We start from the raw sequence: 70,136 nt of genomic DNA, 5'->3' as shown, positions 1-70,136 counted from the left end.
GAGATGGTCTTAGAATTTGTTTGCGTCACTGTTTTTCAGGCATACGCAGAGCGACTGCGCCCTCTGGTGACCGATGGGGTGTACTTCATGCACAAAGCTCTCACTGGACCCAGCAAGAAAATCCTGGTGGAGGGGGCCAATGCTGCTCTCCTGGATATTGACTTTGGTGAGCACCTCTGGGCTTGTGGAATTAATTATGAGGATGGATGGATGTTTTGCCTCCTCAGGTTAACAGATAATGTCTCTGTTCAGGGACGTATCCTTTCGTGACGTCTTCCAACTGCACCGTGGGAGGAGTGTGCACTGGTCTCGGCGTGCCTCCATCATACGTTGGCCGCGTATACGGAGTCGTCAAAGCGTACACCACCCGGGTGGGCGTTGGTGCTTTCCCAACAGAGCAGGATAATGTGAGTAAAGACACATTTGGGAAAAAAGTCTTTAATTCAATGTATTGATGTTAAAGATCCTGCTAAGTAAAGATAAATATAATCAAGCTGAAACGTTGTCGATGCAGTGACTGAAGGGTCAAATTCATCACGGTGGAATCTGAAGCCTGTAGCAGCAGCTTTTTGGATAACAGCCAATGTGCTCCACTGGATAGAAGGAATGTGTGTCGTTATTGTCACATTACCACACTCACAACAGCCAGCAGTGTTTTAGGATGGTGGTAATGCAAATGCTTTAGATATTGAACCAACATTCAGGGAAAAAGTAAAAATACTAACCCTAAATAAATTACCTAAACTAATCAAACTCAATCTCAATGATTATTTCTATTTTCTAATTTAACTGATTGATGATGAAAAATTTTTCTGTTCGGGTAAGTTGAATTTGTTGATGTGGCAAATTCCCCTGACAAATTTAGAACAGTATACTACTGAACAAGGACACCTGAGGGGTGTACTACAGAGCAAATTTAACATGGTTTTCTTTGTATTAGCTGGTCGACAAAACCTAAAACCACATTCGAAGCTAATGGCCATCGTGGTTATCAGGTTTCTTAACCCAGGTTTTTTCATCAGGCGCTGTGTGCGTTCCCATGAAAAGAGGCGTTTGGTGCATCATTTGACTATTTTTTCCGCACAGAACGGACTGATGGCGTGCTGCCTAATTCAGTCAAAAGGAACAGGTTGTTATAATGGAGAGTTACGAAGAATTAAAAAAAATGTCACAGTTAAAAGCAACACTTGCTGCCAATAAGGCAAGAGGTGAGTGCCGGCAGAAAATTGCTAATGGTGTAAATTTGTTAGTAAATGTAATTATTTTAGCACTCAGTCCTCCTGTTTGCTTCTAATGTGTCGACTGATCATTGTAGAGCTCTTATTTTAAACCTGATACAGCATATTTAAACATCAGCCACAGGACTTGCATTTAGCTCTGAAACTATCCCATAATGAAGGATGCACGGAAATCACTTTAGTTTTTGGCGGCCCCATCAAAATGAAATGAATTCTATTGATTGAATATTGCCTGCGATAAGTACCAATAGACTAATCTGTCTCCCAATCGCTGCTCTATAAGCTGCAATACCAGCAGTGTGAAATGGACATGGACAAGAATATAAACATGATCCAAAGTGCTCGACAGTGTCTGTGCCTTCATCATTCTTTAATCCGCTGTGTGAAAATTTAAAGTGTCAATATTACCTGAAGCAACTGATTGCATGTACGTTCCCATGGCAAAAACCTTTACATGATGCTTTCAGTTTGTGCTGCTGTGATCACACAGCTTTGTCCCAGCAATATGCACTTTACTTGTCTTTCCTCTGTCTCTCCTGGTTGACTGTGTGCACTTCTTTTTGGTTGCATTTTAGGAGACTGGAGATCTGCTGCAGTCCAGAGGGAGAGAGTTCGGCGTGACGACGGGTAGGAGGAGGCGTTGTGGTTGGCTGGACCTGATTTTGGTCAGATACGCCCACATGGTCAATGGCTTCTCTGCGTAAGGAACCATCACACATTTCAAAATATGTCTTCACCTGCTGGTGTTACTGTTTAGACACAAGCGTCGTCGTGCACTCTGCCTGGACGTTGTCATCAGAGTTGAACAGAGCGACTTGTGTTTTTGCAGAATTGCCCTGACGAAGCTCGACATTTTGGACACGCTGACGGAGATTAAAGTGGGCGTGGCCTATAAAGTGGATGGAAAACCTCTGCCAAGTTTCCCTGGTAGGTCATTCCCACTTAGATGTTGTAGAAGTGTGGCCTTTGTCTTCTGCTACAGAAAAATAATACTGGATTTAACCGTCGACAACAAGCATTAGTTTAATTACCCCACCTTAAAGTAGGGGGCAGAATTTGATGACTGCAGGGCTGAAGCTCATAATTATTTCATTATGTGTGAATTTGGTTTTCAATAAATTCATTAAAACACGTTAAAATACTAAAAATGCACTTCACAAGTTGCAAAAAGTCATCTTTTAATAGCTTTTTGTTTCTGACCTAAAGCCCAAAACTCAAAGATACATGATCTTCAGTGATGAAAAACATAGAAATGTATGTAAAAGACAGAAAACAGTGATAGTAAAGCTTTCAGAGAGACCCACTCTTTAATAGATCAATCAAAATGCTTTTTCTAGATTATCTGGATGACTGCAAAGCAAGGCATAAATGTTTGATTGAAAATATTCCTGTTTAAGACGATCCATATATGCACAAAAGTCTGAATGCCCGACACAGTTATTGTAAACACAGCAGAGGTCCTGTATCTACTCGAGGGATTTCTCTCGTCAGAGCTACAGCTTAGAATTTGATTTTCAGATGAATAAACGTGGCTTTTATGCTCTTTAATGTCTTATTTTACGTGGGTCAGCTTTTGCTTGCAGGAAATGCTGCAGTTGTGTTTTAAAAAAATCTATTTTGCAGCAGATTTGAAGGGGCATTCATCTTCTGCATCTCTCTGCTTGTACTTCCGAATGGAGCAAATAGAATTGTGAAGCTAACGAACCAGAGGACGAGGAAACAGCCTCTCTCTTTCGCCGTCATTTCGGCCACTCTTGTCCTGAATGTTACCACTGATTTCCCTCATACATTTGCCATGTTTGTGGTCAGCGTGATGAAGTGGCTCTTTTCCTGACCCAGATATGTTTCTCCAAGTGCTTTCTTGCTGTGCTGCAGTCTTTCAACAGTTAGATATACACTTAGGAGGAAACACGTTTCATCGTTCACTCAGTGTTATTGACCTGCTTCTGTTGTAGCAAACATGGACGTTCTGACGAGGGTGTCGGTGGAGTATGAGACGTTGCCCGGCTGGTGCTGCAGCACAGAGGCAGCTCGGAGCTTCGAGGAGCTGCCATCACAGGCCCAGAACTACGTTCGGTTCATCGAGGACTTCCTGCAAGTGCCAGGTCCGTAAAAGAGGCACTTTACACTAATAAAGAGACGGCAGCCAAACTGTTCTCCACTGCGCCAAACCTGCCAGTCACATCGTGTCTTTTTTCCTCTCATTTCAGTGAAGTGGGTTGGAGTCGGCAAGTCGAGAGAGAGCATGATCAAACTGTTTTGATCCATCTGCAGACCTGTAGTCCAGCCCGATGACAACTCACATCTTAAATTCAGGTTTTCATAGGATTACCAGAGGGATTATAAGGCAAACTCTGTCCTGTAGGAAAGATTTCACCAGCAAGGCTATTTGTGAGACTTTAATTGCTGCTTGTGCATCACATTTATCACAATCACAATAATTTCTCTTGGTTATAATTTATGCATTCCACAAAATGTTTTCTATATTTATTCGGATGTTAATTTTTATAACCTGGTGAAAATGGATCAATCAGTCTTTATTCCATTCCACAGTAAAGCACAGTTATTTTTTTAAGCATTTGAGACTAATTAACCTGACCTGATATCTGTTTTTTTCAAACATATATTTGAAGAGCCATTGATGAACAGCTGCAGACGCCTTCACATTAAAGGGCATCACAATTAAAGAAAGCGAGTATTTTCAGGCTTTGTAACGAGATGGAAAAATGATTGAAAGCCATGATGCAACGATACCTTTTCTATCGAATAATTTCAAAACGCTTTAAAAACATGAATGCATTTCAGTTGTTTGTAGAGGTATTTTCACGATGATTGTTGGAATGAACATAGTTGTTTTTAAATCATCCTCAAGACGACGAGTCAACACTAAGCCACTCAAGTTGGAATAGATGTTTTCTTCAGAATAATTGAGGAAAAATAAATAGAAATTTCATGTTCACATAGAGACATTGACTGATATTTGAGAAGTTTGTGTAAATGTAAAGAAAATGGCCAATAGGCAATAATGTACCAGAGTACATCTCAGTGAGTTCCCTATGTCATTTCATTCATTCTGTCAATAATATAAAAGACTTGCTCAGCTTGCTGTTATCAATAAAAGGAAACTAATATTAAGTGTCTCTTCTATTTTGTCTTACATTGTTCTGCTCCTCATGTACAGCTACACTTTATTCTTTTCATATTATTATCATACAGTCCTATGGGTGTGGAAAAAAGAAAAAAAGTTCACCAAAATGATTATCACATTTCTGGTCGTGATGCACCCACAGAGAATTGCCCCCTGGCCGCTCAGGTCTGCAGAGCGTCTTAAGCCTCTTTCAGTTCATTGTTGCAGTTCTAGGACCCAGAACTTATTTGTGCTGCTCTCATCAGCGTCATTCCCAGATGCCGCCCAGCAGTGAACGACAGACAGACAAAATCATGAATGCTAATGTTGCCCCATAGCTACTGAACGCCTAAATAGTCAACATTTGCTAGAATAATATTTGCTCCATCAGCTTTACAAGGTCGCATGTCAAACTTGTGCTTCAACTTGTTGTGCTGCTGCCAGGCGGCCAACAATCGGTGAATGCGGCTTTAAAGGAAGCTACCAATATAAATGCACCGATCTTGAGGTTGTTAAAATCATTTGTAATTCCACCATCAGGAGGCTGGAAACAGCAGATGAATTCTGGGATTTGAACCCAGAGTGACAGAGCTGATCCACTCTGCTGCCAGACGATGCTTCTATGTATCTATAGCCGCCCAATATCTGTCAGATTTATTGATCGAGAAAAGATATAACCTTTAAAGAGCTCCCTAATAGTGGCTTTGGTGCAGACTTCTGAAGTAAAAGACACTCTCAGTAACTGCATGTCCTCACTACAGGCCTCCTCGTCCACTGTGACTAAACTGCCATACATCCCATTAGTTGTTGCTTTTTGAACGGGAGCATGTAGCAGACAGATATTTGTACTTCTATCTCCAGCACCTTCCAGCCTGCAATATGTTTCTCTCACTCTTTATTAGGCCTACTTTGCACCCTCCTTAGTTATGCTGACTTCCTCTCACAATTTAAAAGCTTTTCAGGACCGGGAGGTATTAGATTAAAGCGTAAAGTGGATTCCTTGGCAAATCGATTCGAGGTGTAACAGTGTAGGGGAGCTTCTCAGATATTCCAGTCCTTCTAATGCATTAAAGGCCCTGCACACCCACACAGGTGTTTTTCAGCTATTCTGGCTGATTACGCCTCCACTCTCGCTGATGTTGGGCAGAGATATGATCGGAAATTATGTCAGTGTTGAAGAAGTTGTTGTGCCTGTAGCAAAAGTAACAGGACGAATTACTACAAAGTCTGATAGAGTTAGAGCAGTTCAAAATGTGAAGATCAAACACCTTACTTCCCTTTAAACACTGGAACCTGCAGATCATTTAGCGTTTTGTTTTTTTTTAAATCTCATTTCATTCATTCATTCAACTAGACTTGTTTTTGTGCAGCTGCCCTTTAGAATAAAAAAAACATATTTTTCAGATGTTTCTTCTTCTACTGTGCGTTTAAAGTGCACCTCCCGTTAAATGAACAAAGTTGCAGACGTTTGCTATCCAATCAATTTCCAGTCCAAGAAGTCCCTGCATCATCAAAAACGGCAGAAAGTGAGCTTACAGTAGACGCAAGAAGGCTTAATTGAAAATAAAGTGCTCATAATAGCGGTGTAGTCCTCCTCCCCCTCACGTTTCTGCCTGTCCCCCTACTTCCCTCCCTTTTGTTTACTACCACCTTCCTTGACTTGTAATTGGGACCACATTTATCATCAGGTCAATCAATTTGATGCTTCATTCAAGTGTAGCCTCCATCTCAGATGTTCATCTCTCCTCACATCTCTTTCCAAAATCTGTCACTGGCTTTTCTCCACTGGCCGGACCTTAAATAATCTCCATATCGCCGCACGTAGAATTAAAAAGGACACCTGGAGTTGAAGCCATCAGCTGACAAGAAGTAAGGATTCATAGATTTTTTAGTGTCTTTGCATGTGGGATGAGGAGCTTGTTTAATAATGTGTCATATGAACAGAATGCAATGATGCAGATGGCAGAATTACTAAAACACACAGTAAGCAGAAGAAATCTGCCTGCGAGTATGACCATACATTGTTATGTAGTGGCTTGTAAAGATCCAGTTGTATTTGTTTTTGATACTAGAATGACCTTTCAGTGGAAACTGTGCAGTAACGTTAGTATTTTGGAGTTTTTCCGTTCTTGAATTATTTACAATGACAAAGCATCAGAGAGTTTTCTGACCATGATTTATGCAGGGGGGGGGGGGGGGGGGGGGGAGTTTTGTGCGAGCGATTCAAAAACCACCAAATTTCGCTTTTCCTGCAGTATTCTTCCCCATGTGTTCCACGGCGCTTTCTGATTAACACTGATCATTTATTCATTTTCCCTCAGAATAATCGTTCCTCCATCCATTTCGGCAAACGTCCCGCGTACGGCACCGTGTTGTGATTTATGTAGCCAGAGCAGGAAGACACCTGTTTCATTGCAGTTGGACTGTGTTCAGTTTTCGTAAGAACAGGGAGACAGCAGCTCTCACACAGATTGAATTGGAGGAGCTAAATGTGTTTAACAGTTTATTTGGTGAGTGCATAGAATAAATCCAATTCTGCTGCTCAGCAAAAGAGATGGAGCACAAAGTATTTGCTGGGAAAGATGGAGAAAGATGTGTCATGGTCTGTCTCATTATGAAAAACAAACACTCATTTTCCAAATGCATCTACATACTTTACAAACCAATGCACTTCTCTAATGTGTTGCAATAATGCTGCTATATGCCAGTCTGCTTCTCATTTGTTTCTTAAACCCAACTAACGTACATGCTCAATTACTAATGAGCGATGAGAGACCATCTGTTTATTACATCTAACATTGTTAAGAGGTTGCATCTGTTACTGAATTAGTGCAAAACTGCTCTAAACGTACTGTATGTCGAACAATGTGCATTTTCTATGGGAGATGAATGATATACAGCAGAAATGGTGTCTGATTTGAAAAAGTCCTTTTTTGTACCTGGTCACGCAGTTTCATTATCTGTGCTGAGATGCTTCATATACGTAAAAGCTGTAGTGAATCATATGTTTATGTTAGATGAAATCCCACCCCTTTCATTTCCTGTAAAGAGTAAAAAAAAAAAAAAAAAGGATGATCAGGAAGACATGTGAAGCATTTCCTCCAATCAGATGTGACGGATCTGCCAATGTGCTGATCAATACAGCGGCATGGTGTGATGGTGTGTACCTGGCTGGCAGGTTGCTTTTTCCACTGCGCTGGTGAATAACACACGTGTGAACACCTGTGTGTCCAGTCAACAGAGGAACATTTGAATCTCTTTAACTACAGCAAATGTTCAGAGAATCCATTTTGGTTGAATTTGCTCACTGAATCATGTTTGAAATGAAACGTATTTAGGAACAAAGATGCTACGCTAACACTGGCTTTAATCAAATAGTATATCAGGTACAGTATGCATCATTTTATTTGTTTATATATTGAATATCCGACTAACATGAAATGAACCCAAAAAATAACATTCAGTGGGGAAGAGCGCACTGCTAACATCAGTTAGCTGGTTAGCTGCGCAACTGCAGCACATTAAACCAACCTGCAAATATCACTTCAATCCATTTAAGTTTTATGGTGGTCCTGACTGTTCAGTACCTCTGCTAACAGCATGCTGTCTGCTCAGGACTTGTCAGCTACAGCGCAGGTTTGTTTTTGTCTCTTGTTCACCTGCTGGGGCTCAGCCTGCCAGCTGCTGTCAATCAAACACAGACACGCCCCTCCAGAGGCTCAAGGAGACGAGGAGTATTTCTGATTTTTAACCAAGGTCCCTTTTTTTTATTCCTTTTAGTAATTAACTATTCTGACTACTCATCTGCACATACATTTCAAAGTCTGAATGAGCCTTTTTCTACATTCAAGTAGCTTCTGGCTGTTACAGATGTTTGCTGACAGCTTCAAATGACTGGAGAGAGAGTGGCAGTGACACAGCAGAACAGCCTCTGCACTCAGTAACGTCCAATCACATCAGTGAGCCAATGGGATCGCTCGGTCTGCTCGATCCCACCATCCTGCTCTTCTGTCGTGGAGTGCCGCGCTTTCTCCCATAAACGCCACCTCTGACCTCCTCACGGGTAGAAAATGTGCGAACAGACGACCAGCACAGAGCTCATTCAGACCACTCTATCATTTTCCTCACCAGCACCTTTGTGCAGCAGAGGTGTCCTTCGTTTGCCGGGACTTTTCCGACCTCCAGCTCCTCTCACCTGTCCTAAAATTTGTGTGCAAATCCGGCTTTGTTTCCCTTCACAGCTAAGGAATATGTTTCTGTTCTGTTAAGTGGGATGAGCTGAGGTATTGTTTCAAGAGGAACTTGGAACTGGAGCTAGTAGCAGTACAAGGTCACTGGCACTGGTACAAGGCATCCAGACAATAACCATTTATACATAAATATATGTCCCAACATAACTTAAATGAACATAATGTGTTACTTTCTGCTCCTGATCAGGATGAACTTTATTCACATTGATTCTGTCAGGAGGCAACATGGCTCCACACAAACTTTTGATGCTGAAACAAACAAGTTGTTTTTGTGATTGATTGCCCCGGTAAGTGCTTGAGTAACAGGCTCATATATTTGATCTTGGGTACGCGCCCACTTGGCTCAATAATCTTAGTTTTCTGTCTGTTTGTCTCTCTTTCAAAAACAAGAAAAACATTACCTCACTTATTTCTTTTGCACAGCCTCACTTTGGTGTTTTCCTGAAGCCCGCTCAGTGACGCTATTACGTACATTGTTTATGCCATAACAGTAAAATAACAGCAAATATTGCCTTTCCTTAGTGCAGTGCTGCAGTGACAAAGATATGACAGAAATTAGCATTAACATTTTTATTATTAGCCGTGCTGGCAGCATGGCCCTTTGAATGGCAGCATCAGTCCATCATCTGTCACTGCGTCACTTCCGTCCGACTGATCATCTCTCAGCAACTACTGGACGGATGCAATTTAGCTCACATATTCACGGTTCCCAGATGTTGAATCCTATCTGGTGACTTTTTATCAAACATTCGGAAATGTTAGCCTGCTGCCATGCTAAGCTATTATGTATATGTAGTCAGTATTATGCATGTCAGCATTGTTATTATGAGTATGTTAGCATGCTGATAGTTGCTCATATCAAAGCACATTGCAGCCTTGAACAACCATTAGCATGGATGTATGCTCTCGTCGTCTGGTTGTAAATAAGGCTGAAGCTTAGAGAAATTAATGTACCTCTTAAAATACATGATTATAATTTATATTTATTTAATTTATATAATTTGAGCATTTGACAAGTGGGCTGAACAGACTGCAGCTCAGGGTAAGCGAGGATGTAGTGAAACTTTGTTTAAAGGAAAAAAAATCCTTGCAGTTTGATTAGGTTAACTATGGCATCATGATGTGTGAGAGGAATTTCTGAGTCTCCTGGATCTGCTGAGAAACCTTATCCCAAACCCTGTAAACACACACACACGCACACACACACACACACACACACACACACACACACACACACACACACACACACACACACAGAGAAAGAGAGCAGCAGCAGTTCTGTCAAGCAGCTTGTGAGGAAGATGGGATATTGAGAGCAGGGTGGCTGAGCTGGCTTCCCCCGGCAGAGTCAGGAGCACCGGTCGGACCTCTGTGAATCCGCTGCTGCCACTGCTGCACCCTGCACGTGCAGTGTCACAGGAGAAAACTGTGGAATATGAAAAACAAACTAAACCTGCACGCTGAAGAAACTGAATAAATCCAAAACCTGGCTCCAGCTTCATCATCATCTCCACCTTCATCTGTGCTGCTCTCTCTCTCTCTCTCTCACTCACTCTGTATATAAAGTCAGTTGGATTATCTTTTTCTCTCTTGGGTGCTCAGCAACAGCCTCACACACACACACACACGCCCTCATGCTAACACACACACCTCCCTGTATGCGCGACTGCCTGAACTCATGAAACATTCTGCATGAGGCGACTGGTACTCCGGATTCTTATGCTCCTTCATTTTGAGGTAAGCACATGCGGGCTGGACTGTCTGGCGCGCTGGTCAGTACCATACATCTTATGGACCCCGAGGGACTCTAAGTGGTAATAAAATGGGATCACTATGGCTATGACTGGGTTGCAGCAGCAGCAGCACTGTTGGCACTTAATGCAAGCTATATTACAATTTCCTTTTGTCTAGTGGTGTATAATCTGTCTGGCAGTCTGTGTTACAGTCTGAGGAGCGTATACAGCAGACAAACTGCATACTGGATGCTTTAGTGTACACGTCTTGTTTGGTAGATGTTGATTGGATGAGCAGTTTGCACATTCAGATGTTCTTATTAATTTGGGCCAGATTATGCTACAATAATGTATGTGGTGTTAAACAAAAAAAAAAGAAAAAAAAGGCATCATTGTGTTCTTTAATGAATTCATGAACTGCTGTACAGGTGCATTGGTGCTCACATTGACAATCACACATGCATCATTGTATTTGTCTTTGTTTTCTTAATGGATGTTTTACAAATGCATGAAATGTACAAATGTAAGAATCAGGCATTTAAAGTAACCTATAATATAGATGAGCTTTACACACACTGCTAACTTCAGGCTGCAATTTAGTAATTGGACAGTTTCAGTTTTTTGTGTATTCCCAGCAGCTGTAAAACAGTTTGGGGCACAAGTGTATTTTTTGCTGTCACTGTGTGACTGTTTATTGCTCTAATTTTGGATGAAGACCAACAGATCTGCTGACTAAAGAGCTGCAGTCACCAAACTTTGGAAGATGGGAGCTTGTTTTTCTTTTTTTTTTCTTCTGTCTTTTTTCTTCTGGCTTTCAGTCCAGTGATGCAGAGTGAATTGTAAGTGGCATGCCTACTGGTCCAAATGATAAAATCCTTCCCTCATAAATCATTTCCGAAATTTCCGGGGCAGAGGGAGTGTCTGACGCATCCGACGCCTTCTCAACTCCATTGCTTTAACAAGGTAAAGATGCATCAGAGTGCGGAGCCTTGGCTCCAGTTTCAGCTAAACCTACAATGAGATTGTCTTCATCCAGACTGGCAGATTCCCTTTTTCTTCTGCAACCAGAGCGACTGTGTGTGACACTGCCACACCTGATCGCTTTACCTTGCTGTTGCTTGTTGCCCTTCATCTTGGATTATCCTCACCACTGACAGCTTTTGTGTTTTTGAGAAAGCGAACATGTTGCATGATGAACTAGGTATTAAAATCTGTGTGTCTGGTTGTATCTAGTGTCCCCTCCTTCAGAGTGTGAGGTGGATGGGCTCCCCAGTGGTTACGGATCCAGGGACACCATCCTCAGGCCTGAGGCGAAGAAGGACTGGAAAAGACGTAGGCGTGGGCAACTGAGGCAGGTTAGCAGGTAAGATCATCTGTGTATTCATGACATGGGTCATTTATACTTTATAGCCACTCATGCAATCCCATCCGTTCGAAGTGTCAGGCGGGTCACATGATGGACGTTTTATCGGGGATGTGGCATTAACCGTGTGTCAGCAGTGTGGTGAGGCCTGAGTCCATTTAATGCCTCGTGTGCAGCTAATAGGCAGGCTGCTGCAGGCGTGCATGCAGGCGGGGTTGCTGTCAGGCGCCGCGGTCAGTGTGAAACCTTTGTGTTTGTGTGGTTGCCGATGTTTCAGCTGCAGCAGCTGGGATTCAGGCCACAGCAGCGCTAAGGCTGGCAAAGAGAAACAGCAGCCTGCATTCGGACTGACTGGAGGTGCGGCCATGCGCTGCTCCACCGTCCTCTGCATCCTCACGCTGGTGCTTCTCTACTTGGTGCTGGGAGCTGTGGTGTTCCGCGCCTTGGAGGCTCCACAAGAGGAGGGCAAGCACATGCAGCTGCAGGACACCCGGCGGGACTTCTTGTTGAACTTCACATGCATTAGTCCCGACAACCTACAGGACCTCATAGAGGTACAGTAGAGCCACTCATTTTCTAGCTTTAAGTTTGGAATATTTTCAAGTGTTTATCAGATACACAAGCACCTATGGGTGGTGTAGTCTCAGGACAGCTAAGATATTCTTCCCCTCTGTTCTTATAGTTCCTTTTTTTTTGCCTTGTGAGCCCTTAAAATGAAGCAATATCAGTAATATCATGGCCATTGACATGAGTTGTGAGCAGTTGTGCCATTTTCTGCATTTTCCTTCATTTGAAGAATTGTTATGGGTCTGACGAGGTAAAATTGTTCTGTGTTTCACAAAAAAGTTGATATTTTGGGTTTCATCTTGTGACCCCATAGATTTAATCTGGGAGCCCTTTGGGGGTCCTGATCACCAGTTTGGGAGCCACTGAAACGTAATCTAAAACCATCTTGTGACCAACTATAATGCTGCGGTACATCCTCCCTTTCATTGTCATGCAGATGTGACAGCTGTCTGATTTATGGGTGGCTTTGCAGGCTAAAATTTGCTGCTAAATTGTTTCAGTATGCTCAAAGTTGAAATGTCATGAAAGGAATATGTGAAAATTAAACTGAAATTTTGAGAGTGAAAGCTGGAATCAAGGAGGCAAAGAGAGAGACATCAGGAGAGAGAGACCTCAACATCAAACCATGTGACGAGCAATCCAGATCATCACAGGCTTCAAAGGCAGAAGCACCCCCATCGTCTGTGAGGACATGTTGCCAGATGAGCTTTACGCTTCGACACATTTTATGCTCACTTTGATCTACTCAACAACGAGTCAGCTGTCAAGTCTACTCCGCCTCCAGAGGACCGGCCACTGCCACTATCCACGGCGGATGTGAGAAAAAGCCTGCTGAGAGTGAATATGAGTATGAGCTGGGCCTGATATCATCTCTGGCCCTGTGCTAAAAACATGTGCCAGCCAGCTAGTTGGTGTTATTACTGAGATTTTTAGTGTATCGCTGTCACAGGAGAGAGTCCCCACCTGCTCCCAGACAGCTGCCATCGTCCCTCGACCTAATAAGTTTGTAGTGTTTAATCTAAACAACTACCGCCCCGTGGCAATCACCCGTGTTTTGAGAAACTGGTTTTTCAGCACATCAAAGACAAGACCCCAGCCAACCTGGCCCCTCGCCAGAACCAACAGATCCACAGAGGATGCCATCTCCACGGCCCCCCACTCAGTCTTCACAGACCTCAAAAAAATCACACCCACATCAGAAAGTTATTTGTTAATTTCAGCTCTGCTGATTTCAAATCTCCCCCATGAAGCAAACTTAACTCTCTGGGCTTGAGAACCAAACAGCAATAGGATGCTGGACACCAGACAGCTTGGATCGGTGGTCACACCTCCTTCACTCTAGTGCTCAACACTGGAGCCCCTCAGTGCTGAGTGCTCTGCCCCCTCCTGTTCATGCTGTACACCTATGACTGCAATCCCATATATGGAGGAAACTCATCATCATCAAACCCATCATCAACCGGGTTTTGGGTTGATTGATTTTATCAGCCCCCCCCCCCCCCCCATCTGCATCAGTGGAGGTGAGGTGGAGCAGGTGAACAGTTTTAGGTTCCTGTGAAACAGCATCGAAGAAAACCTGTCACCGGTCATCTCACATCTCCACCCTGGTAAAGAAAGCTCAGAAATGACTGCGTTTCTAAAGGAAACTCATAAAGCTCTTGTTAACGTTTACAGAGGAGCAAAGGAAATCTTCATGACTGGAAATGTCACAGACTGGCAAGCTTTGTGCACAGCCGAGGGCAGGAGGTCTTTGCAGCAGGTGATTAAAACCATCCAAAGCACCGTTGGCGCCCATCATCAGTGAAGTGAGGAGCCCAATGCATATTAAAAGACAACACCCACCCCAGCCACCTCCTGTTCACCCTGCAGCTTTCTGGCAAGCAATACAGAAGTAACTGCTGCTGTATCACCGGACTACAGAGCAGCTTCTGTCCCCAGGCTGTGAGACTCAATTCATCCTCTGCACTCCACCATAAAAAGAAATTGCATTTTGCACAAAATGCATTGCAAATTGCATTTTGTTGTGCAACCCTGTGTTGTAGACTGACAAATAAATGACCCTTGAATGGCTTTATTGATCACATTCTTACATATTCTTTATTATTACAGAGAGGTGAAATTTTGTGTTCACTTTAATTTGATTATCTACCTCGATGTAACAAGGTCTCAGTAACTGAACCTGCAAATTGTGCATGCAAAAGTGACGCTGCCACTGTACAAACTCACAGGTTGTTGTTATTTACTTATAAACAAAGTCCAAAGAACATCTGAACCTTAGAGACTGACTCCTGTGTGATCTCCTGTGGCTAAAAATATAGTTTGGCCTGGTGTCTGACAGATAGCTGTCCCTGCTTCACATTTTCTAGTTAATGGGAACTTGGTTGACTCTGACAGTACAGCGTGTTGACCCTTCAGGTTTGTAGAGTGTTTGGCAGTGGTCAGTGAAGCTCTCTGTGACCCTGTGGAGCAGTGCAGCATGGCTGTGGGCCAAAGAACAGGTGTGGTGGTCAGAGCAGCTATGTAAGGATGGGTGAGTCTAGCCTAGTGTGTGTGTGTGTGTGTATTTGTGAGTGCATGAAAGCTGATCCATATAGGTTAAGCATTGCAAGCCAGGTTGGCAACTGTGCTGTGATCCTAAGATGTTTGTCATCTTTCCAGAATGAAAGTTGTAAATTACTGTTCTAGCCTGCAAAGTGATCTATAGATGCCGCGGCTGACATTTGCAAAAAGGTTAAAGGGACTGCAGCACGTGACAGAAGTAAACAGTGCATCCTGTATCAATGAAAACACTGTAAGGACAATGAGGACACATGTACTAAAGTTCATAATATTAGCAGTGAACGGATGATTAATATGGAATGCCAACATGTTCGATATTCAACAACAATCCTTAAGTTATTCTGAATCAACCAATCTGAATTGGGCCGTTGTAAATAAACACAGTACACAGACACCGTAACTAAACCTCTTTAGCTTTTAAGCCTTAACATTAGCTTAGCAAGGCTACAACCTGTAGGCCTACCTTGCCAGCTGACTAGCTAGGCCAGCATGTGAGCTTAGATCATTATCATTATATTACTTAGTGTCAAAGTGAAGAGCCAGCGCTAGCAGTGTTAGCTAGCATCTGTTGGCCAGAGCAACCACAGAGAAAGACTTTTTGATCTTCACAGAGCTGTTGAGGTAACTCTGAATTTACCAGTAATGTTAGCTGCTGCGCTGTCTCTCCACTTTTGACGTGGAATAAACCAAACTCAGGACCTGCCTAGCCAGCTACATAGATGACATGTACAGCCTCAATAAACTGAATAAATCAAAGGAGATGTCAGTTCTGTGTCTGTGTAATGTTTGTGTATTTACAGCAGCAGCAGCTGGATAGTTTATTCAGAATGATATTTATGTTGCTGCCGCTCAGGCTAACAGCAGCTAACTGGCTAAATGTGGTTATTGAGGCTGCTCCTTGAAGAGACAAGGTGGCATGTGATTGGCTCAAAGGTGAGAGGTCGGTGACAACACCACTGCCATGGTGATATAAAAGTGATATAATTAAATAAAAAATGAATTAAATGGAACAAAAAGACTTTTAAAAATGGTTGAAATTGAATTTTGAATATGCATATTATGAAAATGAAAGCGATTAAATAACATTTAGAACCTTTTTTCAATTTTCCTAAATTATTTCACAAAATTGTTAATTCATTCATATGGTTGTTTTATAATTACTTATTATTTAAAAATTAATACTTTGAGTTCCCACAGATGAAACTACTGACTAACTACTAACTCATTCATCTTTAAGAATGAAGGATTGATACAAAGAGTCTGTTGCCTTTATAAAACAAAAGCTTCCAATACAATGCTGGAAAATATGGATTTTTATTTGTTGGTGGGACTTGATTGTACCTGTTGTTAGGGGCTGTGGGGAAAATCTAGAAAAATCATTGAGATAGTTCAGACAAAGCTGGCGCTATTAAAACCGAATCACATGTGCACTTACTGACAGCTTACACAAGATCTGGACTCATCGTATTCATGAGTGAACCAGGCAGCTGTTCTACAGTCATTCTTCAGATGTTGTTCTCTTCAACAAGCAGCATTGTGGGTCAGGTTTCACTGAACCAGAGTCAGCTGATGCTTCAACAGGTCTTCAATAGATTACGAGTTCCTTCTCGCTACACTGTGTTTGCAACTTGAGCAACGTGAGATGTCATATACCGCACAACGCTGCTCCTGTGCAGTCGTACATTTTCTACCACTCACTATTAATGTGGCTGATGATGTTTATGGTGATGGTATATGTTGTGATGGCTGTGACGCAGCTGGGATGCAGGTGTGACTGTGTGGTCTGGCCAGTCATCTGTGCTGGTCCTCCTGCTGGATGTCAGAGAATAATACACAGTAGATTGTTTTCTAACTGAAGAATCTATTACAGCTGAAGGAAACAGTGTAATTGTACATTTTCATTATTATTTTTTACTTTTTCATTTGACATTTTTTCTATGGCTTAAAAAAGCCACACAAAGCTGCCAAACACTGCTGTAGCCTGTGGCTTGTATTTCCCTCTACAGTCTTACTCTACCCTGTGTCATTTGCTGATATTATAGCACTGAAATGCAGCTAAATGAGCTGAGGAATAGACAAATAGTTCAGACAAACTCCCTGCTGTGGTGAACAGACTGAACCAGGGGCTGATGTGCACATGGCTAACCTCATAATTCACCCTCAGCCCGAAATTCCTTTAATACAACATTAGCCAGCTGAGGAATAAAAATAACTTTTATTTAACTTTTATAACATTACCCTCGAGGACTTAAAGAATAACACATGGAGGCTTTATATTATCTTCGGATGGTGTCACTGCTGTGCTGTGATAGGAGGGACTATTCATCTTTTGAATGCAAAATATAAACACATGAATGTAAGAAACTCTAAGATGCTGCAATGTTAGTAAATTTATATATGAAAAATGGTCAGTTAATGCTGTTTCTATATGTACAGCATGTTTGTGTAAGTCAGTGCCTCACTTGGGCCACCTGAGTCAGAAAAGTCTGGACACACCACTGCTGCCTGGTCCCACCCAGTAACGAGTGATGGATTAGTTTTTCTTTGGATACTAATCAAAGTGTGCATTTTTAACCATCTGCATACAAATACAAGATTCAAAAGATACACATATGACACACATAATTTTTTTTAAAAAGGTGAATAAATAGATTTCAATAAAATTGATTCAAAACTAACTACTGGCCATATGAAAATAACACTTAGTCAAATAACAGTGAAGTACAACTAATTACACTGCTCAAAATGGGCTCTACATATTGGCCATGCTTCCACTAATTAGGAGCTTCAGTCAATGAAATTAATGTACAACTGGAATTGGAAAAGCAATCAATCAGTGTTCCCCAATGAGCTGATGCAGATAGCTTCCACCAGACACCGCCATGTCTCCGAGATCATAAACCTCTAATTTATTAGAAGTAATAATGTCTGCAGAGGCCATATTAAATCACAATTTCATCATAGTCAGTTTTAAATTCAGAGTTAACAAATGTCTACAAGTACCGGCAGACACAAAGCAGGTAATTAGATCGAGGAATTAGATTATCTGCGCTGGCAGTGGTTCGATACACTCGGGACAGAACGGAGCCGTCACAGTTGTACATCACCAGTCACGTCTTTGTTGCTGACTGCCTGCTGCTGATGCAGTGACAAAGCATTTTCTGCACTACAGCATTTCCACCATGACTGGTAAGTAATAAATAGATTGACATTTAATTGGACAATAAAAAGAAACTCATGAGTGAGCCTTGTCAGAAATAAATCATGTATACCGTTTCATTAATGGGCCCATTTACTAATTTGTAAGGTTTTGTGAACCCCTCTTTTTATTGTCTAATTAAGTATCAATTACTGAACAGTTTCATAAAGAAACCACTGAACTCCCCTCTCCTCCACCATCCCATCCCAGGAAGTCGTGGAGGCCGTCGGTGCAGGAGTGGATCCCAGCAGCAACGTCACCTTTGTCAGCCAATGGGATCTGGCCAGTGCCTTTTTTTTCTCAGGGACAATCATCACAACCATTGGTGGGTGTCCGGTAGAACCATTAAGTCCAGCAAAACTGTGACTTGTGACTGGAATCTGTTTAGTTTCTGCCCTTTTATCCATGTGTTTTCATATCAGCTGCTCTTTCACCTCTGACCCCGCATGTCCAGGTTTTGGAAACATCTCCCCCAAGACAGAAGGAGGGCAGCTGTTCTGCATTTTCTACGCGCTGGTGGGAATCCCGATGTTTGGTATCTTGCTTGCTGGAGTCGGAGACCATCTGGGTACTGGGCTGAGGAAAACCGTTGCCAAAATAGAGACTCTCTTCCTGGTCAGACCCTCAACAGAGCTTTCAGTATCGTCCTTGCTTACACTGTACACATACTTCCCTTTATTTGTCTCATTGCACTACGTTGTTTCACCCTGCTGACAGAAATGGCGAGTTAGTCCAACCATTGTGAGGGTGATCTCAGCCGTCCTGTCCATCCTGCTGGGTTGCCTGCTCTTTGTTGCAGTGCCTATCCTGGTTTTCCAGGAGGTGGAGAAGTGGACTCTTCTGGAGGCGGCCTACTTTGTAGTTATCACCCTGACGACAGTGGGATTTGGTGACTATGTTGCAGGTACACAACAATTAATCAACCACCCATCACCTGACAGAGTGTACAGCCTCTCTGAAGGGAAATGATATGGAGGCACCCTTTCTCAGGGCTGGACTGTCAGCTGCCTGGTACCCTGAAATAAGAGGGCCCCCAGAAATGAAATGTTAGTGTAAAAAATACAATAATACATCCTGAGTTCCAAGTTTTAATAAGGTAAATTATAGGAGTATTATTAGAAAAGAAATACTTAGATGCTCAAAGGGAGCCTGCTCATTGTTATACTGTATTGCTGGATTATTATTATTGATAAATTGACATGTAAGTTATATTTTAATGTTGCAGCTGGCTGAGAGGTGAAGCATATTTTAATTACTTTATATATTGTTGTCCTGTTTGTTCTCATGTAAGCTGGTTATTTGTTTTGGGAGTAAAAATCATAATCAGTAAGTAACTATGTCGTACAAAAGTACAATAGAAGTGGAGTGCAGTAGTCACAGAAAGGAGAAATATTCAAGTAGAGTAAAAGTACCTAAAGTACAAGTAAGTAAAGAAGTTATATCTCGATAGAAGCAGAAAATGTGCTGTTTCCATGAGAGGTTTATGAGAGGGAAGCAGAGGAAAACCAAAGTCAATGATTGTATCCATGAAATTCAGTAACCTCTTTAAAACCAAAGGTCTGCTGCTTCCCTAAATCTCTTAATCTATCCTCGTCCCACCTGCATGCAGAGAGGAGAGTAGGGTTTATTTTTGCCCTCAGGTCACGTCATACTTGGGGTAGCCAGAGGGGCACATCAGAGGCCAAGGTGAATGAAAACGTCTAACACATCCCCATTAAGTATTCTACAGGATTTTTTTTAAAACAGGGCCTGAACCCCGTATACAGCACTGAGAGCTTGTCATCGTGCTTTAATACACTGATCAATAAAACTTTACTCGGGTCATTTCCCTGTTTGTAGGCAGCTAACGTGAAAACTCTGTTTCCATTGCAGTCTAACTTGCGAGTATCTGACTTGTGCTTGCTTTTGCATCTTTTTTTCGTTGAATTTATTGATCTGTAGATGAGTTGCTGGTATGACTTAATTAGTCATCCGTAAATATGACTGTCAGTTGTGATGCATTAAGTTCACTTAGCACAGACAATTTACATTCAACTCGTGAATTATTGAGGATTTTGTTCTTGTAACCGATGAATTATTGATCAGCTAATCTGCTGTATAGCATCTCCGATCCTAAATGCTTATTTACTCCACAGTAAAGGATGGGTGGATGAATGTGTTGCCTTTATCCACTGCTACTGTATGCTGTATCCCTTTGCATCTCCTCAAAGGGAATTCTGGAAACGAGGGGAGTGACCACTGGTATAAGCCTTTGGTGTGGTTCTGGATCTTGCTGGGTCTTGCCTACTTTGCATCTATCCTGACAATGATTGGTAACTGGCTTCGGGTTCTGTCTAAGAAGACCAGAGCTGAGGTGCTTCTTCTCCTCTTACATTGGTTTCATCATGTCTTGTCTCTACCACTTCCTTTCCGTCATCTCTGGTTTTTATCCCCTTCTCTTAGATGGAGGAACTTCGAGCCCACGCCACTGACTGGACTCAGAACATCCAAAATATGTCGGTGGATTTTCGCATTGCGGGAAAAATCGATGACCCCTTCAAGCGGCGTCGGCGAAAGCGCCGCCATGGCCCTCACAGCCATGGTCACAGTGTGTCAGCTACTGGGGACCCTGAGGGGAAAGAAGAGCGGCGTGACAATCAGACAGAGTCCGGATCCTACTCCTCCTCCTCCTCCTCCTCGAACGAGTCAGGGTCTGAATCAGAAACAGACTCTCAGGCCACTCAGACGGACCGAGTCCCCGAAGAAAAAAACGCAGAGCCTGAAAACGAGACTCTTCCGGACCCCCACCTGTCACAGCCTCTGGACTACTTTGGGGAGAACCTTGCGTTTATTGATGAGTCTTCAGATGCTCAGAGTGGTAAACTACATTTGGATCCTCTGCTGGATACATCACAACCAAACTCTGCACGCTCTCGTCACCCCAAGAGGAGACGCCACAGGAGACCTGTTCCACTGAGAAGCCCCAAAATCAACCGCTCCAACCACGTCAAGAAGGAGCCCAATGGAAACCCAAAACCAGTTCCAGGTCTACCACAATGAAGCCTTAAGATCGAAGCTGATTACAGAAGCTGCACTGCTAGCACAAGTATCAACTCGAGAAATATGAGATGTGTTCATAATCTGAGAAATATGAGATGTGTTCATAATCTGACAGGGTGTAGCAAGTTATCTGTGTATATGTACGGCTCACTTCCAGACACTTAAGGTGAAAACACGTTGCAGAAACCTTAGCCACTTGTGCTTTGCATTTAATCCTCTTAGCATGCGAGAGTGTGTATGCATCAATCAAAGGTGAAGTTACTTTTATGCTCCCATTACTTTCTTGAAAAGATTACTTTCGGGGGCATTTCCGCTTTATTTGATAGCGACAGCTGGAGAGAGACAGAACAGGCAGGGGAGGGGGGTGGGGGGTGGGGTGACAAGCAGCGTGCAGGTCGTTGAGGTAAGGTCTCAGGCTTAATGCATGGTACAGGTGAGCTACCTGGGTGCCTGTTCAAGTCGCTTTCTGAGGAGTGACTGCTCTCTGCTGGGTCAACACAGAAATGCACTACTGCTCTCTCAACATGAGGGCTAAAAACCAGGTCAGAATCTCGCCACAGCAGCGTGGTGCTCATGGTGAAGAGAGGGTTCTTTGGTCTGAGACAGTTGAATCCTGCCAACAGTTAAACGGGTACTAAACCGGCTCTTTTTGGTATGTAACAAAACTTTTTTTAAACACTGTGTACACCCATAATATTTGCATTTTGATGGCCAAATGCATTAATCCTACTGTACTGCTACATGTAATAAAGATTTTTTTCAAATGAATTCAGCACTGTGTCTTACAAGTGTGCTTAGTGCAGTATTATAAGATGCTGTTGCAGCTTATGAGGTTCTCTGGGAAACATGATAATAGCTGTTGAGCAAACATCATTTTTCTCATCAAATGTCAGGTTAGTGGCCTGGTGTACTAAGAATAACACATCCTCAATTTTCTTAGATTAAAAAGCAGGTCAGCATTTCTAACAAAGCTGGGGTCAAGCATTAAAAGGTGCATTCAGGAGAGCTGAATCACAACTGAATCACAATGGGGGTTTTATATGTTTCTCCAGACACTGAAAACCAGGACCTGGCTACAACATGAATCCCAAGCAGCAGGTTTCACAGCACTTAGTTGAAAATGTACTGCTCACAGTATCAGACACATCACTGAACTATTAGAAAATGTCCCACATCTCTTGGTTATTAAGCATTAGGTCATAAACCAAAGTAGACATTTTAACCTGATGATGCTGCTAGAGGAATAGTTATTAGAATTCATCTTCTGGACACCATGAAAGTCTATAGGAAAATAGTTAACAATCCATTGAGTGGTTGTTGAAATATTTCAGCCTGGGCCAAAGTGGTGGAGCAACAGACTGACTGGCTTCTGCAGAGCAACGCAGCTAAGAACAACAGCCAATAGAAGCAAATACAAGATGCATGCAGGCTGTTGTTCCATGGGCTTTAATGCTCACTATAGACCAGTTTAGGTTGGTTGAGACAGGTCAGACATGTGTTGCAGGATTTAAATAGCACACATATTGCAGGAGGTACAGTAGGTACTGTATAAATGCCCTTCAAGTTGTCGATATGGCCCTTTTAGCATGTGCTGTCGCTCCTCGGTTGGTCCATCTAACTGATACTCTGCTGGAAACTCTACCTTGGTGTTCCTATTTGAAAACGGTACCAAGGACAAACATGGTGCTGCAGCCAACTGTAGTTACAGTTCTGTTGTTGTGTGGATTTGATTTCTTTCTTGAAAGAAAAGCTGATGTGCCTTCATGTCACAAAATGTAAGATACAGAAGAGGTGATGTTTTTACTAATCTTTTAATTACCCCCTCACTCAAGATCAATGACTGCAAATTCTTTCCTCTTTGAACACAACCAGCAGATGGCATACACTCACACGTTTCCCTCCCTGTAACAGTCCAAGACTTACTTATACAACATACTTCGATCCACTCGTTTGTTGGTGACCACTGGAATGAGTTGGCATGAGACAAATTGCAGTCTGCATTTTGTCGCCCTGCTGTCATGCTTTTTATGGTGAGTAAGCAAAACGTTTTAAAGGGGCAGAAAGCAGGTGAATGTTTTCCTGCTCGTCAGAAATCTGACACTTTCCTTAAGGGATATGTAAAAAAAAGGGCAGCGTTCTGGTACTGCGATCAGGAAGTCAGCAAGCAGTGATGATGTGCTGTGGCAGTGGGTGACCTTTTACTGGAGGACATGCGCTCAGCTGCTATTACGTCATCAGCACCATTGCTGCAGCTCCCCCTAGCTGCCACTAGAGGGCAAACAGCGGGTAATGAGGCAGGCTACACTCATATGATCTGGAGTTAAAGGGAAAATCCAGCCAAAATTAGAATCCAAATATGCTATTTCTGCAGTTTTGTTCATTCCAGGTTTGCACAAGTATGTTCTTCAGCTGAACTACAGAGACACAGACTGCATTTAGAGACAAATCCTGGAGCTGCTCTGTAAAGGGGATGATTGAAATCCACAACTGGGTCAGTGGGATGAGCAATCTTAAAGAAACCAACAGTCATTTCAGTGGCCTAATGCTCCCTCAAGTGTAACCTGATGACGCTATCAAGTAATGGCAATGATGAACTCCAATCATGGTCCAGTGTAGCTAAACAACTGTTCATATTAGTAGATACTGACCTATTAATAACCATTATAATATAGCACAACATAAACCCTGTTTTAGTGTCTTTGAAATTAACATAAATGTATGAATGTAACAACACAGATGTTAAGCTTTTCTGAGAAATTATAATTAGTAGTAGTAGTAGTAGTAATAATAATAATAATAATGTCAAGTCTTCTGATTGTTCAGCTATGGACCAAGACAAAGTGACATTTAAGACCACCATCCTGTTTAGTTAAATCCTTAAACCCACTCTGTAGTCAGTCACCTGCAGGCAGCTAATAATGAATTAACACTGATCAAGGTGTTTATAATATAGGTGGAGGCTCTTCTCCATCAGCTGTGTTATCTATGACTCACTGATGCAGTGCCCAATTCTATTTGTGTAACACAGCCACAATGGTTATTCATGTAGCCTATCAGCTGACACCTGTCCGAGGTCACGACCTGCTGTAAGGAGCACCCCAGGGACCCCAGCTGCCATTCGCAGTGTGTTTCTACTCCTAAACTCTGCATGGCTCGAGCGCATATCCTCAGCGACGACACACTGTCACGCGCAAGACGGCTGTACCTATGATATTATAACGCGCTCAAAATCTCAAAACACAACCTGTCACTAGCAAATCCAATTTTCTGTTTTTTGAATGAATCTAATGAACGCAGCGCGAGCACGGTTTCGCCTCTGACGGGGTGATAATGCAGACTCTGCACCATGATGCAGCCCCGCAGAATTGCAGTGTCTGCAGCAGAGACGGAATGACCTTGCTTCAAGGTCGCAATGACACTGCCGTCAGTTTTTCCTCTCATGCGCGCACCACGAAAACCCTGTCCCGAGCCCCGAGCCCGCTGCACACATGTGACCGCACCAAGACGCACGCACGCACGCACGCACACACACACACACACACACACACACACACACACACACACACACACACACTGCCGTCCTGCACTTCTGACACCGCGAGGGGAACGCGACTGTGGCTTTAGCGCTTATTGGTTTAAACCGAGCAGAGCAGCAGTTTATTGGGATGCAATTACAGCCAGATAATGCGGGAGTCTTTGAGGAGATACTCGCTGATCCCAAGTACACCGCGTGCTCCTACACTTTATTCCTTCTTTTTTTGTGTGAAATTGGTGAACAAGGTTGTCGACTCCTCTGTAGCAACTTCTCTCCCCCGTGTGCCAGCTGTTAAACCAGCCATGCTGGAGATCGCAGGGCAGCCTCCGGAAGCGACAGGCTTCAGGAAAACCGTTTTATTGCTGTTACCGGCTACATTAAACATAGATAGCACGCAGCAGAGACCTCTGAGGCATGCTTGAGGACATCATTTTATTGAAAACGCATTTGGCATTGCAGGCTACTCACTATACCGAGATTATTCCCTTTCTTATCCCATAGATGTCCTGATCCCCTCTTCCTTGGCCCCTGTCCAGATAGTGCAGGGCTGAGCCGGGTCAGTGTCACAAGACCGACAGCATGACTACATTTTCCATACATGTGCTGTACAGTACATACAGCCTTTTCTTTCGATTCTTTCTGCAGTCCCTAAAGCTAGTGGTTGCATGGATGCAATAAAAATATTCTCACGACAGCTCCTCTATGATTGGCCTGCATTGTGTTGTAGGTTACAAATACAACAGAACTACTACGCGAGGACAAAGTGTACAATAAGGCCAACAGAAACTTACATTTAAACCAATATTGAAGCATTTTTCAGTTTCATTTGGGGAAGTTGGCTGCTGCAGAGATATCTCCAGATTATGTCAAGAGGCACAACTGATTTTTAGACATAGATCTGAGACGAACTCTCTTTCAGCAGCGGGTCTAAATAAGTATACCTGGACTACATTGGCATTAACGCAGAGTGGGTCATACTTGTTTCACGAGTTGCAGGCCCTTGGTACAATGCCGATGACGCTTGTGGAAGGTGCGTACGGACGTAACGGAGACACAGCGGACGCAAATTGGTCAGAGGGAGGAGAAAAGACACGGGATAGAGGCTACGTCACTGAGCCGCGTCAAGCTAGCGAGAAAAAGCGAGGCGGGAGCCGGAAGTCGCTGTTTCAGCAGGGAAAAAATAAAACCGTAATATGTGTTCATTTCAGGAATACAACGGTTTTATGATTCTGGGCGGTGTGCTGCATATTCAGGTGGTAAAGAATAGTCTTCGCATGTTAGACCCCGGTCCGTTCCGGGACACAGCCTCGCTCCAGGAAGGCCAGAGGCGACAACGTTTTATTATGAAACTCTTTTTACCGGACATTCGTTGTTCCTTGTTGACGTCTTGACGCTGATGTCCAACTACCTCGGTTGTGGCAGCCGAAGACGAGAATTTATAACACCAGTGTACGGAACCGAACAGGCGGATACGAGGCTGTGTCGCCGGTCGTTGTTATCGCCGTGTTGCTCGATAACGTAATGCGATGTGAGGAACCCAGCGACGCCTGGACAACAACGTCAAACCGGTGAAACCGACAGTGGACTTGCCAGCCGCAAAGACTTGACTGACTTCAGATAAAAAAAACAAAAAAACACAACCCTGCGATGTTTGTGCATTTCCCAGTAAGTAGCTGTCCTTACCCTACACTGCAGACACAGAGCACCTAGTGGCTTTTTTTTGTAATCTTGTTAATCTGTTTGCGGAGATGTCAGCTGCCTCATCGGAGCCTGATGTGCATGCACGATTCGCCTGGCAGAGCTAAGTTCGCGTGGCCACGTTATTGGGGGTAGGGGGCACGAGCCGCTGAATAAATATTTAGTCCAAATTGTGTAATTATTTGCAGTACAAGCTTTCTGTCCGGCATCCTCGACACGCACAAACTACCTCCTGAGTAATTCACACGCACATAAATGCGGTGACGCTCCAGTGGCTAATGCTCTGATCGCCGATCACCCCGCAAAATGTCTTAATAAACGCGATGCATGGTCACTTATTGAGTAAACGAGGGAGGCAGGGCCATGGTTGAAGACGATGCAGCGGATAAATGTCTCCGTTCGGCTCACAGCATGTCGTCCTCACTTAAAAGGCGAGTCCTGCAACACCCCGCACTTCTTCAACTGTACACACTTTTTTTTATGTAGGCTGTTTAAACCCCCCGAGTTATTCTTCTTTCTGTCTTAACACACTGAACTATGCAAGACACCGAGCCTGTTGGACCGGGATTGAGGTCACTGATCTTAAGGTATAATCCACTATGGCAATTAACCTTTCACCGGTCCGAGATCAGTAGGCAAGGTCACCCCTGGGTGCTGTTCTCGCCGTCTCCACAGTGCGCCGCATTTAAAACCCTCAAACTGAGTTTTATACAGTCAGTGAGGTGCATTATCAGTGTCAAAGACCGCCGATGTCCCCTAACTAAACTATGATAAGACAGCTCTAAAACCATTAAAGGCAAAGGGAGCTCTGGTTTATGTGCTATGTCATCTGATTTTATAGATTCATAAGGAAAAGGTGGATTCAGAAATAACATTTAGCACAAAGAATTATTTGAGTTCATGGCAATCACTAGTTTGCTTGCTTGGCTGCTATAATTTAAATCTAAATCTACATTTTAAATTCCATTTAATGAAAGTTATTTTTTCTCCAATGTCCCTTTTTAAAAAAAAAGAAAGTTGTCAGTTCTGATCACTTCCAAAGAACATGAATAAAGCATCGCTGTTTGTTTCCACATGTCACCGCCTTGTTGCTCAAGTGTAATATTGCTTGAAAAAGAGTTCCCTCTATACTGCAATTTGGCTTTTAATGTTGTCTAGTTTTTGTCCAAAGCCAGAGTCATATTTACACTCTGAAGAGTAACTCAAATTGTGTGCACATTGTAATGCTTTATTTATTTATTAATGTTCATTAAAACTGGTCTCTTTAATTATTTACAGAGAGTTATCACCAAACTTCAGCTTATGACTTTGCATGAGTGAGAGACAAGGTGTTGGCTTTGCTCTGTCTGTCCTTCAAGCATTCCTGTGACTGTGACCTTTGGAGTGTGTCACGCAGCGTAAGGGGGAGGGTTACTCGAGCGGCGTGCGGAAATCTGGATAGATACAATGGAATATGTGTCTTGGGGAGGAACGGTATAATTATACATGCGACTAACCACAGAAGAAACAAAGCTGTTGTCAACATGTATCTGGTACATGTGAAGATTGCTGTTGCTGCTATTGTTAAGATCCTTTTAATGAAGAAATAGGCACAACTAGTTCTCAGACATCATGCTTATTGCGAGGCTGGACAGCATGTAGGGTTGTGACCATGAAAATTACAAATGGCAGGTGGGAACATGAAAAATGGCGTGGCTGTAAATTCTGTGAATGCACTCAAAAGCCTTTGCTTACTTTGCAGGTGTCCTGAGAACTGCACACTTCAACCGAAAGCAATAGCACTTCATTGAGCTACCACCGGGAGTTCCAGATATATAGGCTTCGAACTCCAGCTCAGCAAACAGGTAATCTCTTTTCACATCACTTTTTATGCAGATGAAATATTATGCTATGCCTCCACAAGAATTATGCCTGCCACTTGTGTTATATAGCCTCCCCTGCCACACAGTTCATTCTTTTTAGGCTGTGATGGACTTTTAGCTGGCAATGTTAATGTCTCCTTCAGAAAATACTCACAGACACAAGGGGGATGTGAAGCTAAAAAACAGTAGAGAATGATTCTGATGGTGCTGGCCTCTCATTTCACATTCAAAATATGACAGGTGTCATTCTGTTACAATCAGGCAGAAGGCATATAGAAAGGGTGGGCTGCGATTGCCCTGCAAACCTAAAAAAGATGCATGAGAGACAAGTGGTGCATGGAGGGGAGAAAGCATTGCTCTAAGCAGTATAAATCAATGTGTGGATGCCCAAAATCGTGAGTGAGGAGAAAGGAGCAGTCGAGGTATCAGTCTGCCGGACTGGCATAACTTTGAAGTTGTTTGTTTTGAGACGCTGTATGCAGTAAATTCTGTTTGTGCTTCACATAATGCAAAGACACATGCTTGGACAGTCCTAGTTTGTGGTACACAAAACAACTGGACAGCATGTAAATGAACGCCACTGTACAGTTCAATGTCAGTCAGACGTTTCACTGTTACTGATCTCTTTTGTGTTCTGTCTGGTGAAACGAGTCAAGACTTTTGACTTGTGACTAATACTCTGATTGTAAGTTAATTTATGACCTCACCAGTCAACTTATTATATAGTTCACAAGTAGGGCCGAACATATTTTCTCCATTATCACCTCTGAGCAGCTCCCTTTGATGTTCCTCCATCATATGAGCAGTTTCTTTTTTCTAAACTCATTTTTTTAACGTCTAAAGTTAGTATGTGACATTTAATGCTATACATAAATGTCTACTAACAGTTAGCAGTTAAATAATGATGAAAACTGCTTTTGTCAAAGCGAATCAAGAGTGCTCCTTGACCTAATGTGTTTTAGCGTCAGTGTCTCCATCCACAACCATCTACCAGCTGTTACAGAGAGCCGATTGTAGCCCGGCCCAGCTCAACACACAGCCGACACGAGCTAGCAGGCGCTGGCAGTCTGGAAACCGATTTTTTCTGTCAAACGTGTGCCATGATATCACACCGCGTAGGGACTGAAGTGTTGTACTAGTCACCGTTATCAGGTAAGATGCAGCCTAGTCCGGGTTAGAGTGACAAAAATAAACCTCGGCCCCGGGAGGAGAGAGCTGGTCAGTCAGGATTAACGCTAGCTACTGCTAGCTTACTTAGCTAAGGTAGCTACATACAGTTATCATAATGTGTCCGCTGTTGTTGAAGCTAATGCTAACGCTACTCAAAACATGCTGGTACGTAAGTTTACAGTACACAGTTCTATGGCGAGTTTAATAGATAACAAAACACTTTAGCCCACCTCAGCTGCTTTTGCGCACTGTTTAAGCTGCTTTAATCAAGCTAATAGTAACCAAATCACGTTAGCTATCATCACTTGCCTTTTAACATTTTCTTTACTGAAGCCTATGTTCCTCATTTACCAAAGCAGATGTGGAACTGCCTAGCGGTGCACATGGCACGTTAGACGGGTTGTTGTTGGGCTGTTGAGTAAAATTGAATCACATTGCTGATTATCTGGGCTCATTTACTAGTCCTGGTGTTATTGGCTGATCCATTCACCGAGCTCGTAAACTCGGTGCAAGTAAGCTAAACTTTAAACATGCTAGGTTGGCTGTGACCCCCTCGCTGTCTGCCAAACAGTGCTACAAGTCCAGAGGGGGCAAACTCCAAAGAAGTGTGGACTGCCAGCTACTGCAGGAGTGGATTATCTGCTGTAGCACTAAATATGATAAAGGCATACCTGGTTTGCAATTAGTGATATCTGGAGCAAGTAAAAATTTCCTTGTTTAGTGCCTTGAAACCAGGATGTGAGGTAAAAAGTCTTTACCTGTGCACATACTTCTCTGTACTGCCTGTTGTGTAAATGTAAAGCACACACAGTAAACTCTGTGAGGCTCTGATTGCAAGTTGACATCCAGGATATTACTGTAATGATGGCCAACCCAGTTTAGATGTGTGACATTGAACAGCTTTGTTTAACCTCAAATCACATTTTCATGTTCAGGCACTGAGTGAAGGATAAAGGTTAAAGTATTTAACAGATAAGTTAGAAGATGGTGTCTTGTTAGTATTATGGTTATACAATGAAGTGCAGGAAATCTGAATGTAAAGTTGTCGGTGGAAGTTTATACATTGTAAGGGTCTATAAATTAGTTATTTACAACACATATTCATAGTCCTGCACAGACAAACAGCAGGACTAACTTGTTATTGATTATATGCCGTAAACACACTGATTGTTGACGGGTTTTTTTTTGTGATCAAGGTGATAGTTAATGTGTTTAGAGACTGCATGTCAGTGCTTACCTTCATTTAGTTGCAGTGAACCTTGCATTAATTAGAAAATATCCCATTCCAGTGTGTGCAGAACTTACAACTGTATGTAATGTTGTCATTGTGGGTGAGGACTGACCATAAGCAATGCATTTTAGATATTGCAACACTTTGTAAATATACAGACTGCAACTAGATTAACAGCCCAACTGATAAATGAGGAAAAAAATGTTTGGTAATTGCAGTAGATTGCCAGTATGTGCACATGAGAAAATCACGAGTCACTTTCAGGTTTTAGCTGGATTCAGGCTATTTAGGCTGCAGAGATCTCATCGTCCTCATACAGTGATCTATTAAGGTGGAACAAGAGCAAAATCGTTCAAGTAAGCCTCTGCGCTAATGTATCCATTGATGAGTTAAAGCCCTGAGACAGACATGGCACACACTCCGATTCATGCCCCTGGCTTGTTGATCCCCCCTTTCACCCATTTTTCTGATCTCCAAAGTGCTGTTGATAAAGTCAATTTAACAACAACTGGATCAACATTTCTGCCATAATTTGCAAAGAAGTCGGTTTCAGATAGTATAATAAAACAACAAAACAACAATTTGTCTTAGTTTGGCTATACAGTATACTGACTGGGTCTCATTATAGGGGTGTAATTACGATAGTGGCACACGCTTCTGAATGGATTATTTCCATAATTTGGGCAGGGCAGAGTAGTGGTCACTTTGCACACATACACACTCACTCACTGGTTTTACTTGAATGCAAGAAACCCCATGACACAGATTCCCATTTGACATCACTGCATTATGTGTCAAAGAGATCAGACTGCTTTTAGGCTAATTATCTTATTTATAATGGATGCAGTGTATGATTGACTTTAAGAGCCCTGACAGTTGGCATTAAGAGTAAGTTACTGGAAGGTCACAACTGTACACTTACTTAAGAAATTAAATCTCTTCTTTTAATTGTCATAATGTTTTTTGTCAGGAGTTTTATTTCTCCTACAGTATACATTGGCCAGCATTTCAATCAATTCCATTTCATCATAAAGCCTTTCTTTATCATGCTGTCTTTGTTGCAGTTTGATTTTCATATTTGTGGCAATCTTGACCTTGGGTAATCAGCTCTAACTGAGTAGTCTGTAGTATATGAGAGTGAACGTGTGTGCTTTTGAGGAACATTTGTTTGTTGACAGAGGAGGAAATTGTAATAGTTTGCTCGTAGATTTACAGATAAACGTTGGTGATTCTGTTCCCTGCAATGCTGAAATTGTGCCACAGATATGTTTGTTATGATGGCAATATATATCAACTATAATTGTGCACTCATGTGCCCTCTGTGTGCTTGTATTTAGACTCATAAACACACATTTAATTTCGTCACAAGCATGAAGTATTTGCCATGCTTATTCCTGTAATGAAATTGAGAACTACAGGCAGCCTTTGGCAGGCGAGCAGGTTGCTGCAGTACTCTTACTGCCATACTTGAACATAAGTTATGTGTCTGAGTAGGGAAGAGCGGTCACTGTTCATGAGCATAGCAGCCTTCATCCAGTCACCTTGGCTATTTTAATGTCGAGAAATGTCACAGAGAAAGACTTCACACTGTGGGGATGATTCGAGGACTGTATAGTTTTATTTTAAGCATGACAGGTTCTGATTTGGTGAATCTAAGGTGTTTTTCATGGCTTAAGAAGCCTAACTGTGGGGAAAAAATAGCACAAAAAAACAACACAGGGACAAAGTGCTGCTAAAGAACAAGAGTGGGAACAAGCAGTCCTTCTGTGATGCTAATGTGCTGATAATGCAAAATCTGGGTGCTTCACACAGTCCATGTTTCCAGCAAAGAAAATTGACCATAATCTTAATGTGAAGTAACTACAGGTTAGTTGGTGAGCAGCCACTGGGGGTAGTTTAGAGTAGGTTTTTTGGGCTTTAACTGATCTTAGAAGTTGGTCTAAATGATCAGGTACATTTGCTTTCGACTGGATTAAGGCAACATTTACACTTCAGGTCTTCAGTCACAGTTTTTGCCTAAATTTATTTTGCTTTTTGGCTGCTTGGATCCTTCCGACTCCTGTGTTTACACTCAAACATCCCACACAGATAATCTAATGGCATATGTGCAAACAGTAATGATCAGAGACCCCGTCTGTTCTGAGAGTGATCGTGGATGCCAGCCCCGGCAGTGAGCCAAAAAGTCCGTAATTCATAGTTCACCCCTTCTACAGAATCAGACTATTTTTCAGCTACATCCTCTTTACTCCGTGGACCCACCGTGAATCCACTCGGCTCCCAGGCTGGTCATTCACTGGACTATGCAAAGGAACTCTTGAGTTGTCGGAGAATCACTAAGCTTGTCTGTCAGACACAAGAGGCTTCACTTGGGTTCATTTTCTTTGTATTGAGTCTCAAACTGAGTATTTTTGTTTGCTTCCTGGGATCCCGAAGGAGATTTTTTGTTGAGATAAGGACTCATTCATTGGTAGTCGAACCGTGGGGTTTGTATGGAGCTCTGGCTGCCTCCTTGGCATAGGTCTGAGAGCATTTTCGAGTTGGAATCTGTTTACAATGATAAAGGTTAATAAAAGATAACACTAATTTTGTATGGAAGTGAAAATATTAAACAATAATAGGATAATTAGGCCAATCATAAGTATTTTTTAATTTGAAAGTCCAGCTACAATAGCCCCCACTGGCCTTTAGACAAATGTAGTTGAGGACCCCTAGTGTAAAGGCTTGGAGACTGTGTTTTAGGCAGTGGCAATGTCCTGTAGCTCATGATGGGAAATTACTGGCACTTTTAATCCTTCTCTTTTAAATGGAAGATGCCACAAAGGGATAAAAATCAGATGCTTACAAGAGAATTGCAGTGATTGTGATTATGAAAATGCCAATCTGTGCTTAGATGCCTGTTTACATGTTCATAATCTGACCTGTTCCACATGTGAGCAGAAGTCTGATATTGGTCTTCTTTTATCAGGTGGCATGAAGGTAGTTTAAAAGACAAAGATGTGGGGTGAAAGGCTGTATCCTTTAATAACTTTGACCTTTCTTTGTCCTCTAGACATCATGTCTTCCAGGGAGCGTCGGTCAGATGTCTACATTAAGGCCGAACCCAGCAGTCCAGAGGGAGGTGGGGGAGGTCGGACCAGCCCCGGTGGGGCCTCCTCAGACTCCTCTCAGAGTGGAGGTGGAGGAACCAGAGGAGATGGCACTAAGCGTTACTCCCCGCCACTGTACACACCAGCTCTGCGTTGCCACTTCAAAGATGAGGGTGGTGATGGGGCAGAGGAGGGCTCCACTGGAAACGGAGCCGGGCGATGCAAGTACGCCCTGAGCACACTTCCCAAGAGGCTGTGTTTAGTATGCGGGGACGTGGCCTCAGGTTACCATTACGGCGTGGCATCATGTGAGGCCTGCAAAGCATTCTTCAAGAGAACCATCCAAGGTGTGTGTTGCAGTGAAGTCCAAGTGTTTGCACTGCAGAACAACAGTGAAAAGTTAATGTTTTCCTCTGACACCTTCTGTAATGTTGACAGGTTGACTGGTTTTACGTTTGGTGTGCTTAAATCATGTTAAATGTGGAAACTTTTGAATGACACTGACCACTTTTGACCCCCACCTTCGTAGAAGTAAATTTAGAAATAATATTTTATAAAATGATCCGCTGAGTTGCAATTTTTAGATTTTTCTACGTGTAGCTGCACACTGCCAGTATTCTGGTATTTCATTTAAAGCTTTTATTCACCTTTCAATCATAAGAGCACACTTAGTTAAACTAGTTAAAAAAAGGTTGAAAAATGGAAAAGTCACTAAGGACCCTCATATTATACTAATGGAGTTATTCTTTTACTTTCTTCAGTCCACTGTCACTACAACCACCCCATCTGGTTTATACTGGTCTGTTAAAAACTCAGCAGTTGTTGTCATGTATATATGTTGGGAAACTTGGTGGGTAGATTAGCCGATGTGATTTCCATCCCGAGTAGACTGTATGTTTAAAAAATCAGAAAGAATTAAGAAATAGGAGAAGGTTGTTTTCATTCATATCAAATTCTCATTCATATTTGTATTTCTTCATCATTTTCTGGAGTTTTCTGTTCTTCCATAAAGGCAACATTGAATACAGCTGTCCAGCATCGAATGAGTGTGAGATTACCAAGAGGCGCAGAAAGGCTTGTCAGGCATGCCGCTTCACAAAGTGCCTCAAAGTAGGCATGCTGAAAGAGGGTGAGTGTTCATGAGCTCTTTTATTGATATTATATGGAAGGGTTTTGTGCTCACATTTTAAATATGCTATATGTTTACTCTGTTTTCCCGGCATAAAACTGATAAATGATTTACCTTTTCACAATGTAGGAGTTCGTCTTGACAGGGTCAGAGGTGGAAGGCAGAAGTACAAAAGGCGGCCAGAAGTGGAGAATGCAACATACCAGAGTGCCCCTCTACCACTGACAAAGGAGAGTGAAAAAGGTGGGATTTATATTCTTGTCAGTTTTTTGTTTTACAACAGGCCACTGCTGATTCACATAAATCTGACTGAAGAGTTGAGCAAGTTCAAAGAAAAAAATGCTCATTCTTACTCACAAATATAAGAATATGTGTCTACCAGTTGATTGAAGTCAGTTGGCAAATCTAAGGCCTATATTTCAAATAGAGATATAAAAACCTCCAGCATGAATATAGTGAGATATATATGCAGTTTACAGGAGTACAGAGCAGCATGTTGTTTAAAGCAAAGTTTAATAGTACTGGATAACAATGAGTTGATATTTTGGGTGTCAGTGTGTCTATGAACGTGCACTGCTATTTTTATTTGTGCATCATTTTAATCCGTTTTGTGTCTATTTGGTGACATAGGTTCCTCCAACATCATTGTGTCCCACCTTCTCGTGGCAGAGCCAGAAAAGTTATTTGCCATGCCTGACCCTCTGCAGCCCGACACAGCCCAGCGCACGCTCACCACCCTTTGTGACCTTGCTGACCGCGAACTGGTCGTCATCATTGGTTGGGCCAAACACATTCCTGGTAAGAGATGCAGACAGGATAAAAAAGGGGAGGAGAGCCAATGATGGTGTGGCAGCAGGGGAAGAAATGTAGGCTATACAATCTCACTTACCAGGAAGAAACTTGCTGTGTCACTCAGGCCATGATTTCTGCATTCATTTAATTCATACAGGTATTTTACAGGCTTGTTCTGATGGCTCAACAGCCTAATTTATAGGTACGAGACTCTGAATAGGTAGAACAAACTGTCTGGAACAAAATATACTGTCAAACAAATAAATTTATTGGTGTGCGAGGTGGGTTAGAGGAGGAGATGCTGGATTTCTGCTGAGTTCAGCTGAACTGATGCAGTGCTTAACTGTATTACAAGTTAGAGTTGGGTCACCAGCTGCCTGAAGTATGTAGCCATTATCTGGCTACTGTGAAGACATGGGACGAGTGCTTGCTGTGTTAGCTGACGCCAAAAATGTGAACCCATTGCCACTTTACCTCCTCTGCATTTAAATTCCACCGTCTCTCTCTGTCTGTTTATTCCCCTGCAGGCTTCCTGTCACTGTCCCTAGCAGACCAGATGTCCGTGCTGCAGTCAGTGTGGCTGGAGGTGCTGGTGCTGGGTGTAGCGTACCGCTCGCTCGGCTGCGAGGACGAGGTGGTGTTCGCAGAGGATTTTGTCCTTGATGAGGAAATGTCACGTGTTGCTGGACTGACAGAGCTAAATGCAGCAATTAGTCAACTTGCTCGCCGTTTCCGTGCACTAAATGTGGACCGGGAGGAATTTGTCATGCTAAAAGCCATCGCACTCACTAACTCAGGTACTTATACTTGTGTAGTTGAATGTTTACGCACACAGATTAGATTAGATAGCACTCCGTATTTTGGCAAACAAATATTAACGTGGATCTCATTTAGCTTTCCAGACATGCTTTATCTGCCTTAACAAAACAATACAACTTAGTTTGCTGTGCATGCTGGGATGGTACCTTTTGAGGTGTGGGTAAAGATTTGTTGTGTTTCCTGTCTCGGTTGGAACTGGCCAACGGCATATTTTGCAGAGTGTCTTAGAGCTTTGTCGCTTTTGAGAAACACAAACTACTTCCATAAAACTGGCGTCATGTTACCCCAACAATTTTGCTCAGTTTTGGAGGATAACATTTGTGGTCACTTTCAGCACGTTAGTCATAAAATGTATGGCTGTGTAAAACAAACTGGGTGTGAATTAAGAGGTGGCAGCAAGTTACTGCTGGGAGAAGGCATGAAATTACTGCAAGTTCTGTTTGTCCACCTGGTGTTTGATAAATTGACCACGCTGTCCCCCTTTTGTTGCATTTATGGATAATGAGCACTGTCATCGCTGACTCCAGTATAATATATCTTAAAGCCTGTTTTATTCCCTCCTCTGTGGGCTCTGCTTTGAAGTTAGGCTGCTGTCCACTGTCTGTGTGTGAGGAGCTCGGCCCCACCCTCATGCAGAGAGGCAGCAGACTGACTGTTGTCACGTTTATTTCTGCTGTGTGAGAGGCTGTTAGATGTATCCATATCAAGTTCAAAAAACATCCAAAGTTTATCATCGTTTGACATAAATTCTATCTATTCTATCCTTGTTGAGATTGTTTTTATCACCCAGCCCTCATTTCCAGTTTATCAGGTAGTTTATTAGCTAAAACTAATATGGTCTGTTACAACAGTCCTGCAAAAGATCCTCCCTTCAGGTGTTGATTCAACTTTATGGTCATTCTGGAGGCTGCAGTCAGTGGTGCTGCTGAATTGTACTGTGTTATACTGAGAGGTGTTTCTCATATTTATTATACCCTCATTGATATAATCTCAGCATAATGCAATGCAAAGTTGAATCAACACCTTTCGAAAAGACTTTGAACAAAAACTCGACATTATGACCTCCATGAAGGTAGGAATTATTGTAGGACTGTTGTGTTAGACTGCATTAGTTTTAGTTAAGCACACTGAATGAACTAGCAACTACTGTCAGTGTATGTTTTCATGTCTTATCACACTGGCACACACAGAATTATTTTGGGCTTTAAACCCACTATTTGATTGGTGCAAGACATGTACTATTACTATTGTATTAGTATGCTCTACAACTGTGGGATTGTACGTCCTTCCACACGTAAGTAGCTGGTTAATCAATGTAATCAGTCCTGTCTGTTGTCCATCTTTTTATCTTGATGGGATTATGGGCATGTCTGCAGCCAAAGACCCACGACAACAGGAGAGAGGTCTTACATTGTCAGTGTTAGGAGCAGTGAATGCAACTGCACATTAAATAAAATATTTACATTTCTAATGGTCTTCTAGTCTTTGGCAGGCAGGGTCAAATAGTTGTGATTAGTTTATCAGTTGTAACCTTTATGCAGATTACTTTCAACAGCACATAATCTAGCATGTCCTGCTCGCGCTACAGATCCACTGTTTGTTTTGTAAACAAAGGCTAACGTTAGTTTGTATTTGTAGTAAGTAACTGGGCAACACAGGTTTTCTTTCTGTGGCAAAAGCTACGAAAATTTAACACCCTACATTGTGCCTGACCATGTCCTCCCCGCTGTTCTGTCAGACTCTGTTTACATCGAGGACATGGAGGCTGTGCAGAAGCTGCGGGACCTCCTCCACCAGGCCCTGCTGGAGCTGGAATGTCAGCGGCGCCCAGACGACCCCCAGCGGGCAGGCCGTCTTCTTTTAACTTTGCCTCTCCTCCGACAAACTGCTGGTCGTGCTCTGACCACCTTCTACAGCATCAAGACCCGTGGTGGTGTACCCATGCACAAACTATTCCTGGAGATGCTGGAAGCCATGATGGACTCTCCCTAGAGCAGAAAGCAGCAGAAGTAAAGAAGATGCAGAGAAAGATCCAACACAGACCTAGTCTTTATGAGTGGATGAGGGGTTTGTGAGAAGTGAAAGATTTTATTAGAGAATTAATAATGAGGAAAATGTTCCTTTCTCCATAGGCTACATGAAGAAAGGAAAAGAATATGAGAAAAGAAAAACCTTGTATTCATGTCCCTACGTGGGAATAGGTTATTTACAGTAAGATGTAACTGCCAAACTTCAGTAAAAGGCTCCGAGAGTGAAAACATGTGACATGAATGCCAGAAAATATCTCAGTTTCAACTGTTTTCATGGCGTGTTCCATCACAGCATCGATCTGCAGTTGCATATCCACTGAAGAACAACATTTAGGTACCCGAGAACAGACTGCAATCATGTGGCTTTTGAACTTTTTAAAAATAATGCAACATCTGCTCATAAAAGCCATAATAACATATCCAGTGAAAGGCTTGAGGGTCCAGTATATGGTCAGATTGACATGCACATGCAGAGCTTGTATTTACTATAGTTTAGTGTGCCGTTGTAGGCAAATTCATAGGAATTACTTGCAATATGTTAAAAGCAATATAACGACTCGATTATTGTCTGTCACATTTAAAATGTGGATAAAATGGTGAGACATTAGCTGTGTGCGTGTATATCAGTAGTTCTCTGCTCTCAGGACCCCTAGTGTTGCTTTTTTTAATGCTAACTTCTAGCAGAGACTGGTTTAAAGTCTGGTAAGAGAGAAAACTACCAGCACTTCTGGGGTCAAATGCTGGAGTTGGGAACCACTGGTGTACATAGTAGGTGCAGGATTCTTTATAAAAGGCTGTGCAATCGATTTGTAGTCCAGGAGACATGCATATGAGGATTGTGTGCTCGTAAAATGCTCTACTTGGAAGGTAATATATTCAGTGTTGTATGTAAATCCTATTGGCACACAAAAAACTGGCTTCCATACAAGCAGGCGTGTGCGTTCCGTGTGCAGTCTAAACCAATGAGCTACACTGAGATCAGGGAAGAACACAACTCTTTGACATTAAAGCCTGTGTGGCAACAACAGTGGTTGGAAAAGAATTGCATATGCCTCATCTGCTTTTTTATACTGTCCTCCTCCACTAGATCTAACCACTATTTTTGACTCCAGCAGCTGTGCTGTCCAGAAATAATGGTCTGACCTGTTTGATTTGTGGTCTAACACTAACCCATGTAATTGATAGGTGTATGATGAGATTTTGCTGCATTTTCTGCAGTAGTGAAGAGCGTTGCATAAAAGATCTCAGTTGTTTCAATGTGAGATCCCTCCTTTGTGTACGTACATCTGTTGAACTTTAACTTGTAAGGGGCCGTATTGGGCTCAGGACAAGAAGAAATGGAACATATGCAACATCTTCCTTTTGGATGTTGAGACTTTATGTGACAGCATCCTGAAAGTCCTACTCATTGTTCAGCAGGTTTGTATACTTACAATAGAAATTCTCATTGTAGGAAGCTTCACATGCAATGCAAGGCTACAGCGTCTGATGTCAAAATCAGATCCGTAAATATAATATTTAGTGGCCAAAGGGCCGTTCATCTTTTAGCCATGTACAGTTCCATTTAAATAAACATGCAATTTATAGTGAAAGATAATAAAGCCAGCAAATGTGATACAAATTCCCCATTACGATTATATTTGTGCAGCTTACAGTGTTCAGAAGTTTGTAAAGACTTGAAACTTGCTTTTTCATACATTTTCCTTTCTAGGATTTAAGGGTATTTTATTTACAATGTGACACTGTTGTGGGTTTGGTATTGAAATGAAGCTTTCCATTCAGGATATTATGAATACTAATTTTTTTTTTTTTTTTTTTTTAATGTAAGCAGTGGTGTGTTTTCTGAAGCTAATTGTCATTTTAGGGATCAATATACATGGCTCTATAGATTTAGCAGCATGGTGAGGCTACAGAGGGCTACCTCAGGAGGCAGAGTAAGCCAGATGGCCAAATAACTGTGGAGATAAATGTAATTGTTGATCTTTTGATTTGTCAAGTTGAATATTGGGTTTATTGAATGTCTTGCAGTTGCGCAAACACCTGAGATCATTTTTTTCCTTTGTTTTCATAACTTTAAGGTGTAAATGGCTCATTAATCATAAGATGCCCCATGGTACAAAGTATCTCTCACTGGGGGGGTAAGCCTACACTTCGTATGGTTTCACAGGAATAATGTTGCAGCTTGGAAACGCGGGAGGTCATTTATGGAGGTTCAAAATGAAAACAGTTCAACTTGAGACCCCCAGGTGTTATATTAGCAGCAGTGTGGAGCAGGGACTGATATCTCTGACTACCGATTCACCTGTTTGGTGATTCATAGGTTACGACTTGCATATTCTTGTCATCTAAAAACGTTTTTTGGTCTCTGATTTGTTTACTAATGTCATTTGTCAAATAGTAAACAGAATTCTGAAGCAGACAAATATCTTGAAACCTGGGTGGAGTTAGAGCTGTTCAAGTTTCTTCACAGTAACTTGGTCATTTACACAAAGGTAGAGTTTTCGTTAGCATACAACTATGTTTATTTTAGGTACGTCAGGTTAAGGTGAAGGAAAGGTCATTTACAGTGTCACTGTTAAAATTATACAGTCATTTGTAGTTTTATTAAATATGTGCGCATTAATATAAATGAGCAATACAATAAATTACCAAACCTCACATTTCCTTGTATAGCCACAGTGTACATTTAACATTGCCAGTTATAATGAAGAATAGCAACTAAACGTTATATTATTTAGAAGTTCAAATCAATGTTTGTATTTTGAAAGACTATTTAAATGATTAAATTCTATTTTTTACTCAATTTACCGTTGTTTGTTGACACTGCTTTATTTTTGTGTGTGATATTGGCTGTGAATTTCTGTGTGTAGGCTTTTTTTTTTCTTGTTTGTTTCATTTAGATAAAACAGTTTGATGTCCTTGTCTAAACATGTCCACATAAAAATCACTGTGAAAAAAGTGAGATCTTCCACTGTCTGACGCAGCAGGGAGTGGATAATTGTAGGTGCTTTGTGTTGTGTAATAAATGGACACACCACCACCACATATCATTGGTCTCATCTCTCCGTGTGTATTTATGTATGTGTATTTATGTGTGTGTGTGTGTGTTAGATGGGTGTAGTGTGATGTTGAAACCTTCAATTTCATGATTAATATGTTTGACCATGCAGTGCACATGTCACATTTGGACACACTCCTGCAAATCACTAAATGCTGGACATCACCTTCACTGGGCATTAGAAATGAATAAAAATGAAGATATGGCAGCAGCTGACTGACCATACTACCACATAAACAAAGTACCTCCATGTGTCTGTATGAAGTTTTGCAGCTGTGCATCACTTCTGACTGCAGGTGTCACTTCTGTAAAGCAGCACAGAAAAAGCTTTTTTCTTTTTCTGTGGACACATTATCCTGTCCAGTCTAATGTGGGACCCACAATGAGTGTGCTCCACCTAAGCTATTAGGCTCAAAGTTTGTAACGAGAACAACTTTAGCTAAAATATGACAATACGTCTTTTACATTCCCTCCACCTCAACATAGGTTTCCCTCGCACTATATTTAATAAGTTAATAGACAGATAGTTCTGGAAAGTTCGTTTTCTTTATCAGAACTGTCATGCTGCTTCCCACTGAAATAAAAAGAAAACTTGTTTAGTTAAAGCATGTGCGAACCAACACAGCGCTGGACATATGGCTTCTTGCTAGCAGATGGCGCAGTAAATAAAGATTTAACAGGCCCAGGTCTGGATGCTAGGTTAAGTCCCAGCAGCCAAACTCAATGTGGGACTGTAACTTACTGCAGGTAACAGTAGAGTCAGTCAGCTTTAGTGGCAGTACCGCTAAGTCAGGTCGAGGTGTGTCTGAGCGCAGAAACGCAACACGGGACACGCCGCATCCTCCAGAGTCACCGTGACACGGTACTTCATGCTAGCTAGTTAACCAACGAGCTACAATGCTTTCTGTTACAGCCGCTGTGATCAAGAGCACCCGTGCTATCCAGTGTGTCAGGCTCCTACATACTTCTCCTATTGCCAAGATGCCGATTCAGGTAAGATTTGAGTGCGTTTAGCTAACATTAGCTGTACGTGCTACATGGCTTATGCAGAAACATGTCGTATTTTGTTGCGCGAGTTGACTAAATTAACGTACACGGCTACATTTTTCGTCTTTGTAGCTCACCGTGCTAACTGACCCTCTCCAACCCGTCGCCATGACAGCCGTTAGCTAGTTTGGTACAGTTTGTTTGTTCGTCACTGTCCCTTCGGTGCTTCACCAGCAGCTTTCTCCACACCTGCGGGGCTTCATTTGAACGCAGCATAACGCGAATTGTCAATGGGCTGTCGCCTGGCTGGTCCAGTGCCTTTTATAACATTAATCGTCACACGAAGAAAGACTTGTACATTTTCTAAGACCTCTTTAGTCGTCATTAAACTTGTGTCACCGTGTTTTAATTTGTTCGTTTCATATAGTTTCAGTACATGTATGTGTGAGCGCAATTTATAAGTTGGAGAACAAGATTAATGTACAACTATCTGAAAGCGTGTCTGTAACTTAGTTCACAGCTGCCAGCGTACTAACTTTATTTTCTGAAAATCTCTATAACATTGTTAAAGTGTGGTGTATCGCTTTTTCAGAGGGACTTAATGTACTTAGTGAGTTAGTGTCACGCAGCCTTATATTTGAACATTCGGCCATTTTAAAGCGACACTTGCGTGTATGTGGTGATTTGTCGCCCCCCAGTGGCCACCAACTCTAAGGTGCTCCCACTGGAATTCAAACTTCAATCCTGATCAGATTATCTACTCTACTTCATTTGCTAATCTGTGAGACCTAATTGGAGACTGGTTTATTTTAACAATCCCTGTAGTGATTATGTTGATTATGTGGGATTAAAAAAAGAATACTTGTTTGATTTTATTTGTATGTTTTATACATATCATTCCCCTGCATCCCTATTCCTATATGCATCCTATGCAAGTATGTGATTATACATATTAAATTGACTCTAAACATTTGTGTGCTTTCTATACAAAGTGTCAGCAACAATGCTAATGTATAAAACCATCTCTCAAGATATGTTATTCTGTTGATCTCCACAATGAAAGTGCTCTTACTTGCGTGCAGAGTTAGCAGCATTTAAATCCAAATCATAAAGCTATATTTGCATCACAAGTCTGTTCTGTACATAGTGTGCATGCTGTGTAACTTTGTTCACACTTTCTTGATATAAGGAATCAACAGATAGTATGGTAATTTGAGAAAGTAAGTCTGCTTTCCTGCACATTGTCTTCTCAACGCCCAACAGGTTGGTGAACATCTCCCTGCAGTGGAGGTCCAGGAGGGGGAGCCAGGAAATAAGGTGGCTATGGATCAGCTCTTCAAGGGGAAGAAGGGAGTCCTCTTTGCTGTACCTGGAGCTTTTACCCCTGGTTGTTCCAAGGTTGGGTACACACTTTTGTCTCTGTTTGCTGTGTCTTGCTCACACTCATCTTTGCGTCGGCTGACATTGTATTTCTCTTGTTGCTTTCAGACTCACCTCCCAGGTTTTGTGCAGCAGGCCGCGGACCTGAAGAGTAAAGGTATACAGGAGGTCGCTTGTGTTTCTGTCAATGATGCATTTGTCATGGCCGCCTGGGGAAAGGAGCATGGAACAGATGGCAAGGTATGGACTACGTTTTTTTGTGTGAATTTCTGTGACAGCTCCAACAGGTCAAACTGTGAGATAATGGCTGAACACATATTGCCATCATTCAGAGGATAATAATATTATTAATCATACATTTTAGAGGTTTAAGAGCTGAGAGGAATTCTGTCGGATATTTTTGTATCTGTAAAGTTAATTGGAAATTCTTGTTTGGCACCCATTTGTGGTGGATTTGACCAGTAGTTTATCCTAGAAATTTGCTAAACATTATCATAGTTCACTGGCCTGTGTGCAGGAGAGGCACGTTAGAAATGCTAACAGTAGATCGTAATGCAAAGATGAGATATCACACTCTTGATCTACTTTAAGATCACTCACATTGTCCTTGTATCTTGTAAAGTCAGTTTAGGACCGTTTCCTTACCTCAGAGTTTCTAGTGGCCTTGTTTAAGAATAGAGAGATTGATGATACAGCAGATACACTGAAAACAGACATGAAATGCACTATGATATTTCAGATGTTAAGAATCTTACTGCTACCCTCTCCTGCAGGTTCGAATGCTGGCTGATCCCACTGGAGCTTTTACAAAGGTAAACTAGGTGTCTGGTATCTTTAAGTTATTAGTCTTAAGTCATAAATCTGACTGTGTGAACTCATCTGTCTTTTTTTCTTTGTGCCTCTTAGGCTGTTGACCTTTTACTTGACAGTGATCAGATTGTGCAGGTACTTGGGAACAAGCGATCCAAGAGGTAATGAGCCTTTTGCAGTTTTGCAATAACAGATTGAGCCATAGGTGTTTTTAAACCCCCCCATCAAAGTGATTTGCTCGGTATGCACACTACTGTTTGCTAACAGTGGCACTATGCAATGGGTTGCATTTTATCCATTCAAAAATTGCATGGATAAAATGCAATGCAAATGCACATTGCAATCTTTAAAGTAGATGCATCATAGTCAGGGTCTGGCTTTTTCTTGTACATGTGAGGTTCATAGCTATAAATCAGTGTGGACTTCTTCCTGTGTTTCAGATATGCTATGTTGGTGGAAGATGGAGTTGTGAAGAAGATCAACGTGGAGCCCGATGGCACCGGGCTGACCTGCAGCCTGGCTTCCAATATTCTGTCTGATCTGTAGGGTTATTTAGAGCTTATTAAACCGCACTGCAAACCCTGAGTTACTGTAAAAGTTGCACTAACAAAGCCCTGTACCAACCTATTCAAGCTCTCTCCTTTTCACAAAGACGGATGCAAATGTCACATGGATGCTAATGTCAAAAAAACAGCTGGAAGGTTATTAATGCGCACAATAGATGTAAATGGCAATCCAAAGGAACATGCATCATCCTCTGTATACTGTTACTTCTGAGTAAATAAAGTTCACCCTGAAAGCACTAATCACTGTTTTCCTTATTGCTCATAGGATAAGTTATTTTTTCTGTGAATAAAATATCCCGCAGCTGTAATCTTATAATAAATGATGCAAGAGGACAAAATGCCCAGTGTCATAATGTTTTATTTATGACAGTGCAAATGAGACATTTTGATTCAAAGTAAGCATGAATATAAAAATCTAAATAAAACAACCTTCTGAAAATGGACTATCATGAGGCGGACGAGCACGTGGTATGAACACACTATGTGACAGATGTTTATAAGGGTTTAATCTCTCCTACACCCATGCAAATTCAAACCTTTAGAAACACACTGCTATTAATACAAACTTGTATCAGTGTTACCACAAAACATACATACGAAAACCGTAAGTTGCTGTCAGAGTCCTTGCATTATTGCAGTCAATACAATTTACAGAAACAGTTTGACTTATTCATAAACATTGCAAGCTGTCCTTCGTTGTAATGTGCCAGTCTGTTCAGCTTTGTTGTCCCTGTGTATAGATATATGTCTGTCTATCCATCTTCTTGAAAATTGTTCTTGGAACTGTGTGTTACATTGGGGTCAACTTAAGACTGCAGTCAAATTCTTTTCATGCATTTAAATACTTGGCAAATAAAGCTGATTCTGATGTTGAAATGTTGCAGTTAAAGCACAGGGCAAGTCTGTTCATGCCTCTTTGTATCCTGTGAGTCAACGACACGAGAAAACACGTGATCCAAAGTTCACCCCATGACGTCAGGGCGCAAGAGGGTGGCGCATTGCATTGTGGTCGCCGGTGCCTGGGCAGAAACATAAACCCCACGAAGCTCCAGCGATCTACGGTAACTTTCACCCCGGACAGGCAATTGAAAGGTAAGATGCTACTCTAACATAATGTGGCGGTCATTTGCTAAGAAATGTCCAAAGCAAAAAATTAGCGCGAGATGATAGCAAGCAGTGAGGTTAAGCGCAGGAAGCTTTCTACTTCTGAAGCTAATGGTACGTTAGCGCTCATTTAACTTGCAGGCGCTAAATTCGGAGCTACTGGTGTTGCACTGTAGCTTCACAGCGCTAACTTCTTCGACTGCGCTACGGCCAAGATTACTTCAGTATCGCCATAATAATCGTGTAATATTTTTAAAAACCGAGCACCCCTGCTAACAAGCAATGGCGACTCACAGGAAAAGAAGCGACAACGCAGTCTGAAGATAGTGGACTCGTTATGCTAAAGCTGTTAGCACTGGAACATAATGCGCGCGCAATTCAAGCCCGAGCGTGTCGTATTGTTGCTGGTCGCTGTATCAGTGAGTGTAAACATGGTTATCCAGTTTACTGTGTCTAGGTAAAACGCGGTTTGAGTACTGGACAAACATCAATATTATTCGTCTGTATAGTGACCCAGTTGGTGACGCCTGCCGCAGTGACCGCTCGTTTACTCTTATCAGATCCTTCATGGAGGCAACGGCTTATTGATACCGATGAAAAACCAACTACAAGTGGTAGACTTTGCTACTGGTGTTCAATTAAATAAAAAATAAATCAAATACGTTGTTGTCACATAATACTTGACTGCTCCCGCCAACCTATACGTAAACTTTTTAATATTGTGAGTTTATGAATGGACTGAGCTTTGTGTATATTTGATTTAACAATTCATCACATTGTATTGAATAAAAACATAGTTTCTGAACTCAGTACACATGACGTATCCTGTATAGTGTACCTGTATGTGGGTTGTAGACTTACTTGAAAACTAGATATTCAATGTGGTGACTTAGTTTCAGTTTTCGAATGACTGGATAGAACTACAGTTGCTGCAGTGTTGATGTGGATGAAAATATGTTCAGCTGGGTTCAAACTGGTAGTCTGTTCCCCCATTTAAAAAAAAAACAGTGAAGGGGAAAATAAAATGATTTAAGCATTGGGGAAAGTTAAAAAAAATGGGGTTACATTCCTCCTGTAATAAGACTTTTGCTGTATTTTAATGTCCATTGTGTTTTTTGTGTTACAGTTCAGTAGCTGGTGATCTTCGACCGCCTACAAAGCAGCCATGTCGTCGACATCCCAAAAACATAAAGATTTTGTGGCCGAGCCCATGGGTGAGAAGTCTGTCATGGCTCTTGCTGGCATTGGAGAGGTCCTTGGCAAAAGACTGGAAGAGAAAGGTTTTGACAAGGTGATTTGATTTGATTCCTTAACCTTCGGGATGCAGTATAGACCTTTGGTATGCACCTGACCATACATATAAAATACACTGTCCATACAGGCTAATCCTCGCTGCAGTAGTGGTATTCTCACTGTAATTCTATAATTGTCCGTCATAATGGCCCAACTCTGTCAAAGTAATGTGAAAATTGTAGTTTAGGTAATGTTGATATAGAATTAAAGTAGCAGAAAAATTGTTGTGTAAAAGCAGCTTTTACTGTGTTTTCGAGTATGAACCAGTTTAAGGTCATGGCTGTAATGATATCAACTGCCATGTTAACACTTTAACCAGGTTATCATACTTTCAGTGCGGTTGAAAGCAAATTAAGCACAACTTGACTAACAGGTTGTAACTGGTTATTCATCAATCTTTCAGTTCCTCAGAGAAATAGCATTCACGAGTAAATCTTCCATCTTACTGGTACCACAGCAAATGATAAAGCTTTAATTAAATTCTAATGTGATGGAAAACAAGTACCCTAGTTTTTAAATTGTTCTTCTTTTGTCTTCCAAGTTCTTTCTCTTCTTTTTTTGCCACCGTTAATTTGTCTGGGAGTCATTTTTGCATCTTCATGTCATGTCATCATGTCCTGATCAAGTTTTTTGCTGCTGATACCGATGATGATCTTCTCTGATATGTGGCTAATAGATTAATATACAATTGCAGGGGAAAAAGCAGCACTGGGTGATAGGACACAAGGTGTTTTTTTGTTTTTTGAACAAAGAAAATCTGTTGGGCTAGTATAAAGTAACAAACCACAAAAAGTTAATCGTATTGATTTCTCATTCTGTCAACAACTTGCTTTTATTTAGTCTGTTCAGTCAATAGAGCAACACAAAGGAGGCGCTTCCATTCGCATGAATATTGGCTGATAATGATTGGCAGCGGATTGATCTTGGCATCCCTATATTTGACATTTCTTTATATTTCATTGTACTATAAGGTGTCAAACCATCCCCTTTCCACATACCAGTTGTCAGTTCATGCAGTCATCACTATAGAGCTGTAAAGAGCTATCATATGTGCAGATTAAGCGGGGCTGTTGATGTGAGAACCTCCTGTCTTAATTTAACTTTCTGTTGTGCTTTTGTCTCTCCCTCCACAGGCGTATGTTGTCCTCGGGCAGTTTCTGGTGCTAAAGAAAGATGAGGAGCTTTTCCGGGACTGGCTGAAGGACACATGCGGGGCAAATGTCAAACAACAAGGTGACTGCTATGGCTGTCTTAAAGAATGGTGTGATGCCTTCCTATAAAGCCTTCAGTCATTGTTTTCTACTTCTGAAGTCCAAACTGTTCCTTCGTCACAGATTTTCATTAAATTACAACACAATATATGTGAACTGACACTGTACACACTGAGGTTTATTGAAGTCAGCTTGTTTTTAAACTAAAAGTTGTTAGTGTATTTCTGAAGTCCTTTGACCCACAAATAGAATTCACACATGTCCCTCTCATGGCCTTAGAGTTTTGTCATTGTATTGTATTTATCATTCTTTAAATTGCCATTAAATTGAAACGTCTGGTGTATAATCTCAGAATGTGACAATTCTATTTGCCTGTTATGTGTGCTCACCATCAGTAGCCCTTATCACTGCAAACATTTTAATTTGTCATAGTTGTAGTAACATCACAGGCGTAACTAATAACGATGGCTTCTTTTCATTAGCTTTTACCAGCAAGTCGTGTCACTGAGCCTGCATGCAGATTAGCAGGGCTGTGACAGTGGTACGCCTAAATGTAATGCAACCTTTATTAACATTAGTGCACCTGTGTTTGACAAGGCAGAATGTCTGCTGTGAGAAAACTTTATTGATTAGCCTTAGACTCAATATCTAGTTTCCAGTTTTTGGAAAAAGCTGCTTAAGGTAATAATATTCAGTTCATATCAGAATCATTACTACAATGCATGAATTTTCTGTTGAAAGGGTGGATTTTAAATGTTTGGTAATCCTTCTTTGGTCACATACTGAGACTTTACCTTTTTAAGCTAAACATTGCTACTCTGATCAGTATTTTGATTTCAGTTCACAACAGATTTTTCTTTTTGTGTAAAGTGACGACTTACCAATGCAATATACGTTAATATTTGTACACACCTTCAGCTCTTGGGCCTCTTGCCCCATTTGTCTGCTTTTTAAAGTAGGGCTGCAGCGAATTCTTATTTTCATTATCATGATTAATGTGCAGAGTATTTTTAAAATTAAATCTTTTTGTCCATGAAATGTGAAATTGTGAAAAAATGCTCATTGCACTGTCTCAGGGTGCAAAGTGACATCTTTGAATTGGTTCTTTTGTCCAACCACCAGTCCAAAACCCAAAGACTTTTCATTTACCGATGATCAAAAAGTGACAAAAGCAGCAAATCCTTACATTTAAGAAGCTGGAACCAGACAATGTGAAAGTCTTAATCGATTATCAAAATAGTTGGCAATTTATTTTTATATTGAGCGACCAATTGATTAATCCACTAATCGTTGCAGCTCTATTTTAAAGTGATTGGAAAGTTGATGTAACACCCACCTCCACCATCTCACATGTTTGCTCAAAGCTTGTTTGAACCCGAAGATGGAAATGTATATGAGGATGCAGATGCAAAAAGCTGAAACACTGTCAAAAACACGTCTATTGCTGATGAGTGGACTGCAGCCTTTTGCATTAAAGAATAAAGTTACATGTGTGTGTCCACAAGATTAGCCAGACAGTAGTGCTAATGTGACGTGATGATGCGTGCAGCCAACAAAGCATTTAGTTATCTGCCTTAAGTGCTGGGGATTGAGGCAAATGAGTAGACCACATTCACTTGTTGGTGCGCTTAAATGTATACCTTGATATAGGGAAAAAATTGTTTTGATTGAGTAGTGTCATGATCGTACGACATCAGTCTGAATCTCAACCAAAAACCATGATACAGTAAATCAGTGAGCTCCCTGTTTGTTCACTAAAGGTATAATATGTAACATTTCTGTGTTGAAATGTCTAAAGAAAATCACTAGACCGATCTCATGCATTTTGTGGAGTAGCGTACTTTGTGCTCATTATTTCCAACAATGTTCCAACCCAGAGAAATCTCTACTTTTATTCAAAGTAATGGTGCATTTCAGTGGGTTGCCTGTGAATGGTGACATGACAACCAGCAGATAATACTTTAGAGAGTGAGGAAGGAAGTCGGCAAATGTGACTAAATGTAACGTACGTACAACTTTCATACATTACCTCGTCCGGGAACATTTCATACACATTAGTGGCAGTGGTGGTGGTTTAACAATGAAGACAGCAACTCCCATGATCCCACACTGCTTCACAGCATTATCAACCTTTGTGTTTTGTGTTAATTGTTTTGATTGCTAGCTGCAGAAATGACATACTGTGTGATTAACGCTTGAGAGGCTAAAGTAGTCGATCTGCTGTATATATGTGATAGAATGTATTTGAAGCTTCAGTAGAAGTTGATCTTGTTTCTTTACTGCAAACCAGAAAACCCAACAAAACCCACGCAATCTCTTTCTTGACTTTGTCAAAGGGAAAAGGTGAAGCACTGATTTAGATTCTGGTGATTCTGGAGAGGGAATACCACCGATAGTGTTTATTTTTTAACAACAATCCTGATTTAGGCCAGGACTTCATAACTGAGCTTGATGTTATCTTCGACTTTGTCTTTTTACACATGAGATGCCTTAATGCATGTTAGTTTTATTCTGCCAGACGAACTATAAGATCTGACATAGTGCATGTCCACGCTGTGTTCCATAATCTTTCACACATCACCAGCTGTTTGAAGATATAACTTGTCTAGCAGCTTTATGTTGAAACACTGGCTGACATGTTTGCATTTGACTGTGAGAACTCAGTTTCAGTTTTTATATTTCTCTTATTGTTAAAAAAAAATAAAAGACAAGCTATCAGATGTGGACATGTGTCTTTTTTACATATTCATGAAAGATTTCTTTTTTTTTTTTTTTTTAGCAAATAAAACCACAGCTGAGAGAATCCCTTTGATAACATGAGGTTTTATTTCAATGCATGATATTTCATGGCTACTTTTTCACCAACGCTCCAAGTTTGACATTTGCAAGATGTTGAAAATACATTGGACAATTTTCTAAATGATCCCGAAGAGCAGGGGTTCCCAAAAAGTTTATCATGTGGGAAGTTGTCGTGGAGCACATGTGATAGGATCGTGTCTGAGGAAACTCCAGACGAGAGCAGTTATCTCTCTTGTGGTTATGATTTAACAGAACTAAACCACTGTCTGTACTGTATATGTAGAAATAACCGACAACATGAAACCATTAAAGTAGGAATTCTCACGTCATTCACATCTGTCCTCGCTTCACATGAGTGAGTAGAGACGTGAGGCCATTTCTCGTATTTTTCTGGGAACTGCTGAAGGGCCCCTCTGCCCTGGAGAACCTCTCAGACCTGATTGGTTGACATGACGATGTACAACTGTCTCTAAAAGTACATTATAACTGCTGTATTTATTTTTTGCCTTAAAGAAATAGAAAATTCTTCACGTGACAGACTCACAATAACCAAATAGCTGATTTTGCTGTAATGGCTTACATTGTATACTGAATTTCCATCACCCCTGGAATGTTATTTTTTGGGTCTGTGTGCTATTGAGCTATAAAATCTCGATTTGACAGTGATCAGATGCTCAGAATTGTTGCTTAAGTTTCACAGTAGCACCTATGCACACACACACACACACACACACACACTTCCACATCCACACTACAGCAACAGTATATAAATGAGCAAAATGCTAAACTCTTAATAAAACCTTGAAATAAGTTTGCATGATTATAATTCACTCATAAACAGCTGTTGTCCTGGTAGATACAAGTAACTGCCAAAACCGGAAACACCCAAGTGAAGGAAATACAAAATGTATTGACCATAAACGTGATGCAGCTCTGAAGGACGATCTAAATGTCGACGGAGAAAAAAAACGTTCTTTGTGAAGACCTCTACCTGTGAGTAAAGCCTTTCTGAAGAAGTGCTATTGCCTCCATCAACAAGTAGTCACCAAGTGGAAACTGTTATTACCTAACATAGTCTTTAGTCGCCAGCCCTCACATGTGGGGACGTTTTATGAGGAGAGCTGACAGTCCTGACCTGATCACAGCAGCATCTGGGACCTGTAGCACCACCTTAATCCAAAGACCTAATGTGGGGATTTAGCCTCCCGGTTCAAAGTTAACAAAGCTGCAGAATCCATATGAATCTGTTCCTGTGACTTTTGGAGCCTGTTAAGACACTTAATGCTCAGACTGTTTCCCTTTGTTTTTGGCAGTTACCTGTAAATATATATGAGCATGAAATGTTTTCCACCAGATGATTACTTTTTTTTTGTTTGTTTCTTTTCTTTAAACTTGTAGTCTCGGTTTTGATAGCAGTAACTCTGACTCGTTGTTGATTGAATGTTTAGGTTTTGTTTCCAATTCCCATCTTTTTTTTTCTTCCCCTCTAACACTGAGACAGACGTTAGCAGTTAAAGAATTTAGTTGAAGACATTTTGTAGTTGATTATGTACTGTACATCGGCAGCTTTTATGCAAGGTTACTATAGTACAGTGATGTCTTATTTAGATTGGAAGTACACGTACACACTGTACATACATGTACATACTGTACAGTTGTACTTTTAAATCACAACAATCCCTGATTGGTCTCAAAGCAGAGCACAGAAGAATTTCTTCTCCCTGAAAGGGTTTTCCGAAGTGGGCACGGGGGTGATCAGGGGGTCGTCACACGAGTGTGCGTCGCAGTACGCCATCAGGTCGGCCGCTGCCTTTGATACCTGGAGACGAGGACGGTCAGATTTAGGGTGGCTCGTGAACATGGTTCCATTAGATCATACTGTTTTCAACCATCAGTCCATTTCACACACTTTGATTTTATTAATCTCTGGTCAGAGGTTGTGGTGCATTTATAGACCGCAAGAAATTAGAGTTCTCCACTGGCAAACTTATGCTGTATTTAAAAGTCAGCATTTTCCCTCTTAATGAGGATATGATCAACCACATGATCTTGGTTGTATTTGTGTTCTCTAGGACATGACTTTTTGTTAAGACAGTCTGTTCATGCAACGTTTTGGTGTTTTGTCCACAAACTACAGGTACAAATACTAACACTGTATTATATTAGATTCAACTTTATTGCCACTGCGCGGAGTACAGGTACAAAGCCAATGAAATGCAGTGTGTGCAGCGTCAGATACACTCTGTATGACCCTCATGAAGACTGTCAGTGTATTGTCTTACAGCTCTGCCAACAGATGATCTTTTTCCCAGCATGTTTTGGCACCAAATGGCTGGAGCAAATGCTTACAACCTCTCACCAGATCACTCTGCACAGTCTTTGGTTTTAAGCCTTAAATCTCAACATGTTAGCTCAGATTTGGCTAATGAAGACTACAATATGCATCATCAAAACCTAAAATTGAATTGTATCAAATGTTTCTCTGCCAATGCTGGAAAAGATGCACTATAAAGCCTTCAGTCATTGTTTTCTACTTCTGAAGTCCAAACTGTTCCTTCGTCACAGATTTTCATTAAATTACAACACAATATATGTAAACTGACACTGTACACACTGAGGTTTATTGAAGTCAGCTTGTTTTTAAACTAAAAGTTGTTAGTGTATTTCTGAAGTCCTTTGACCCACAAATAGAATTCACACATGTCCCTCTCATGGCCTTAGAGTTTTGTCATTGTATTGTATTTATCATTCTTTAAATTGCCATTAAATTGAAACGTCTGGTGTATAATCTCAGAATGTGACAATTCTATTTGCCTGTTATGTGTGCTCACCATCAGTAGCCCTTATCACTGCAAACATTTTAATTTGTCATAGTTGTAGTAACATCACAGGCGTAACTAATAACGATGGCTTCTTTTCATTAGCTTTTACCAGCAAGTCGTGTCACTGAGCCTGCATGCAGATTAGCAGGGCTGTGACAGTGGTACGCCTAAATGTAATGCAACCTTTATTAACATTAGTGCACCTGTGTTTGACAAGGCAGAATGTCTGCTGTGAGAAAACTTTATTGATTAGCCTTAGACTCAATATCTAGTTTCCAGTTTTTGGAAAAAGCTGCTTAAGGTAATAATATTCAGTTCATATCAGAATCATTACTACAATGCATGAATTTTCTGTTGAAAGGGTGGATTTTAAATGTTTGGTAATCCTTCTTTGGTCACATACTGAGACTTTACCTTTTTAAGCTAAACATTGCTACTCTGATCAGTATTTTGATTTCAGTTCACAACAGATTTTTCTTTTTGTGTAAAGTGACGACTTACCAATGCAATATACGTTAATATTTGTACACACCTTCAGCTCTTGGGCCTCTTGCCCCATTTGTCTGCTTTTTAAAGTAGGGCTGCAGCGAATTCTTATTTTCATTATCATGATTAATGTGCAGAGTATTTTTAAAATTAAATCTTTTTGTCCATGAAATGTGAAATTGTGAAAAAATGCTCATTGCACTGTCTCAGGGTGCAAAGTGACATCTTTGAATTGGTTCTTTTGTCCAACCACCAGTCCAAAACCCAAAGACTTTTCATTTACCGATGATCAAAAAGTGACAAAAGCAGCAAATCCTTACATTTAAGAAGCTGGAACCAGACAATGTGAAAGTCTTAATCGATTATCAAAATAGTTGGCAATTTATTTTTATATTGAGCGACCAATTGATTAATCCACTAATCGTTGCAGCTCTATTTTAAAGTGATTGGAAAGTTGATGTAACACCCACCTCCACCATCTCACATGTTTGCTCAAAGCTTGTTTGAACCCGAAGATGGAAATGTATATGAGGATGCAGATGCAAAAAGCTGAAACACTGTCAAAAACACGTCTATTGCTGATGAGTGGACTGCAGCCTTTTGCATTAAAGAATAAAGTTACATGTGTGTGTCCACAAGATTAGCCAGACAGTAGTGTTAATGTGACGTGATGATGCGTGCAGCCAACAAAGCATTTAGTTATCTGCCTTAAGTGCTGGGGATTGAGGCAAATGAGTAGACCACATTCACTTGTTGGTGTGCTTAAATGTATACCTTGATATAGGGAAAAATTGTTTTGATTGAGTAGTGTCATGATCGTACGACACGTCTGAATCTAAACCAAAAGCCATGGTACAGTAAATCAATGAGCTCCCTGTTTGTTCACTAAAGGTATAATATGTAACATTTCTGTGTTGAAATGTCTAAAGAAAATCACTAGACCGATCTCATGCATTTTGTGGAGTAGCGTACTTTGTGCTCATTATTTCCAACAATGTTCCAACCCAGAGAAATCTCTACTTTTATTCAAAGTAATGGTGCATTTCAGTGGGTTGCCTGTGAATGGTGACATGACAACCAGCAGATAATACTTTAGAGAGTGAGGAAGGAAGTCGGCAAATGTGACTAAATGTAACGTACGTACAACTTTCATACATTACCTCGTCCGGGAACATTTCATACACATTAGTGGCAGTGGTGGTGGTTTAACAATGAAGACAGCAACTCCCATGATCCCACACTGCTTCACAGCATTATCAACCTTTGTGTTTTGTGTTAATTGTTTTGATTGCTAGCTGCAGAAATGACATACTGTGTGATTAACGCTTGAGAGGCTAAAGTAGTCGATCTGCTGTATATATGTGATAGAATGTATTTGAAGCTTCAGTAGAAGTTGATCTTGTTTCTTTACTGCAAACCAGAAAACCCAACAAAACCCACGCAATCTCTTTCTTGACTTTGTCAAAGGGAAAAGGTGAAGCACTGATTTAGATTCTGGTGATTCTGGAGAGGGAATACCACCGATAGTGTTTATTTTTTAACAACAATCCTGATTTAGGCCAGGACTTCATAACTGAGCTTGATGTTATCTTCGACTTTGTCTTTTTACACATGAGATGCCTTAATGCATGTTAGTTTTATTCTGCCAGACGAACTATAAGATCTGACATAGTGCATGTCCACGCTGTGTTCCATAATCTTTCACACATCACCAGCTGTTTGAAGATATAACTTGTCTAGCAGCTTTATGTTGAAACACTGGCTGACATGTTTGCATTTGACTGTGAGAACTCAGTTTCAGTTTTTATATTTCTCTTATTGTTAAAAAAAAATAAAAGACAAGCTATCAGATGTGGACATGTGTCTTTTTTACATATTCATGAAAGATTTCTTTTTTTTTTTTTTTTTTAGCAAATAAAACCACAGCTGAGAGAATCCCTTTGATAACATGAGGTTTTATTTCAATGCATGATATTTCATGGCTACTTTTTCACCAACGCTCCAAGTTTGACATTTGCAAGATGTTGAAAATACATTGGACAATTTTCTAAATGATCCCGAAGAGCAGGGGTTCCCAAAAAGTTTATCATGTGGGAAGTTGTCGTGGAGCACATGTGATAGGATCGTGTCTGAGGAAACTCCAGACGAGAGCAGTTATCTCTCTTGTGGTTATGATTTAACAGAACTAAACCACTGTCTGTACTGTATATGTAGAAATAACCGACAACATGAAACCATTAAAGTAGGAATTCTCACGTCATTCACATCTGTCCTCGCTTCACATGAGTGAGTAGAGACGTGAGGCCATTTCTCGTATTTTTCTGGGAACTGCTGAAGGGCCCCTCTGCCCTGGAGAACCTCTCAGACCTGATTGGTTGACATGACGATGTACAACTGTCTCTAAAAGTACATTATAACTGCTGTATTTATTTTTTGCCTTAAAGAAATAGAAAATTCTTCACGTGACAGACTCACAATAACCAAATAGCTGATTTTGCTGTAATGGCTTACATTGTATACTGAATTTCCATCACCCCTGGAATGTTATTTTTTGGGTCTGTGTGCTATTGAGCTATAAAATCTCGATTTGACAGTGATCAGATGCTCAGAATTGTTGCTTAAGTTTCACAGTAGCACCTATGCACACACACACACACACACACACACACACACACTTCCACATCCACACTACAGCAACAGTATATAAATGAGCAAAATGCTAAACTCTTAATAAAACCTTGAAATAAGTTTGCATGATTATAATTCACTCATAAACAGCTGTTGTCCTGGTAGATACAAGTAACTGCCAAAACCGGAAACACCCAAGTGAAGGAAATACAAAATGTATTGACCATAAACGTGATGCAGCTCTGAAGGACGATCTAAATGTCGACGGAGAAAAAAAACGTTCTTTGTGAAGACCTCTACCTGTGAGTAAAGCCTTTCTGAAGAAGTGCTATTGCCTCCATCAACAAGTAGTCACCAAGTGGAAACTGTTATTACCTAACATAGTCTTTAGTCGCCAGCCCTCACATGTGGGGACGTTTTATGAGGAGAGCTGACAGTCCTGACCTGATCACAGCAGCATCTGGGACCTGTAGCACCACCTTAATCCAAAGACCTAATGTGGGGATTTAGCCTCCCGGTTCAAAGTTAACAAAGCTGCAGAATCCATATGAATCTGTTCCTGTGACTTTTGGAGCCTGTTAAGACACTTAATGCTCAGACTGTTTCCCTTTGTTTTTGGCAGTTACCTGTAAATATATATGAGCATGAAATGTTTTCCACCAGATGATTACTTTTTTTTTGTTTGTTTCTTTTCTTTAAACTTGTAGTCTCGGTTTTGATAGCAGTAACTCTGACTCGTTGTTGATTGAATGTTTAGGTTTTGTTTCCAATTCCCATCTTTTTTTTTCTTCCCCTCTAACACTGAGACAGACGTTAGCAGTTAAAGAATTTAGTTGAAGACATTTTGTAGTTGATTATGTACTGTACATCGGCAGCTTTTATGCAAGGTTACTATAGTACAGTGATGTCTTATTTAGATTGGAAGTACACGTACACACTGTACATACATGTACATACTGTACAGTTGTACTTTTAAATCACAACAATCCCTGATTGGTCTCAAAGCAGAGCACAGAAGAATTTCTTCTCCCTGAAAGGGTTTTCCGAAGTGGGCACGGGGGTGATCAGGGGGTCGTCACACGAGTGTGCGTCGCAGTACGCCATCAGGTCGGCCGCTGCCTTTGATACCTGGAGACGAGGACGGTCAGATTTAGGGTGGCTCGTGAACATGGTTCCATTAGATCATACTGTTTTCAACCATCAGTCCATTTCACACACTTTGATTTTATTAATCTCTGGTCAGAGGTTGTGGTGCATTTATAGACCGCAAGAAATTAGAGTTCTCCACTGGCAAACTTATGCTGTATTTAAAAGTCAGCATTTTCCCTCTTAATGAGGATATGATCAACCACATGATCTTGGTTGTATTTGTGTTCTCTAGGACATGACTTTTTGTTAAGACAGTCTGTTCATGCAACGTTTTGGTGTTTTGTCCACAAACTACAGGTACAAATACTAACACTGTATTATATTAGATTCAACTTTATTGCCACTGCGCGGAGTACAGGTACAAAGCCAATGAAATGCAGTGTGTGCAGCGTCAGATACACTCTGTATGACCCTCATGAAGACTGTCAGTGTATTGTCTTACAGCTCTGCCAACAGATGATCTTTTTCCCAGCATGTTTTGGCACCAAATGGCTGGAGCAAATGCTTACAACCTCTCACCAGATCACTCTGCACAGTCTTTGGTTTTAAGCCTTAAATCTCAACATGTTAGCTCAGATTTGGCTAATGAAGACTACAATATGCATCATCAAAACCTAAAATTGAATTGTATCAAATGTTTCTCTGCCAATGCTGGAAAAGATGCACCATTAATAATACTAGCAGGTTGAGGTATACAAAGGTATCACGATACAGCAGTGAACACAGGAGTAAGACAACACCAGCACAAAAAATACAGAATCAACATCAATACAAAACTAAATCTGAGTGCACAGAATGGAAATCAGGACAGAAACATTTGGAATTCACCACAATTTTTACATTTTATGGCTTCGTCAAATGTGGATTTTAGCATGAAACTTGTGAACATGCAAAAATTGCAAATTTAAGTTAAATCTTCATTGAGGCCCAGAAAACCTCTAATTTTGATGTTTTCTATCTGAACATTATTTATTGGGTTGCATTAAATAGCCAAATCTGTGCTGTATTGGCTACATATATTCTACTTCACTGATGGAGAAGCGTTTTAAAAGGCTGGTGCTGTAATAAGAGCAGAGTCTTGCAAAGTCTTGGAGCAAAGATAAGAAAGCGCCTCCAGTTCAAACTATGTTTTTCTCTCAAACTTTTTTCCGTCTTTCTTTCCCAGAGGTGACAGCACCTGAAAACTCTCTAAAACATGATATTATTCACATTAAATCTATGTTTATTCCCTCCGTCCATCCATTTTACATGAATGGGTTGTTCTTCTTTTAAAGAGACAAGGTGCCTCTGCAAGGTGTCTTTGACACCATTAGGACCATGACAGAAGCCAATATCATTTGGAAACTCTCCAACAGGAAGCATTGACTTAAAGTGCATTTCAGAAGGTCACCGGAGCTTTCCTTCATCTCCAACCCACTGTGGATAATGACAGTTTGGCAGAACTGGTCTTGAAAATGCAATTCATCCTCTGTATTGTTCTTACTTATCAACTCCTTCTTTCCCCCTTTTGTGTCGTCTGTTGTCTAGCTTATTAGACTGCTGTGATTTGTCTCTGAGTGAGGTGTTCAGATAGTCTTACCTTTATCCTGCAGAAACTAGCCTCTATCTTCAGCTGCTCCACCAGCTTTCTGGCTTGGCCGACACTCATGGTGCTGTTCACTGGGGTGTCTCCTTTCATCCTGGCCACAAACACAGCAACATTTAGGCTTCATGGAGCTGAATTGGCTGGAAATACATTCTGTAATGTTTTGATTTTTTTTTTTTACATTTTTCATTTGAAGTAGTTTCCCTATAGCACTGCTTCCCCAGGAATGACTGATCCAAAGCTTCACGTAGACTTAGTGAATAATAATAATAATAAAATATGTTCTGATTGAGATGGTTACTTCCTTTTCACACAGCTGGGTTTATTGCTAAGCTTTTTAGTGCAACATTCAAGGTGTTTGCTCAAATGAATTGAGTGTGTGAACTAAGACATACATCATATTGCACTATTGTGTAATATCTGATAAAATCTATGCTCAAAAATCATGGTATTTTATTGCTTATTTATAGATGTTAGGAGCTTTGGCTGCAAAGCAAGCAAGCATGAAAAAAGTCAGTCTCCAGCAATGAAGTATAAATATCCATCAATATTGTGTCATAGAATTGGCCCAACTGCTACATTATGTCATCTTCTACGGCAACAAAAGCATATATATTTTATCAAATACAAACGGAACATGTAAACTGGGCCAAATGGTCAGGTTTATTCACCATGGCCCACGGATTCTCACACTACGAGCAAGAACAAGCACAGAAATACCAAATGTAGAATGAAATAAGCACCGCAGCCACACAGCCATTGATGAAATAATGAATAAATATCCATATGACTGAAAATAAATGTGCCACAGATGGAAAAGGAATCAAGCAGGATGGCTTGTCATCAGGAAAAAAACAGCAAAGGAGCGAATCTATTTGAACCATTCTGGACCTTTCCCCATTGTCTTTTCCCTTCTCCCTCCATCCAGCCCCTTTTCTTACCCGTATTATATTCCTCTTCAGGTGCAATCTTCCCCCCTCTTCTCTCTTTTTTTCCCCTCTCTTTTTCTGCTTCTCTTGTGTCCCTCTGTAAGCTTATGTTTGGTGGTATCAGTGTAGCCGGACCCCACCCCTCACAGACAACAGCGTGGATGGTACCCTGCTCTGTACAGTCCAGTGCACTGCAATTCTGCCACAATGAGCACTAGATTTGTGGTGGATGGATAGGATCCCCCCCTCGGCAGTGAGTGGTACCTGCCAGACGGAGGGAGGGGGAAGCCATTGGTGAAGGTTTTCTTATGTGGGTGGGTCATACCATATCTGTGGCTGGGAAATTGGGGCCAACTGGAATCTCTCAGGTTTCCATCTCAGTCAGGGAAAAGGATGGTTTATGTGGTGTGTGGTTTTGGTTTGTCATGCAAAAAGATTATATGCAGCTTGGCATGTGGACTCCAGAGGTCTGAATCATTACGTGTCTCTTTGCCTTTTGTGATGCCCACCCTCTCCTCTGTTGCCATGGGAACTGCTGCAGTCTAGTGTAGTGGTTTACATCACCCTTTACATTGTGAAATTAAGGCTGGTATTTAAATGCCACTGTGAATGTGCTACACATGAAAGGATTGTCTGATTTGTATGCGAGAAAAACAGAAAGAAAAATGAAATGTGTGGGTGGGAAAAGCACAGCGGGTGTATTTTTGTTGCTGTTACTTGTGACGCTCACAGATCCGAGACCCTGTTAAGGAAAGAGCACCACGAGCGCGACGCCCACGGCGGCTCCCTTAAGTCGTAACGCCGTTTGAACGAATAGCAATGCTTTGTATGTGTGTACCTGTTAATTAAAGATTATTTCACAAAGGTACAACACAGTAAATCTAAGACATCGTCTTTATCGTGATAATTCATAGAATACTCGAGCGGACAGGCTGACAACCGTCAACTGAAGTCTGGAAAAGTGCCCGACGCCATCTTTGCTAAGCTAACGTTAGTGTTTCCTCGGCTTTAATGGCGCTTTGCCCCTCGCTTCTCTTTTCCGGCGGTGACCTATCCTTTTCTTTTACTATCTCTGGTACCGAGGAGGCTGATTCGCGATCTTGCTAATTTGTCCTTCGTGCTTGCCGTCGTACATTTCTTATTTACTCCTTTGGGCAAAAACTACAGCCTACACAAAACTACATTCAATGAAAGAAATGTTTGTGCAGCTTTGTGTTTGGCGGTGAATTTGATTTCTGTACAGTCAAAGCAAAATTTCTTATTGTCTTCTTTTATCAAAGAGTTAAATCACTCTAGTCACTCTATAATTTCTTTTTTGTATAATTAGATAATGGTGGATGTATAGCTGATCTTGCCACAGGTTACCAGTTCTTATCGGCCCTGTCCAGTAATATTGTTTATTCAAGCTTGACTGTAACTAAAAGATGTGAAACAAAAAAAGCTAATCAAATCCGAAAAAAAAAATTAAACAGGCATTTTACTTGTGCTCATTATGAGTGCAAATAAAATGACTGTCTTCGAGGAAACTGTATTAATTCATGCCAATGTAAAATGGTAATGAAAAATTGACTTTTTTAGTGTGGTGCAAATATCAGAGAGCAAAGAGCTGCACGCACTGTGTCCATACTCTTTGTTGAACTCAACAAAGAGTATGGACACATGACTGATTTTAGTCTCGCTGATCCTGTCAGGCATTGCAGATGGACATCATGAAGGCAGAGTGAGCAGCGGTTAATTTGGATTTATAAGCTGTGGCTGCAGTTTGAGGACTCCATCTGCTGGATGATGCTGGCAGGTTTGACTGCATCACTGAACTGCGAGGACCACAGTGTCAACAAGATCCTAATGGACCAGCTGGGAGATATGTGAACCGCCAGCTTCTTTGTAAATAGTAAAATCAAATGATCCAAATTCTCATGATAACTTGTTTTACAGAAACAGTAGACAGGAATCAACGGCAGTACAATTTACAGAAAATTTAAGGAAGGTAATCAGATATAAAAGTCATGAATGTAGAGTGTCACTCATTATAATTATGGTAAAATATCAGCAACAGTTAACAAGTCAAATGAAGTTTGTCAGCTTTTATCTGAAAAATTGTGTCTTGGCGGTTTGACCTGATCAACTGATTGCAAAAAAGGACACAAGCAAATTACAACCAGACTGCACCTACAATACTTAAATCATTGTTCATCTTAACCAAGGAGCTCAGGCTGTATCTCCAACTGTATGAGACTATTTAGCCTACTTTTATAGTCATGTGTATTTTGTGGATGTAAAGATAAGGAGGACAAGGAGGCAGAGTCACAGAAAAAACACAGGAAACAGAAAAACCATGGCTGGAACCAGCTTTGGTTTGACACAGCTTGCTCATGTGGTCAGTCTCTGCTTTAACTTGTGTGCTGTTAATGGCGTTGTGCAGATCTGGACTTTGCCAGGCCAGCTGAACTGGGATTTCCCTGCCCCTCATGGGAGGAGATGCAGCAGTACTAAGACTGTATTGAGCAAACTCCATGTGTTTATTAGTGAATTTCTGAACAAAAATCTCCTCTGATGAAACATACAGTGTATGAGTATAAATCAGAGCTATCATCATATATAATGACATGTCATTAATAGTTGTAAACACATATATGAATGAAAATAAACAGGAATAATTAAAACTCTTATGCTAGGTCCACTTTCTCTGGAGCTTTCATCCACATCTCATGGTCCTCCTTGTGATAGAGTTTCCTCTGTTGTCACAGTTGAGACTAAAAAATCAAGTAATTTGACTTTAAAAATGTAAACATCTGAGCATTGGTTATTGATACATTAATTAAACAACTTAAGACTCATCATTACAGATAACTGTGAAAATGTTTTACTGTTTTGTTATGCATAATGAACACATCTGTATGCATCATAGCAGTCTGTCAACAAATAGATTAATAGCTAATTAGAAATACCTTCATGTCTGTTTACAACTACGCTACAGTGTGTTATAAACCATGTATCAGGGGTTTAACAACAAATAATATATAACCGTGGATCTCATGAGAGCACATAGAATAATAATGATTTCTACCAGGACAATAACTGTTATCTTGAATAGCAGCTTTCTGAAGTCACTGGTTCTGTCACAAATTCTAACTGGTTTTTGGCAACTCATCTGCAGTTCAAACCCACATTTTAATTCAGCAGAGATCGGGCTTTGCTTATAATATGAGAACCAGTTTAAATCCTTGTGAACCTTTTTTTTTTTTTTTGTCCTGGCGCAAACTCAGAAAAACATTGACAGCAGGTACACACCAGTACATGACTGCAGAGGCCGTGTCTAAAACGCTCACCAGATGGTCCTCGAGAGCTCCTGTTTCATCTCTGCAGGTTGTGCTCTGTTGTAATTAGTGTGGGTGCGTGCCATCCCCAAAATAAGTCATTTAATAATACGCTGCCTTCATGATAATAATGTCACAGTTAAAAGTGTGTTTGATAGAGCAACACACACAAGTGAGCTGTGGAACCTTGTTTCTTATGCACATCCAAAAAAGGTAACATTGAACATTTTTTTCAAAATAAGAGTGTGAACTGCTCAACACACAAATCCAGGGATGTTTGGAGCAAAGACCATACTGAATTTCAATTACTAACTCTCCTGTATGTGTAATTATCTGTTATGCTATAAATATGGCAACTAATTAACTCTTAAAGCATTTCTTTTTACTTAATTAACAATCCTTAATTAAGCTGAACATAATTACTATTGTGGCACACTGGAGCCTTCAAGTCTGGAGACCTCAAAGCTGAGAAACAGCTCAGTTTTCATTTCTCACTCACTTGATTCAAAATGTAAGTTTCAGTCTGTGGTGCAAATACAAATTTATATGGAAAGTAAAAAAAAAAAAAATTAAAGGAATTCAGAATGAGGTGTTAAAGATGCCTTGTTACCTACCTGTGTAACACTGTCAGATTATTATTGCCCTCTCAAACAAACTGCTGTTTCTAATAAAACTTCAGCGATCCGGTCAATCCATCTGTGACATTTGGATTGGACTCCGTGCAGCAGATAGTGCAGCGCTCTGCCTCGAGGCTGATGCCAAAAAATATTGAAACAATGTTGCTAAATGATTTTCATTTCAACCCATTTGTGCCATCGATTCCATTATTGGACCCAGCAGACGCTGAAATGCTGGAAGTGTTTCAAGCTCAACTTTAACTGTGGTGTTGATATTGAAGAACAAAATGCACGATGCATTATCTGTCTGACTCTGAGCATTAATGTCCAATGACTAGCTGCTGCATCTCAATGTTCTCCAGAGTCGAACATGGCCTATGCAGCCATAACCACAGTAGAACATCCACTATAATAACCACTGGCTGATAATGCTACCAGCAGTCATGCAGCGGTGGCTGATGAGCTGTTGTGTAAAGTGCCTGCACTTTGATTGTTCAGTTAGCTGCTGCTGATAATAGCAGTAATTTATTATTGTTATTATTTGTTTGTTTTAACTAATTATTCCCAGTGAATTGTGAAATTCAGCTCAGTGAATCCAAAATGTTTTTTACATTTTTTTAAAAATATATATTAATTAAACATTAATTATTCCACAACTGAAAGATCTCTAATGCAACCTGTTTCCCATACACTGCTAAATGGTTTTGTCTAATATGTTTTGGAGAAAATGTCATCGCTGCAGTTTCCACATACACCAAAAGCTTTGTAGATACATTTATTTAAAAGGTTTTCTTATATTGTCAAAAAAAGTCACCCAGGTGGCATCGCTTTTTTTTCATTGTACTTGCTGTTGCAAATTAGTACATAGATATATCATTGACACACTATAGCTACCTACGACTATGTTTCGTTCTGTACGCTGCTTTGTGCTAAATGCTAACATCAGCATGCTAACATGCTCTCCATGCCAATGCTAACATTAGCAGGTAATGTTTCAGTTTCAGTTTGGTTTAGCAGGTAGCTAATAATCGCAATCTTTAATTTGGTCATAAATCAGTGTTGAATTTAGGATCTTACTATTGGACAATGCTGACGAAAAGTGTGCTAGAAGAAAGGTGAGGGAATCACCAAAGTGATTCATCCTGATGAAGGTCTACACCAAATTTCATGGCAATCCAGCCAATAGCTGTTGAGACATTTCAATCAAAACCACAAATGTGATGGTGATGCTAGAGGAGAAATCAGGGAATTAATAAAGTCTGCAGATTTCACCCTCTGGAGACCATGAATGTCTGTTTCATTGCAATCACTGTTGAGATACTTCAGTCTGGACCAGGGTGTTGGACCAGAGCAACGCTGCCATCCCTCAAGCAATGCACCCAGCATGGCTAAAACTGAGGATAGGTTTGAGATAACCAGCTGCACAGTACCACTGCGCGCTGCACATGCTTTTTATTTGCAGTAGTTATTGCTGTGCAGACAGGGAGTTTGTTTTAACCTCTCACTGATCGATCTGCCCCCGGGTGCGGCTTCTACACAGCTGTGACTCCCAAAGCAGCTCTTACGTAATGATGAGCGAAGCAGATCTGTGCGGGGTGATCATCTGAATCATCAATCGCAATTGGCAGTTTGTATTGACGCTAATGTAGCTGCTCAATACTTTCCAAATAGACACCGCTGACTTCATTCGGAGAGTGCTGGTGATCAGCGGGCAGAGTTACCGCCACACTTCGCGGTTTTACTGGATGTTGTGTTCACCAAAGATTTCACTCATACTAAAAACAAGAAATCAAAACAACAGATACTCTCAAGAATCTTTATTTCTCTTTTTTTGTTTGTTTTTTTTTTTATTAAAAGAGCCAGTTCCAGTGTGTTTACTAGAAATTAACATGGAGAACAACTTCACAATCCAGCCATCAGGTTTTTGTACTGCACACTTTAGGATGCTATTAAGGTAACATTATCATATTCATCTATAACCAACAAAAGAGAAGACAAGACAGCAATTAAATCACTTGATGGGAAATCTTCAGTCATGTCACCAACAGAGGAACCAGATTAATCAGAGCTGCTGCTAATCAAACATGTGAGAAGTGGAAGAGGAAGTACACGTGTGAAGTGAGGGTGTCGCTCGCGCTGAAGCAGCCGCTGTCCAGAGAGCATCCCCACAAAAGAGCCAGTGTGTCTGCGTGTTGCACAACTGTTCAGCCTGGATGGCAGTTTGACGTCATGCCAACAAAGTATAGTCCCATCTGAGCCGATGATCAGTTTCCACACACACCACTTTTCCTGCTGTCTACAGCCTTGTTAACTCCACGGGGCAGATGCTGCTGTCAAAACCTTTGGCGCTGGCTTCTTCCTAAACTTCACTCCCCTCTGGGAAGTCATGGATGCACGGAAGGCCTGTGTATATTTGAGCTAATAATCTTGACACTGGCTGACTTGCTAGCTACAGGTTCTCTGAAGCGTATTTCAGTAGAACTCCACTTGACTTTTTGCATATTATTTTGTGCTACAAGATGATTTATAGATGCATGTTTTTTGGGGTTTTTATGTTGAGATTCTCAAAGTTTATGTATAAGCCCTTGAAGGCCATGTATACTAGGAGTATATTTTATATAAGGAGGCAAATTAAATCAGGTCCAAACATATTCTGAATGCAGTCTTTCATAAGCTTTATCTTCAGGAGGTTTACCTCAAAAGCAAATGTATAGAATGCAAAAGGCCCCCAATTCATCATCCTCTATCCTATGGATGTGTGTTTATAACTTTGTCTGCATTACTAACATTGTAATATGCATTACTGTCATTAGTATTAATTTTGTCTACCAATTCTATTTTAAAAGTACTTGACATCACATCATAACATGAGATCAATTACATATACTGTATACGTGAATACGTGTTATACGTGCAGATTTGTATCACAGTAATGTTGAAATGTGCAGGACCCCTCACTTCTGTAATGTGCATTTTTGAGATGCCTGCACACAGCTGTGCTTTGAGCCACTGTCAGCATGCTAACATGCTCACAATGATTATGCTATCAGATTGATGTTTAGCAGATATATGTTTAACATCTAAGTTTAGCGTGTTAGCATGCTAATATTTGTGAATTAGCACAAAGTACAGCTGAGGCTCGTAGGAATGCCATTAGCTTTGCAGATATTTGGTCATAAATTAAAAAGAGTTTCAGACCTGCAGATGGCGCTAGATGAAAAGTCAGGTGATTAAAGTTTTTACAAATCATCCTCTGGGGACCACAAATGTCTGAACCAAATTTCATGGCAATCCACCCCATAATGAGCAAAGACTTTCAATAGAAACAAAAGTGTCAACCTCATGGTGGCACTACAGGAAAAGTCGGGGGATCATCAGTAGGGTGTGTTGTCTGGGAACCATGACTGTCTGTGCACGATCTCATGGCAATCCACACAACAGCTGTTGACGCTTCAGCCAGGAGCAAAGTGATGGACCAATGTAGGCCAGTGTTACCATCTCTAGAGTGGTGGCGCTAGCATGGCTAGAAAATAATTAGACTTGTATTGAAATCTGCGTTTTGTGCTGTCATGGAAATTATGAATTAAAATTGAAAGTAAATCTTGATATGCTGCACATGCCAACACTGCTGCATACTCACATGCACTTTAATTAGAAATAGCAACATGTGATACAAATGTGCATTTTGTAAAAAATTCCAGTTACAGGATTAATGTTTTGACTTGACGGTTTTGAAGTCATTCGAGTTTAGATTGGCGTCAGATACTGAATGCAATGTTTGGACAGTTTTCTCATGTACTGTAGCTAAAGTCAGGCATAAAATCACGGGCAAAATTCTGCCGAGATGAACAGTGTTGCAGAAAAAGCAACATCACAGTTTTATTGAACCACAGTGAGCAATGACATGGACCTTTAAAATATTTTACTGCTACATTTTACTGTCTTTTTCTTTCTATCATGCTTGTAAAGGAAGACCAACAGGAACAGCTACAGATCGTACGGTTGTGCACACAGTCGCTCTGAGATTAATACACTGCACCGAGGCAGCACAGCGGAGCCTGCATTGAACTGGAACGATGTAAGCAGGGCCTCTGTATTACAGCCCACTTTGTGTCAGTCACCTTTAGCGAGATTCACCTCTTTGCATCCGCTAAATGTGACGTACGAAAGAAAAGTCTTTGTGATATAGCAGCATTGTATTAGTCACAGTGCATGAAGGTAAAAACATTGTCTAAATACAAGGACCAGTTACTACAATATGAAAATATTACATTTGCTTGAGAGAAACAATCCATTATGAAAAGGAGCAGGGCGACAGAATAACATCACAGGTTAGATAACATGAGTTTTTGGGTCTCTGGAGGAGGCGGGATGAAACAGCACAGCATTACTATGATAGTCATACCTGAAGAGTTCTTACCCCCGTCAGGAAGGAAGGAGGTGATCTGCTTTTTCCTTGAATCATCATTGCTATGAATCAGTGTCCTTAAATTCAATATTTGGTACAGGAAATAACACAATGTTTTAAAATGAGCAATAAAATACAAACAGGAATAATTAAGTTCCCACAAATAAGCAATGCAAGGATATACAGTACAATGGCCTCAAAAAGGTATCATACATACAGAAACGGCGTTCCTCTTTTCAACAGAAGTTTTTTACACACACTGACACTCACAGAGACACTGGCCCTTCTGTTCATGTGAATTAAAGAGAAAATGGTCAGTTTCCTTCGACGTGTCTCTTGAGTACAAACGACTGAGGTCAGCATTGACTCAACTGCACAGCAAGTCCATACAGTGTGGAATTAAAGACACTGCTTTGACAGCCATTTTGCATATAAAGTCCGTATAAAAATCAAGAAGCGATAGCAACAGGCCCTCTTCAAAGGTTAACACTACACCTACTGTGAGCTGCGCTGGAGAGACCGGAGGAGTGAACAGCATGTTTGGTGGTCTCTCCAGCTGA

General features: G+C 41.0%; 7 protein-coding genes across 8 annotated transcripts in view; 5 read left to right on the top strand and 2 right to left on the bottom strand.

Annotated features, from left to right (window-relative positions):
• The window catches only part of adssl (adenylosuccinate synthase, like), an 8,392-nt gene extending 4,025 nt beyond the window's left edge, over nt 1–4,367 (top strand). Inside the window, exons 8-13 of the mRNA XM_041952040.1 lie at nt 40–166; nt 253–407; nt 1,814–1,938; nt 2,068–2,165; nt 3,194–3,343; nt 3,449–4,367. Coding sequence (XP_041807974.1) covers nt 40–166; nt 253–407; nt 1,814–1,938; nt 2,068–2,165; nt 3,194–3,343; nt 3,449–3,501 — 708 coding nt within the window. The 3' untranslated portion in view covers nt 3,502–4,367. The remainder of the gene's footprint in view (nt 1–39; nt 167–252; nt 408–1,813; nt 1,939–2,067; nt 2,166–3,193; nt 3,344–3,448) is intronic.
• A 7,709-nt stretch (nt 4,368–12,076) lies between these two features.
• On the top strand, nt 12,077–21,075 carry LOC121617524 (potassium channel subfamily K member 4). The gene is made up of 6 exons (XM_041952717.1): nt 12,077–12,265; nt 18,247–18,361; nt 18,491–18,651; nt 18,754–18,940; nt 20,247–20,389; nt 20,479–21,075. The coding sequence occupies exons 1-6, from the start codon at nt 12,077–12,079 to the stop codon at nt 21,073–21,075; spliced, it is 1,392 nt and encodes a 463-aa protein (XP_041808651.1).
• A 4,962-nt stretch (nt 21,076–26,037) lies between these two features.
• On the top strand, nt 26,038–41,429 carry esrra (estrogen-related receptor alpha). 2 transcript variants are annotated; one of them, XM_041951667.1, is made up of 8 exons: nt 26,038–26,275; nt 28,050–28,152; nt 33,621–34,004; nt 34,670–34,786; nt 34,916–35,029; nt 35,417–35,584; nt 36,106–36,375; nt 38,136–41,429. In XM_041951667.1, the coding sequence occupies exons 3-8, from the start codon at nt 33,626–33,628 to the stop codon at nt 38,387–38,389; spliced, it is 1,302 nt and encodes a 433-aa protein (XP_041807601.1). In that variant the 5' UTR covers nt 26,038–26,275; nt 28,050–28,152; nt 33,621–33,625; the 3' UTR covers nt 38,390–41,429. The 2 variants fall into 2 exon arrangements, with proteins under 2 accessions (XP_041807601.1, XP_041807602.1); XM_041951668.1 differs by lacking the exons at nt 26,038–26,275; nt 28,050–28,152 and adding an exon at nt 29,192–29,322.
• Nucleotides 41,430–42,228: 799 nt separating this feature from the next.
• On the top strand, nt 42,229–45,526 carry prdx5 (peroxiredoxin 5). The gene is made up of 6 exons (XM_041951669.1): nt 42,229–42,478; nt 43,736–43,870; nt 43,961–44,092; nt 44,626–44,664; nt 44,759–44,823; nt 45,103–45,526. The coding sequence occupies exons 1-6, from the start codon at nt 42,383–42,385 to the stop codon at nt 45,206–45,208; spliced, it is 573 nt and encodes a 190-aa protein (XP_041807603.1). The 5' UTR covers nt 42,229–42,382; the 3' UTR covers nt 45,209–45,526.
• Nucleotides 45,527–46,230: 704 nt separating this feature from the next.
• Nucleotides 46,231–51,554, top strand: banf1 (BAF nuclear assembly factor 1). Its single transcript, XM_041952289.1, has 3 exons — nt 46,231–46,320; nt 47,459–47,623; nt 48,759–51,554. The coding sequence occupies exons 2-3, from the start codon at nt 47,498–47,500 to the stop codon at nt 48,903–48,905; spliced, it is 273 nt and encodes a 90-aa protein (XP_041808223.1). The 5' UTR covers nt 46,231–46,320; nt 47,459–47,497; the 3' UTR covers nt 48,906–51,554.
• Nucleotides 51,555–53,325: 1,771 nt separating this feature from the next.
• LOC121617522 (guanine nucleotide-binding protein G(I)/G(S)/G(O) subunit gamma-3-like) lies at nt 53,326–55,016 on the bottom strand. The gene is made up of 2 exons (XM_041952716.1): nt 54,990–55,016; nt 53,326–53,454 (listed from the first exon to the last, which is right to left on the bottom strand). Exons 1-2 carry the CDS (start codon nt 55,014–55,016, stop codon nt 53,326–53,328), a joined length of 156 nt encoding a protein of 51 aa, XP_041808650.1.
• A 3,554-nt stretch (nt 55,017–58,570) lies between these two features.
• Nucleotides 58,571–60,398, bottom strand: LOC121617421 (guanine nucleotide-binding protein G(I)/G(S)/G(O) subunit gamma-3). Its single transcript, XM_041952602.1, has 2 exons — nt 60,300–60,398; nt 58,571–58,699 (listed from the first exon to the last, which is right to left on the bottom strand). Exons 1-2 carry the CDS (start codon nt 60,396–60,398, stop codon nt 58,571–58,573), a joined length of 228 nt encoding a protein of 75 aa, XP_041808536.1.
• Between the last annotated feature and the right edge of the window lie 9,738 nt (nt 60,399–70,136).

This window comes from Chelmon rostratus, chromosome 14, assembly GCF_017976325.1.
Source record: "Chelmon rostratus isolate fCheRos1 chromosome 14, fCheRos1.pri, whole genome shotgun sequence".
Lineage (NCBI taxonomy): Eukaryota > Metazoa > Chordata > Actinopteri > Chaetodontiformes > Chaetodontidae > Chelmon > Chelmon rostratus.
Note: the sequence above shows the minus strand (reverse complement) of the source record. Positions and strands in the feature narration are given on the sequence as shown.

What these genes read in the sequence shown, in the direction of transcription:
- LOC121617524 (XM_041952717.1), top strand. Translation starts at nt 12,077, where the DNA reads ATGCGCTGCTCCACCGTCCTCTGCATCCTCACGCTGGTGCTTCTCTAC. An exon ending in AAATAGAGACTCTCTTCCTG is followed by an intron (nt 18,652 to 18,753) that starts GTCAGACCCTCA and finishes CCCTGCTGACAG; the next exon opens with AAATGGCGAGTTAGTCCAAC. An exon ending in ATTTGGTGACTATGTTGCAG is followed by an intron (nt 18,941 to 20,246) that starts GTACACAACAAT and finishes ATCTCCTCAAAG; the next exon opens with GGAATTCTGGAAACGAGGGG.
- esrra (XM_041951667.1), top strand. Translation starts at nt 33,626, where the DNA reads ATGTCTTCCAGGGAGCGTCGGTCAGATGTCTACATTAAGGCCGAACCC. An exon ending in TTGGGCCAAACACATTCCTG is followed by an intron (nt 35,585 to 36,105) that starts GTAAGAGATGCA and finishes ATTCCCCTGCAG; the next exon opens with GCTTCCTGTCACTGTCCCTA. An exon ending in CATCGCACTCACTAACTCAG is followed by an intron (nt 36,376 to 38,135) that starts GTACTTATACTT and finishes CTGTTCTGTCAG; the next exon opens with ACTCTGTTTACATCGAGGAC.
- prdx5 (XM_041951669.1), top strand. Translation starts at nt 42,383, where the DNA reads ATGCTTTCTGTTACAGCCGCTGTGATCAAGAGCACCCGTGCTATCCAG. An exon ending in TTGCCAAGATGCCGATTCAG is followed by an intron (nt 42,479 to 43,735) that starts GTAAGATTTGAG and finishes AACGCCCAACAG; the next exon opens with GTTGGTGAACATCTCCCTGC. An exon ending in AGCATGGAACAGATGGCAAG is followed by an intron (nt 44,093 to 44,625) that starts GTATGGACTACG and finishes CCTCTCCTGCAG; the next exon opens with GTTCGAATGCTGGCTGATCC.
- banf1 (XM_041952289.1), top strand. Translation starts at nt 47,498, where the DNA reads ATGTCGTCGACATCCCAAAAACATAAAGATTTTGTGGCCGAGCCCATG. An exon ending in AAGAGAAAGGTTTTGACAAG is followed by an intron (nt 47,624 to 48,758) that starts GTGATTTGATTT and finishes CTCCCTCCACAG; the next exon opens with GCGTATGTTGTCCTCGGGCA.
- LOC121617522 (XM_041952716.1), bottom strand. Translation starts at nt 55,016, where the DNA reads ATGGGGCAAGAGGCCCAAGAGCTGAAG. An exon ending in AAGAGGCCCAAGAGCTGAAG is followed by an intron (nt 53,455 to 54,989) that starts GTGTGTACAAAT and finishes CCTCGTCTCCAG; the next exon opens with GTATCAAAGGCAGCGGCCGA.
- LOC121617421 (XM_041952602.1), bottom strand. Translation starts at nt 60,398, where the DNA reads ATGAAAGGAGACACCCCAGTGAACAGCACCATGAGTGTCGGCCAAGCC. An exon ending in CTAGTTTCTGCAGGATAAAG is followed by an intron (nt 58,700 to 60,299) that starts GTAAGACTATCT and finishes CCTCGTCTCCAG; the next exon opens with GTATCAAAGGCAGCGGCCGA.